Consider the following 50,601-nt stretch of genomic DNA (forward strand, 5'->3'; position numbering starts at 1 on the left):
CTACTCTTTCACCAACAAACAGCGGAATTAATCATAACATTATAACGCCTCCACGGCTGAAAGGGCAAGCATGTTTAGAGGGGCAGGGATTCGAACCAGAGACCCTAAGATTGCTATTCGAGCTCCCTAACCACCTGGCTTCGTTGTTTGTCAAAGCTGCTAAATGGACTACCTGAGCTCTGATCACTACGCATATCGAAACACATTTTCTAGTGTTGTCCGCTTATACATATATTCTTGTAACAGTGGCAGGGGGAGGCTATATAAAAAAGTAGTTCGGCACATAATGAAAATTCTATCGCTATGGCGACACATGTCATTCGATATTTATGGTTATATTTAGAAAACCTTCTCGAAAGTAAAAAAAGGAAATAATATACGATAACATTTATATTACAAAGAGCCATTTCTGTTTATCAAAGCAAACAGAAGATACTATTTGATAGATGTAGATCGCTAGGGAAATTATTTTGAGAAATATTATTTTTCTTCAATTACATATTGGCGTGATATGACATTTTGATGGACTACCAGAGACCCGCAAAATGTTTGTTGTCAAATTTGTTTCTTTGTTCCAACACTATTTCTTTAAATACAAACGAAGTGTAATCGTAAACACTAAAATGATTAAGTCAAATTGTAGTTACGTCGTACTATGTAAAAACCTTAATTAATGATAGGCCTAAATTCGATAAAGACGTAAATTAATACTTGTAATTAATTTGTTTGTTTGTTTTGAATTTCGCACAAAGCTACTCGAGGGCTATCTGCGCTAGCCGTCCCTAATTTAGCAGTGTAAGACTAGAGAGAAGGCAGCTAGTCATCGTCACCCACCGCCAACTCTTGGGCTACTCTTTTTACCAACGAATAGTGGGATTGAACGTAACATTATAACGCCCCCACGGCTGAAATGGCGAGCATATTTGGCGCGACGGGTGTACCATTTAAACTTTTTACGTAACTTAGTCAGGACTAAACTATACTGTATTAATACTAACCACAAATATACTACCAGCGTTCTGCTCACTACGGGTATCGAAACCTAGTTTCTAGCACTGTAAGTGAGCAGACTTACCGCTATGCTACTGGGTGGGGGGTTCTATAAATAAATAAACTTATAATGTTATTCCATGATCTAACGTCATATCTTTTTGGAAAGTTTAATATTTTAATTTTATGAGAGTAAATGGTTAATAAAGAATATTTATTCCATCATTTTTAGTTATTCATTCATTCACGGAGCACTTATAGTAATTTGTTTTTTGAATAAAATTCTTACAACGTATGCTTATAAGGCCCCAGACGGCAGAATTATAGTATGACAAAATATCGTTGTCTGTGAATAGAACTTTTTAGTACTGTTCTTGAAATCCTGTAATGTTGCAATAAAAATACTAATTTGAGCATAAATGTCTTGCAGGCTTTGTCTATTATAATGACACTCGGTTTCTGTCTTTCACGATAATAAGTGAGTTAACCCTACTTTTTTAAATACGCATGCGCGAGCAAGTCACTTCGTAAGAGACGTACGAACAAGCGTAGTATTATTTTTTGATAATTTTAATTGAACAATAATATATAAATGTAAAGCACTAGTATTTTCAAGGAAAATCCACATAAGGTTATTCATTATTAGGCTAGTATTATTGTGTTGGATTATCACTGAAGATCTGTAAGCATCTGCGTTTCTTTATTTTTTTTCTTTTTTGGCACTGAGCATGCGTAGTCTATAATATTGATTACGTCATTACATCCAACTCTGCAATTTCCACTTTATCAAGTATAAAGGAAGGAGAAGTCTAGGTTGGAGTACACACACACCTTCACGAGCGTTCCACCGATCTTCAACTTAAGTGGTCCTCAAATTCATAAACTTTCTTTATTAGCTTATTGATATAAACGTATATTGAAGCTTGGCTCGACATGGACAGGTGGTTAAGACGCTCGACTTGTAATCCGAGGGACCTGGGTTCGAATTCCCGTCACACCAAACATCCTCGCCCTTTCAGCCGTGGAGGCATTATAAATTGACGATCGTTAGCGGTGGGTGGTAGTGACTAGCTGTCTTCCCTCTAGTCTTACTAAATTAGTAACGGTTAGCGCAGATAGCCTTCGTGTAGCTTTGCGCGAATTTTAAAACAAACCAATATTGAAGCTGAATCCGAGAACACGACGTAGATAATGTGGAACGAAACTGTAGTAATTCCATTTTCATCTGCCACGTTTCTCTTAAAGACGGTTCCTGATTATGAGGTGCGTCTGGAAGCTTATAACCTTGACTTTGTGGCTTTCAATCTTTGTTAACTATTCTATTAATAATATCAAGAAGTAATCCTCGTTTCGTCAAAACGGCTTTTGAGTAGGCCTGTTGTTTTCCCTAACCCTACACTTCATTTTTCGGAACCCTTTACGATTATAAAGATTCTATTGTAAAAATGTTTTCGTTTAAAAGAAAGCTATTGGTTGTTCGTCTTCTTCGATGCATTATGTTCTTTGACTATACAACGTTTAATACTCTCAGTGTATGAATATCTTTGACTGAAAATATTGTAACGCATATACTTGTCAAGCAATAAGTCTATCCTTGGCAGCATCGCAATATCAAAGTTTCGAATATCCACGTGGTGTTGAACATGTTGCACGTGTTGTCACAACCCACATCTTTGAATATTCTGTTATTTTTATGTACATCTGAATGATAAACTGCAAATACCTCAACTGAATAATTTGTATTTATTGTACTTTATTAATTGCGTAGAAAAGGTTCTCAGTTTTTATGAAGAAGAGTAAGATAGTAAGATATTAAACATTTGGTTACAACTGTTGGTTATCAAGCAGTAATCATATCTTAGTTTAATGCGAATATTTTGCATATTGCCTTAATGGCAATACGATGGTGGACACAGCCGAGGTGGCCCATTGTGTTGCTTTGCGCTTAACAACAGCCGAATCAAACCGAATTCCTCATATCGTGAAGGATGTTTTACATTAGTTGCGTTTATTTGTTTCTTTTTTAATTTCGCACAAAGCTTCGCCAGGACTATCTGCGCTAACCATCTTTAATATAGCAGTGTAAGACTAGACGAAAGGAAGTTAGTCATCATCACCTACCGCCAGCTCTTAGGGGTGCTCTGCTACCAATGAATAGTGACATTGAACGTCACATTTAAGCGCCCCCCCCCCCAAGGCTGAGAGGGAGAGCGTGTTTTGTGACGAGGATTCGAATCCACGACTCTCAGATTACGAGTCAAGCGCCTTAACCACCTAGCCATGATAGTTCTTATTAGTTACGTTGTGATTGGAATCAGATCACTCGTTGAGTTAACTCAGTGTTTCGTAAGTTGGTATCAAATCACTCACCGGTTGAAATAAAAAAATAAAAAAATCTGAGTTAATATATGAAAAAAAAAAAACAATTCGTTATAAACACATATATTTATCTGTGAATAGTCCTAGTAGCAGAAATAGACATGTGTGTCCAGACGCACATGAAAACACATGATTGTATTTACTCAATATAAACACATTTTATTATCAACAAATGAGGACCATATTATGTAAGTCTCGTACCAGTAACATCCTGACACTGATAAATGTTTACAAAACCAACATTTCCAAATTTTGTGTTAAAAGCGAACTTATGTTAATAAAAGCGAAATGTGTAACGAAATCAAGCGATAAAATAAACAACTGCGCGTTTATCTCACGTTATCAGTTTCGTTTTTTTTTGTATATTTTTTTACGAAAACAATAATATCGAATGCTGTAATACCTGAATATGGCTGCAGTGTAGTAATCAACATGTTATTAATAAGAAGAAAAATATTAACATGTAGAAAGTTTGTATTATTTATTTTGCTACTGTCCTAATAAACTTAAACACGACTGTTTTACATAACTTGTATATTATGACAACAGAATTAATGGGTTGTTTTTCTGAAATGAACAATATATCTTAGAAATATAACTCATTTCACTCAAATTTATCTTTCTCTCTTTTTCTGTGGACCAAATTTGTATTAAAAAATAACATTTATTTATTCTCATGTATGAAAACTACTGAATTTATCATAAAACAACTGACGTTAACTATGGACTACTATGTTTTTTTCTTAATTAAAAATGTATATATTTCACACAGTGTGAACTAAACACCCTAGTTTTTCATACAACCTTATCCTTTGTTTTTATGTGTAGAGATGCTTTCGGGTTTTTGACATCAACGCTCAGATAGCAAAACAAATTTTTTACAACTTAAAAAGAGAATAATATACCTAAGTAAGTACGTTTTATAAATATAAAATAACCTTTAACATTTCAAAATTTATTCATAAACTAAATAGTTCGATACGTTTATGCTGAATAAATTTACTTTAAAGCTTATGCATGTATTTTAAAAAATGTATTAATTTTCTAAGCCATCAGATTAAAACCTCGTTAATATTCATATTGGATATTAAATGTACACACCGTAACTTCAAGATCAAAATCATACTATAGAATAATTAATTCCCCTCAGAGTTCAACACACCTGTTACAGAATAAGTTCTTCAAATTCATCGTTTCTGATTCCAGTAACGATGAACATTTATAATTAATTATGTACCTAGATAATCAAGAAAAACAAAGTGATAAATATTTGAGGTAAAATAAATTATCTCTAGTGAATTCAATAATGTCAGTCAACTTACCTTGTAAACGTCGAAGTTTTCAATTATGGAGTCAAAACAAGTATAGAGGTCGTTTAATAAGTCTATCACCTGGAATGGAAAAACAAGTTTTGAAGCTTCTTGATTCTATTTAGAGTAGAAATCTCCTAAAAAATTATAAGATTCGCATTTACAGTTTTCCTGGAAAACTTAGAAAGAGGTCAAACACTTAGTTTTTTTCCTCACATTTGTCATTATAATGATAAATAGTGTATGAAAAATAAAATAAAATGCATGTACCACGGAAAATTTATTCCCATTCAAGTTTGAAAATTAACAGAACCAGAGTGCAATCACGCGCTCATGATTCACGCTGCGATTGATTGTCATCCAGCCAATCAGAAAGTGCCACGCCAGTAAAAAAGCTTTTAAAAGTACATAATTCATACTGTTCTCAGCAATAGAAGTGTTTCTAAACATGGTTCACAGAACTGAATAATTAACGTACAACAGGTGAGTAAAAATCTAAGTTTTGACTCTACTGCACGTTTCAGTTCGAGTTGTTTGTATGACGTTTAAAAGGGTACACAATACTACGACTGCTAATGACGGAAATCATCACGATACAAACTCAGAATTGATTTGTATATAACGGGGTGTATTCTTCAGACCTTGGCAACGGTCATGAGCATTTGCAGATGGGTGGGGGACAAGAGGTCACTCCACCCTTGGAATCTTTGCTGCGGACTCCCGTGAAGACAATTTAATAACTATCATGTTATTTTCATTTCTGGAAGTGAGGGTGCTAATGCTACTTTATAAGCAATAAGAGACTAAGAGACATTTAAACACAAAGAGTAGCTATTCGACTCTGAAACTGCTAATGAAAAGAGTTAACCAAACCACAAACAGCAGAAGGAGGCAAACTGGAAAAGCGCCCAATCTATAAGTGAATTTGGCTTAAAAGTATGTGGCAGCAATCAACAAACGTTTATACGATATGGACAGGGAAAGTATCGCAATCAAGGAACATCATCTAGAGACATGTAAAGTGTTAGATAGGGGATTTCATGACCGAACTTGGTGGTTTACACAAAACTGATGGCACCTTGACTGCTGGCATTTACGTGCATTCAACATCCAATTTCCTAAAAAAAATACGATACATCTGGTGAGTATTCATCTTCAGGGAATACAACGACCTCAGTCATCCAGCAGATGTGGCGAAATGATATATTTTGGTAAGAACTCTTATACAGCACTCACAACTATAGATTGGTATTCTTATGTAACACTCGCAACCACAGACTGGTTCTCTTGCGTAACACTCGCAACCACAGACTAGCACACTCACGTAACACTCGCAACCACAGAGTGGCACACTCATGTATACGTAACACTCACTGGTCTCTACAAAATCTTGATATGAACATTTTCAACGCTACAGGGCTTATTAAAAATATGAAGAGGTTAAAAGACAAGCATAACAGGATATATAGATATCAGTTTACAACGTACTCTTATGTAATACTGGGCAGCATGAAAACAACTGTAATGATCTGTGTAAAGCAAAGAACTAGTAACTTGTATAACTTGTTGTTTGTCTTGTATGTGGTAATGTTGTGTAAAGCAAAGAACTAGTAACTTGTATAACTTGTTGTTTGTCTTGTATGTGGTAATGTTGTGTAAAGCAAAGAACTAGTAACTTGTATAACTTGTTGTTTGTCTTGTATGTGGTAATGTTGTGTAAAGCAAAGAACTAGTAACTTGTATAACTTGTTGTTTGTCTTGTATGTGGTAATGTTGTGTAAAGCAAAGAACTAGTAACTTGTATAACTTGTTGTTTGTCTTGTATGTGGTAATGTTGTGTAAAGCAAAGAACTAGTAACTTGTAGAACTTGTTGTTTGTCTTGTATGTAGTAATGTTGTGTAAAGCAAAGAACTAGTATCTTGTATAACTTGTTGTTTGTCTTGTATGTGGTAATGTTGTGTAAAGCAAAGAACTAGTAACTTGTAGAACTTGTTGTTTGTCTTGTATGTGGTAATGTTGTAAAAGCAAAGAACTAGTATCTTGTATAACTTGTTGTTTGTCTTGTATGTGTTAATGTTGTGTAAAGCAAAGAACTAGTAACTTGTAGAACTTGTTGTTTGTCTTGTATGTGGTAATGTTGTGTAAAGCAAAGAACTAGTATCTTGTATAACTTGTTGTTTGTCTTGTATGTGTTAATGTTGTGTAAAGCAAAGAACTAGTAACTTGTATAACTTGTTGTTTGTCTTGTATGTGGTAATGTTGTGTAAAGCAAAGAACTAGTATCTTGTATAACTTGTTGTTTGTCTTGTGTATGGTAATGTTGTGTATCACCAATAAAATCACCATCCAGTTGTCATTATTCATTGTTTATGTGACTTCTGCAAGTGTGTCGCTAGTGTGTTTCTATAGTTATTTCTTTTATTACAGAATAAAACAGCAAGTCAATACCAGAGGTTAAAAGTATGTGCGCGTGTTTTACTTTTAGTAAAGCCACATCGGGCTATCTGCTTTGTATACCGAGGGGAATCGAACCCCTGATTTTTAACATCGTAAATCCGTAGACTTACCGCTGTTCTTTTAAAATATAATGCTGTGAATGAGGGCATGAGCCGCCCCTACCACTATTTTGAGTCGTAGAACCTGAGCCGTTCGACATATGGAGACGTACTGACTGGTACCTTCAATATTTCCCATTTATCGTTGACTTTGGATAATTTTGTGCAGGTCTTATCCTACAACTGAACTGCAGCGTAATTAAATTGTCTACCAATCTGGAATTGTTCATCCAACTAATTCTTTCATGTAAAGTCAGCCTGGCATGGCCAGGGGGGTTAAAACTTTCGACTCGTAATTTGAGGATCGCGGGTTCGAATCTCCATCGCACCAAACACGCTCTTCCGTTCACCGGTGGGGGCGTTATAATGTCCGGTCAATCCCACTATTCGTTGGTAAAAGAGTAGCCCAAGAGTTGGCGGTGGGTGGTGATGACTAGTTGCCTTTCCTCTAGTCTTACACTGCTAAATTACGGACGGCTAGCGCAGATAGCCCTCGTGTAGCTTTGCGCAAAATTAAAAAGAAAAAACAACTCCTCCATGTTTTTTGTCAAAATAACCTATCAGAAAATTAAAAGTCACTTTTATGGTAAAACCTTGATACATTTCTTTGTGCAATATAGAATAAAACACAGAGCATTAAAACTATAAACATACAACATCATTCTAAGCAACAGGTCCAATACAGAAAATTTTCCATAGGGTATAATGGGGAAAAAGAAAGCCACTGACCTCCATGGGGGGTGCTCTGTGCAGACAGAGAGGTGAAACCCACGATGTCACTGAAGTAGATGGAAACGCTATCATAACTTTCAGCGGTCACTGCTTCTCCTCGGATCAACTGTCTTGCAACTGACCTTGAGCAGAAGGTTTAAATAACATTACATTAAATAACAGTTAACAGGTGTTGATTGTGGTTTAGACTTATACCTTCTATTCGTATATTTGTCAAGTACGGTGTAAAACCTTAAAGTTGAATACCAGGCTCATTTTTCTTAGAATATTTTCTTAAGTTTCTCACTTGCCTAAAATTCCAAAGATGTAAAATGTGACCAAGTTTCGAACTACAGGAAGATGAACAACCATTTTAGATATATCAACATAAGTTTTCATCGTGTAATGGTGATATTCTGTATATCGTTTTTATTATTTAAAAACAACCGTGATTAATTTTCGTAAATTAAGGCACCCAGTAGGTTAGGACATTCCACTTGTAATCTGAGGATCTCGGGTTCAAATCCCCCTCACGCCAGACATGCTCGCCCTCTCATCCGTGGGGGCTTTGTAATGTTACGGTCGATTCCATTATTCGCTGTTAAAAGAGAAGCCTAAGAGTTGATGGGGGGTAGTGATGGCTAGCTGCCTTTCCACTAGTCTCACGCTACTAAAATAGAGATGGTTAGCGCAGGTAGCCATCGTGTAGCTTTGAGCGAAATTCAAATACTACTCCATAGCTCGGTAGTAAAGTTATAACTCTGAAATTAGGGGTTCTATCTCTATGGTAAACAGAGAACGGACAGTCCACTTCTTCGCTATTTATACTATTCGAAATAATTATTTGTTTTTATAGCAAATATTCTTTAAGATAACTGCTGTGTCCACCTCGAGGAATCTAACCCCAGAATTTCGCATTGTAAGCCCGTCCCACAAGAGTGCACGAAATAATTAGCACATCGCTTTCATATCGGTAGCTTGGTTTTGTTTTGAATTTCGCGCAGAGCTACACCAAAGTTATCTGCGCTAGCCGCCCCTAATTAGGCAATGTAGGACTGGCAGAAGGACAGCTAGTTATTATCACCCACCGTCAACTCTTGGGCTACTTTTTTACCAACAAATAATGGGATTGACCGTCACATTATAACACCTTGAAAGGATAAGCATGTTTGGTGCGACGGGGAGCTCGAACCCGCGACCCTCAGATTATGAGTCGAGTACCTTAGCCACTTGACCATGTCAGGCCTTATATCGGTAACTCTGTTTAAGAATTGTACGTATATCTCAGGGTTTGTTTTTTTTTCTTAACTTGACAAAGTATTGATTCGTTTGTGAACTGGAAACATTGAACGAAAATTAACTCTACACCAGCTGTCGGGAAGCGGTGGACGCGTTGGAAAACTAGTTTCCAAATTAAGATAAAAGAATCGTTCGCAGCATTGAAGCTTGTTTATAATACCTCTTTGTTTACGTACGTTGCACACTTAAAAAAAAAAAAATTATTTAAATCTATTCAGGTAGAACTCAATATCCCTTCGTCACGAAGAGTCACAAAGAACGAGAACGAAGTTGGTTTGAACCTTACAGAAAATCCGTAAGGAAACCTCTAAAACAGTTGAGACATAAAAGCGAAAATGCGATAGCGAGCAGTAAGTGTATCTGTGGAATTTAGATTAGTTCTCAAGAGATTACAACAATACACATTTCACGCGCTGCACGGGAGACATTCTTCCGCTCAAAATGAGAATACTTTCATTGTTTAAGGAATGTTCCTGAAGCCACGTGCATGGACTGCAAAGGTGACTTTTTCCAATTAATTTGTGACGGTTTTATCTATTTCCTTCCGTGTTTTTTATCTCTAATCAACTTTATTCAAAACGTGTCTCCTCCAGTCAGTTCTAACAATGTTCTGGTACTAGCGACGCAAACTTAGTCATTGTTTTTTGTAATTCCGAACAGACATAACAACGTAAGTAGTGACACTAACTTTCGTAGCTAAAACGCTCGCGGCCTTTGGAAAGTTCTCGTCACAATGCCATAAAGCAGTATGGCATTGTAAAGCTAGTTTGAACACGATTTCGGTACATCAGGGAGGGCCCGGCATGGCCAAGCGTGTTAAGGTGTGCGACTCGTAATCTGAGGGTCGCGGGTTCGCATCCCGGTCGCGCCAAACATGCTCGCCCTTTCAGCCGTGGGGGCGTTATAATGTGACGGTCAATCCCACTATTCGTTGGTAAAAAGAGTAGCCCAAGAGTTGGCGGTGGGTGGTGATGACTAGCTGCCTTCCCTCTAGTCTTACACTGCTAAATTAGGGACGGCTAGCATCCCGGTCGAGCCAAACATGTTCGCCCTTTCAGCCGTGGGGGCGTTATAATGTTACGGTCAATCCCACTATTCGTTGGTAAAAAGAGTAGCCCAAGAGTTGGCGGTGGGTGGTGATGACTAGCTGCCTTCCCTTTAGTCTTACACTGCTAAATTAGGGACGGCTAGCACAGATAGCCCTCGAGTAGCTTTGTGCGAAATTCAAAAACAAACAAACAAACAAACATCAGGGAAACATGTATAGACACTGTTACTGTGGGCGATATGACAGAAAAAAAGGTGTCGAAAACGTATATAAATTTATTTTTAACCAGTTACAACTTTCTCTAATTAATTAGTATGTGCTATTTCGTAATTGCTTATGTTGTAAAAGTACAGAAAATGGCCATTATTCCCTTCAAAATTTGCTTTTGTGACCTGGATAATGAAATTCAGAAATTAACCTATTTTCTGTGTAAAAATGGGCAAATTTGCACATTTTCATTTACATAAGGTCTGAATAAAACAACATATGAGTCAAGATTTACATGTATTTATACAAAAATGTTTAGAAGTGAGTAGTTTTTCGAGATTTGCGACTGTAATGTAAATCACTTTCACGTATTAGCTCCCAAATATAGTCTCCCATCATGTTTTTGTTATACGTTCCCAGGTCACAAAAGCAAAGTTTGAAGAGAAAAATAGGTCTTTTCCATTTACTTTAGGCATAAGAAATTGGGAAATAACCCTTTCTGCCCAGGAACAAGAAATAGTAAAAATTTTGTTACATAATGTAATCTAAGAATGAGATTATGAAAAGCGTACGTTCCTTTATCCATAAACATCAGTTATGGAACTGGAAATTAAAAACTACTACGTTTTGAAAACTTGAAATGTACAAAAACGATAAACAGGTTTAGCCTTAACTTAATAAACCAGGAGGAGACGAGCTTCATACCGCTATACCATCAACTGCTGTAATACAGTTATTAATTCTGCATGGGGCAATACCATCAACTGCTGTAATACAGTTATTAATTCTGCATAGGGCTATACCATCAACTGCTGTAATACAGTTATTAATTCTGCATAGGGCTATACCATCAACTGCTGTAATACAATTATTAATTCTGCATAGGGCTATACCATCAACTGCTGTAATACAATTATTAATTCTGCATAGGGCAAAACCATCAACTGCTGTAATACAGTTATTAATTCTGCATAGGGCTATACCATCAACTGCTGTAATACAATTATTAATTCTTCATAGGGCTATACCATCAACTGCTGTAATACAATTATTAATTCTGCATAGGGCTATACCATCAACTGCTGTAATACAATTATTAATTCGTGTACACACAGATTATCTAGCATTCCGGTTTGGTATGGTTTTGAATTTTGTGCAAATCAACACGAGGAATAAGGGTAATCAAACCACTGGTTAGGTTAACTCAATGTCTAAGTTAATAAATAAATGAATCATGTGGCACAGAGGTATGTCTGCACATTTATACTGCTAGAAACCGAGTTTCAATAGCCGTGATAGACGGAGCATGTATAGCACATTGTGTAGCTTAATGTTTAATAACAAACAACAAGAAATCAAAAATGAATAAATAAATGTATCTATAGATAATTCGAGCAACAGATAGGTTAATAAAAACAGTATACTTGACCTGGTCAGTTAGCACTTTTAACACTCATTTGACTTTCAGTCTTCAGTGGCACAGCGGAATGTCTGGGGACATACACTGTGTTTAATACCAAGACAACAATACCATTTGACATTTTCTCACTATTGCAATGTCTCTCAGATAACGATGATCTTTCTTTATGTGACAAACTCCCCCCCCCCCCGTATAAATAATTAAAATAATCGAGGTGATTGACCAAACGCTCCATCATGTCAGTCCTAGTAACTTAATAGTCGACTACTCTGTCGATTATTAAACCAAAACTATAAGCTTAGGGATTACTGGGTGAAGTAATGAACATTTGTATAATATAAGCATAACACAGTTTATTTCAGGTCACCAATGTTTCAAAAAACAAATACGAAATAATCTTTCAACCATCTATGGTTTACTTTCCAACTAATTAATATGTTAATTTAATCCAACTAAGACAGATATTATTTATTACTATGATTGCTTATATATTAAGTAATCTTTCGGGTTTTCTAGTTTTCATGAAACTATATTTAAACAAACAGAATTGTGAAACAATTTGTTGACGTTTAATATTCGAGAAATATTTATTTTTATCATATCGATATTATATTATGATCAAGTGTGTGTGTTTTTCGTATAGCAAAGTTACATCGGGCTATCTGCTGAGCCTACCGAGAAGAATCGAACCCCTGCTTTCAGCGTTGTAAATCCGGAGACTTACCGCACGTACTAGAGGGGGGCGTGATCAAGTATATAACTTAAAACAACATGTTACAATTATACGTAAAACAAAATCATTAAAACAATTATGATGCAAGACTGACGTCAGATCCGATGTTTTTTGATGATAGGGGGTTAGATCCTTTACTCCCAAGTTAATACCTCCATTAAACTAATTTTAGAATTGGCCTCATTATGTGACTCAATGCATCTCCACCCAATTAAGGAAAGCTGGAACCATAACAGATCAACGTTAAGTGTATTAATAACTGCGTGTGTGCGTGTTTTCTTGTAGTAAAGCCACATCGGACTATCTGCTGAGTCCACGGAGGGGAATCGAACCCCTGATTTTAGCATCGTAGGTTCGTAGACTTACTTAAATTTACTTTTTCACTTTTAATTATTTAAAAAAAAAATAAATTCAAGGACGGCCGATATTCCAAAATAAAAACAATAATTATTTAGCTTTTATTGTGCAAAACCTGTAGGCCTAAGAGCCACTGTAGTGTAAGTGTAGTGCTCAAACTACCATTTTGGACTTTTCCAGTTTATTGATCACTACCGCTATAATGAAAGTTTAATTTCTATAAACCAACTACGAACGGTAATTACTAGGCCTACTTATTTAAAGCCTTTAATGTAAATCAATGCCAAATTTGACGTCTTCTTTTAGGGAAATCCTCGTAAAAGTATTTTTCCGAAACAGCCGAGCTCCTAAATTGATCGAATGAAAAGTTTTGCCACATGATGTTCTGATGTGAACACCAACCCCCTCTTTTAACAACCCTTGGAGGGTGTACTAGAGGGCGCTTGCCGTGCTGAGTTGATGTCAGTTAAAAAAGTGTAGAAGACATTTCTGTTTTTCGCATAGAAATTTGATGAAGGCTGTTTCCAAATTTTTCTATTAGAATGAGTGTGATTTTGTTTTCTTCAGATGATTATAACTCTCTTCTTCTGAATTATATTTATTTCATAATTTGAATTATTTCATTTCAAAATTCAAGTGTCCATTCAGTAGCATTCTTTAAGGAAAAAATGATTCGTTTATTACAATTATTTACATATCATTCCTTATTTCTGCCTTTGAATTAAGTTGAAATATGAAAAACACTCAGCCCGGCATGGCCAGGTGGATTAAGGCGTTCGACTCCCCATCGCACCAAACATGCTCGCACTTTCAGTCATGGAGGCATTATAATGTAACGGTCAATCCCACTATTCGTTGGTAAAAGAGTAGCCCAAGAGTTGGCGGTGGGTGGTGATGACTAGCTGCCTTCTCTCTAGCCTTACACTACTAAATTAAGGAGGGCTAGCACAAATAGCCCTCTTGTAGCTTTGCGCGAAAATTCAAAACAAACCAAATATTTCTAGGGTAAAAAAATTATATATATATATTACTCTCATTGTAGTTATAAGAGTATATTTTAAACTTCAAATAGAACTTGAAACGTACGTACTAACAGTAACTTTTTTTTTTCAAGTTGGCAAATTATTCAGAACTATTTTATGGTGCGTAAACATGAAATGTCTTCAAGCTAAAAAGAGACAAAAATAAATATTTGTTTCTTTTTCAGATTTATCGTCAAATTTTCGTAAGTTTAAGATTAATGGTCACTTTTTTCCTGTATCGATTAAGTTGTTTATATTCTAACTGAACCAGTTTAGTAACATGTAATATTTCACCGGTTTTCTTCTTAAATGCTCTTTTTGTTTGGAGTGAGCTGACTTATAACCATAGTTACCATAATTGTACTATATCCGAACGTAGTTTAATATTTTTCTGTTTATTTGTTGCTGAGCTCAAAGCTACACAATGGACAATCGATTCGCTACCTTCAGTATTATAAGCCCTCAGACTTGCTACTAAGCCACCAGGTGGCCTTAATTTATGAAAAACAAACACAGTTCTTGAATGTTAAAACTATTAATTATTTTCTTCTTATTTAATTTATTTTTAAGCCTATTTTTTTAATGATTTAACTGACTTTTCAATCTCTCTGAGGCCTCTATGATTAAACGTTCGGTTTGTTTTGAATTTCGCGCAAACCTACACGAAGGCTAACTGCGCTAGCCGTTCCTAAGTTATCAGTGTAAGACTAGAGGGAAGGCAGCTAGTCATCACTACCCACCGCTAACTCTTGGGCTACTCTTTTACCAACGAATAGTGGGATTGGCCGTCACATTGTAACGCCCCCACGGCTGAAAGGACGAGTATGATTCGTGTGACGGGGGTTCGAGCCCGCGTCCCTTGGATTACGCGTCGAGTGCCCTAACACCTGACTATGTCGGGCCGATTAAACCGATTAAACGTTCAAACAAAAACGAATATAGTGCACAGTTAATTGAGCAACTCTGTAGTAAACTAAAAACAAATAAAAAACTGACCTTCATATTAAGTTCTTGTTAGCAATAGTGGGTGCATTACTGTTGGACTTCCATGTACTTAAGCAGTAGTGGACAATCTACTACTGGACCACCATGCACTTAAACAATAGTAAGTATTTTATTACTGGTCTATCATGTACTTAAACAATAGTAAGTATTTTATTACTGGTCTATCATGTACTTAAACAATAGTATGTGTTTTATTACCGGACTACCATGTACTTAAACAATGGTAAGTGTTTTATTACTGGTCTATCATGTACTTAAACAATAGTAAGTGTTTTATTACCGGACTACCATGTACTTAAACAATGGTAAGTATTTTATTACTGGTCTATCATGTACTTAAACAATAGTAAGTGTTTTATTACCGGACTACAATGTACTTAAACAATAGTAAGTGTTTTATTATTGGACTACCATGTACTTAAACAATGGTAAGTGTTTTATTATTGGTCTACCCTGTTCAGTTACTTGTACTCGATACAAAACAAATAGTTTATGGAGTAGTTTTACAGATAGAAAGTAACAGTTATAGATATAATAAGTGAGACACTAGTGTTAACGTAAGATATAACAAGATGAAACATTGAAGCGACCCAGTTTACAGGTAGCCCATTATGCAGCTGAACATTTAGAAAATAATCACAATTTCAGCTCTTAGATAATGGAGGAGGGGGCCTATCAAAACTATTAAAATTTAAAGTAAAGTAGCACCCTATTGGTACATCGGTATGTTTGCGGACTTACAACGCTAGAATCTGGGTTTCGATATCTGTGGTGAACAGAGCACAGATAGCCCATTCTGTTGCTTTGTGCTTAACTTCAAAACAAACAAAGTATAGTTAAGTTGAAACATTTGTTTTTCAAAGTATTGCTCATACAATGTTAATTATAACTATACTGAACTGAGGGAGAGGCGCTTACTTTGTTTTCAAAACCAAACACAGACACAAGCGCTTTGTCACATTACTTCAATGCATGTTCGTCAAATAGTAGAACATTCATTCTACAGGGTGTTCTGAAAGTCACTGTGCAGTTTTGTAATTATATAAACATATAAATATATAAGTCCGGATTTACAACGCTAAAATCAGGGGTTCGATTCCCCTCGGTGGGCTGAGCAGATAGCCTTTGTGGCTTTGCTAAAAGAAAAACACACACACAAATATATAAGTTCACAGTGACTTTTCGAACACCCTGTATGTCTTACTATGCCAGATAAGTATTCCAAATTAAAAGAATTGAGGCTGTCAAATTATTCTAATAATTTTTGACTGAAAACAACACCACTAAAAAGATAATTAATATTTTGAATTTTCTTCCAAAGACACATGTCATGCAAGCCCACTGGTAAATTTCTTGCCATTTGACTTCACGGTTCGAGCTACTTCAACGTTCCGAGCAATGAGCTAAAATTAATCGCTCTACATAGCCTTCTCTTCATTTCTGTCGATTACATTAATATGCCTCAAACAGAGTGTCTCTCAAAGTGGTTAGCAAATACAGAACGTACTTTGGTAAAAGTTGGTAGAGCAGGTCTTCCGCTTTTCGTTTCTCTTCCAGATAATTAGCTGTGCGTTCTTCCACGAGAGACTCCAGATTGTTGGCGTATTGCTCCATCCGGGAGAGAAGGTTATCCAGAATGTTAGAACTTGCGTTTTCCCTGGAAAATTAGTAAACAAAAAAGGTTTAAAGATTATTTCCACTTTATAAATGTTAAGTAACAAACATGTTTGTGATAAATGAAACAATGAAAATTGCAATGTACTGAAAATACCTGATATTTTGCAAATTCATTTATTATACCTTAAAATCAAGTTAAATATACATATATGAACACAAAATCTATATATCAAATTAATAGGATCAGTCTATATAACACATGGCCTGTACATCAAACTTATGGTATCAATCACAATTCCATATAAACATGAACACATGGCCACCAACATATCAAACTAATAGCGTCAGTCAAACTTCCATATATACATATGTACACATGACCTGTACTTCAAATCAGCAACATCATTTACAACTTCATATATACACCTATGTATGTACACATGACCTATATATATCACGTGTCATTAGTCTCAAGTCAGTCTAATGTCCGCTCATGACATGCTCAGAAAACAACGAACTTTTTTATTCACTAAAGCACGCAACATGAGGTTATATTCAGAGTTTAGGTGTGGACAGACAACATGGACATCCAATACGGACCCGATGAGTGCAGTGTTCCAAAGTATCATCACTCCAGTTCAATAAGTTATACACTAGTTGTTTCTAACCAAATTACAACTGCTTTAATAACTTCAGTCTTCTTCTGAAATCGTTTTCTGTGGAGACTTCAAGTCACAGGGCACTAGGTTAGGGCTGTATGCAGGCTGAATAAAGGCTAACCCTTCAAACCTCCGCTATACACTTATCATACTGCGAGTAATACGGGGCTTGGCATTATCACACAGCAAAAGGATATCGACCAATTAACGCGATCCTTCATCAGCCATTTATTTGTTTGTTACCAATCGTCACGGACGAATTAATTTTGGTCCCACCTTCGGAATTTTTGAAAGTTTGTTTTGTTTTTGAATTTCGCGCAAAGCCACACGAGGGCTATCTGCACTAGCCGTCCCTAATTTAGCAGTGTAAGACTAGAGGGAAGGCAGCTAGTCATCACCACCCACCGCCAATTCTTGGTCTACTCTTTAACCAACGAATAGTGGGATTGAACGTCACATTATAACGCTCTCACGGCTGAAAGGGCGAGCATGTTTGGTGAAAGAAATGTCATCATCACCCTGTATTCCCAGGTGGTCACCCTCCCAAGTACGAATTTTGAAATGGTTAAGAACAGACCTATCAGTATAACAGTCCACGCTTATGTGAGAGCAGCAGTGATAAGCCGTTATTATATTGTTTATAAAAAACGAGTGGCTGGTGATTTGTTTGTTTGTTGGATTTCGTGCAAAATTTTACAAGGGTTATGTGCGCTAGCTGTTCCCTAATTGTTTTCAATATGACAGACTAGATGGAAGGCAGCCAGTCAACACCATCCACAGTTAACCCTTGAACTTCTCGTGTTAAATCATATAGTGGGATTTGACCGTCACTTTTATAACGCACAAATGGCACCAAAGCGTTGAGTGCGATTTTTATTTTGACGAAAACGGGACGCGAGTCATGAATTTTCAACTGAACCGTCCAGCATATGCCCAGTTTACCTGACTGCACATTGCGCACTTTAAGTGAGTTACTTCTCTAGCGTCACCCTTAAAATGTATGTACCATTCAAGGGGTAATGACATAAAAGTTATGTTCTAATTCCAGGTGCGAAAGTGTTATTTTCACTTGTTATACAATAACTAAGTGGTTATCGTACACAAGTCAAAATATGTTATTTTCAGACTATCCAACTTAAAAACGTTTCTTTTCTATTAATGAATGTTTCCAATGGCTATGGATTAACCCTGGTAGCTTATAAATCAGAGTTTCATCTTTACGGTGACAACAGAGAACAATGATTACTGTGCATCTTTGTGCTTATAAATTAACACTCTAATCATTCCATGTTGCGATTTTTATTTAAAATCTTAGGACTAGGTGTGAAAGTAACGTTCAGATTTTCAATATAACACTAACTCCAGTCATGAAGAACACTAACTCCAGTCATGAAAAACACTAACTCCAGTCATGAAAAACACTAACTCCAGTCATGAAGAACACTAACTCCAGTCATGAAAAACACTAACTCCAGTCATGAAGAACACTAACTCCAGTCATGAAGAACACTAACTCCAGTCATGAAAAACACTAACTCCAGTCATGAAAAACACTAACTCCAGTCATGAAGAACACTAACTCCAGTCATGAAAAACACTAACTCCAGTCATGAAGAACACTAACTCCAGTCATGAAAAACACTAACTCCAGTCATGAAAAACACTAACTCCAGTCATGAAAAACACTAACTCCAGTCATGAAGAACCTAAGTTAAACTATTGAAAGTAGATATACTTATTACGAAATATGGATCGAAAGGATTGACGTTTCTTCTCGTGACGCGGATGAACAGGTTTTGTGCTTTAAGATTAACAAAGCAAACTTTATTTGTTTCTTTTTAACGTTTTCCTCATGTCATTTATTTGTAAACATTATTTCACTGTTTTTCCTTCTCATTGATTTAAAAAATTTCGAAATACCTGGAGAGCCTCATCACATTTTCCCATTTATTTTACATGTAATAACTTTAACATTTTACCAGACATTCTAATAATGTATTCTACGTTTTCCTTTTGCCATTCGTTACATCAGTTGGCCTTGATCACTACGATACAATGTAAAAATAAATTAGAACAGAAAACAAAGAAGGAAAACGCCTAAGGTTATGATTTACCGACTAATTTTTTTCTAAATATCTGTTTACATTTAAAACTTACAAAATTAATCTCTTTGTAACAGAACGTTAGTAGATGGTTGTTTGTACTTATGCACAGAACCACACAGTGGGCTATCTCTACTCTGCCCACCACGGGTATACAAATCCCGGTTTCAATGGTTGTAATTACTTAAATATATTACGATGTCCTTGTGGAGGAAACCGTCTGTAACAAAAATAGCAGATTATTAACCAAGATAGATCGATGTCATAATGTGATTATAATCCATTGCTTCTCGCCTTGTTGTTAAAATTTGAACCAGTAATCAGTAGGTGTTAAAATACATTTAACTCCACAAGAATGGACCAAATTTAAATATTTTTACCCATCCTGTTCAGTCTAACATTCGTTTAACAAGAACGTGTAGGTGTTGTTGTTTGGTGTTGAGTACCAAAGCTACACAAAAGCCTACCTGTGCTCTGCCCATCACGGGTATCGAAACCCGGTTTCTAGCGGTATAAGTCTGCAAATATACCGCTGTGCCACTTGGGAGGAACAAAACACGTACAAACGTACAAACTTATTTCCATATAAATTTAGTGTGTTTCCTTCTGGCACAGCGGTAAGTCTACGGATTTACAACGATAAATCGGAGGTTCGATTCCCCTCGATGAAAACAGCAGATAGCCCGATGTGACTTTGCTAAAAAAAACATCATATAAGAGAACACACATAAGTTTAGTGTTGTTCCGTTACAGGGTACTATTTAGGTTTAGGTGACTTTACATGGAACTGTATACCTTTCTACTGTCACTGGAAGTACTTAACAGTAGTCTCTAATAACGTACAAGAAGCGCTCACTTGCTCAGTCGCCGAACTATGGATTTGAGATGATCAAAATTTGGTCTTTCCATGGGATCTTCTGCCCAACATCTCCTGATCATTTGAATTACTTCTTCATCATAAAGGTTTTCATCAAGAAACGGGCGAAACGGCGGTTTCCTCTTTTCCTTCACTCGTTCGATAATCTCTGAGAATAAAAACACTTTTCACTCATTAATGTAATTAACTGAATAGTTAATGAACTCCTTTGAGAAAAAAAAATTCACGTGCTGCATAAGATTAGAATAAAGTATCTGATAAAGAATGGAGTTTTCTTCTCTCGTGTATAAACAAAAAAATATGTAAAACAACGCGCCAAAAAACACGGAAGTTGACTTAAAGAAAGACAATTAATCGTTTAAAAAACGTATTTTCGTTTTCTGATTCGGCCTACCAAATATATTGTTAATAAGTGAACTTCATGCGTTTATATCTGAATACGCCTTCCAAATTGTATAAATCACCTCAATAATTTTCGAAAATTCGGAGTAAATTTTCTAATAAAACTTAAATTCAAAAATAGACCATTCCAAAAAAACAACATCTTGTGCCAACTTAAAGTGAACTAACGTCCATCCATTATTTTAATTAATTAAATTTGTTTGTTTTAATTAGTTTGATAGAATTTTCATATTTATTTTATTTCTGTCTCTGAATACATTTCTAACACTAATGTATCTTTAGCTTTAGACAGTTTTCTCTGAATACAGACATAATAAATACACTTTGACGTTTCAACTTATGTTTTAAAAATACGGAGAGTGAAGAAAAAACAATTTATGTTTCTGTTCATTAAAAATTCCATTTAATAGTAACAAGATTGGAGCTGCCATCTATTGAGAAAGGTTAGAATTATCTTAAGTAGAAAATTCGCCATTATGGGGAAAAAAGCTAGAGTTAACATGTTATAAGCATTTGCTACTTCTGCTGCCAATAATAATCCATGACATATCATTAAAATGAAAATCTATACGAGGAGTAAAACCAAGAAACTGACTGTCACTATTATGACATACCTTCACGTAAATTGCGGGGAATATTTTGTGGTATCGAACGGCTTTGAACTTGTCTACCAGCTCCAAAATCTAAAGCTCTACCACAACGGTAAGTCTGAGGGTTTTAAAACTAAAACTCTGGTTTTGATACTCGCGATATATATATCAGCAGAAATAGTCCATTTTGTAGCATTGTTTTTAATAACAAACAAACAATTTACCACAGGGTTTTCATATAATGTGTTGTGTTTCTGTCTTCCAGCTATCTTTTTATTATGTTTGGAATCATTTGATGTCTTTCTATCTACTAGCTATCTTTTTATTGCGTGGTGAATCTAAATTTCTATTTCGATAAATGGTAGCCTTGACCTCTTAACCCCAGATTAATTTTAAGCCCTATAGGATGTTGCCTGTGAATATTTATTAAGATTTGTTGTTCATAAACACCTTAGTTATTGTGAGGAACAACGTCACCGCTGTATCCTCCACCAGGTAATTGTTGCCTACAGGCGGACAGACAACGTCACCGCTGAACCCTCCCCCCCACGGTAGCTGTTTGGTTTGTTTTGATTTCGTCACTAGTCGTCACCACTCACCGCCAACTCTTAGGTACTCTTTACCAACAAATAGTAGGATTGATCGTCATATTATAACGCCCTCACGGCTAAAAGGGCGAACATGTTTGGTGTGACAGGAATTCGAACCCACGACCGCCGGATAACGAGTCGAGTGCCTTAACCACCTAGTCATGCCGGGCCCGGTAACTGTTGCCTATTGATGGGCGGACAACGCTGTATCCCCTTCCCTAAACCTTTCTGTCCAATATTTGTTTTTGTTCAGAAAAGGCTACACAATGAGCTATCTGTGCTTTGCCACTATAGGTATCGAGCCCCAGTTTTTATCAAAGTAAGCCTGTTGACTTACCGCTGACCCACTGGGAGTGAGAGATAAAAAACGATATCCCAACATATAATTAATTCTGAATGTTTGAACACATCTTCCACTATTCAAATTAACTGTATTTAACCCCGTATTATACTTGCGTTTATTGTGCACTCATAATAAATGCACTTTAATTATCGATTTTAGCTTGCAAAATATGGAACTAAACGCAGAATATTACAATTGTTCATAAAAACCAAAGTAAATAGAGTCAGGAATCTCTTCTTTGTCAAAGGACAGTAACTTTATCGCCCAGTGGCACAGCAGTATGTCTGCGGACTTATAATAATGAAAATCGAGTTTCAATACCCCTGGTGAGCAGAACACAGATAACTCATTGGGTAGCTTTATACTCAAATAAACCATAATGAAGGGCGTTACTTAGTACGTTTACATATAGTAAAAAGTTTTCTATTTCTGAACTACAAATGAACCATAATGAAGGGCGTTACTTAATACGTTTACATAGTTCTGTAAAAAGGTTTCTATTTCTCAACTACAAAAGATCATAATGAAGGGCGTTACTTAGTACGTTTACATAACTCTGTAAAAAGGTTTCTATTTCTCAACTACAAAAGATCATAATGAAGGGCGTTACTTGATACGTTTACATGGTTTTGTAAAAAAATTATATTTTTGTAACTGATTTATTTTTTGTTAACAATATTTGTTTTATGAGATATTGTTCTCGAGTTAACTTTATGATTTTAAATGTTTGCAAACATTTATTTAGTTTCTTGATTTGTACACGAAAAGAGTTCAAACTCCGCACGTGGTGTATGCAATCCAGTCTAACTGGTCTCACTATTATGACATTTTACGTCACAAAATACTTTTATTTGTGTTTCGATAAATGGAAGGAAAATTCATTATAGGTAAAAACTAACTGAAAATTATCTTTAAAAATAATACAATTAGCAGTATTATATGATATATTGATGTTAAGTACACTTCAGAATACTAGAAATCTAAGGTAGTTCAGTGCAAAATATTTTTCGAATCGTATATAAACATAAATTCATTGCGATTGATAGCATATCAAATACACTCCCACAATATGAAGCCAAGGATTGTTTTCCTTTCGATAACTGTAAGGTATATGTAAGTAACAAGCTGTGAATGAAAAGATAGCATGGATATCATATTTATTGTTAGCTTTATGTGATTTTTAAATAACTCTAAAGTTAAGTAAGCGTACATATAAGGTCACACAACTATATGCATTGATCAGTGACTCTGTGTCATAACGTATAAAATGACGTCAGTTTTTTTTTAAACTTGCCTTTCTTTGTTTCATTTTCAACCGAACAATACATATAAATAATAATTAATTAATTCTCCATACTAATAGAAAATATTGTTTTCACCGTAACCAATAAGTTGAGAAAACATCCTATTAAACATTTGCAATAAACTGACGTCTTTAACGTTGTTTTCACATATGAACATTTTGCTCTTTGTTTGAGCACAATCATACATACATATACATATAAAATCACTTATTTCGGTCTTCTTCGACCTTAAATATTTACACGTCCGTTATCTAAAGTCAGTGGTTTGTGAAAAAAAAAACACCATTAACCTTTTGGACTGAGGTCAACCTCCTTCAGATAGAAAGGACCTTGTCTCACAACTACCTCACTTGCGATTATAGCAAATGAATAAACATCTCCTTTCTGTGTGCCCTCTGGTGTTGGATTAGGCATTCTCAATAACTCTGGTGCTGTCCATAGCTTCTCTAAATATTTAAAGATAAATAAGTGAGTGTTATGAAAAACCTTATTTTCAAATGTTTCCAATCATAGTCTTATCGATACACTAAAAATAATATCGAATAGCAGAGGAACATACGTTTCATTATTATATTTAGGTTTTCGTGAAACTTTAGAATATGATGCTTGTAATGGAAACTTATACGTGGAAGTTTAGTTACATAAAGAATCATGTAGTGACCTTCACATTTTAGAAAGACGATAATAAACATAGCAAATGAATATATTATATTGAAAATTAGTTTAAAAATAAAACAAGAAACACAGTGTTTGTGTGTTTTGAATTTCGCGCAAAGCTACTGAGGGCTATCTGCGCTAGCCGTCCCTAATTTAGCAGTGTAAGACTAGAGGGAAGGCAGCTAGTCATCACCACCCACCGCCAACTCTTGGGCTACTCTTTTACCAGCGAATAGTAGGATTGACCGTCACATTGTAACGCCCCCACGCCTGAAAGGGCGAGCATGTTTGGTGCGGCCGGGATTCGAACCCGCGACACTCGCATTAGGAGTCGAATGCCTTAACACGCTTGGCCATGCCGAGCCGGAACACAGTGAGAAAAGTTGTAAACACCACAGTAATAAACACAAAACTACATTAGCTTTAGTGAAATACACTCTTCCAAACATAAAAATAAAATTTACAGATAAGGAACCACATTTCTAATTTTGTTTTGATACAGCATGAGAGCGTATAGTGTAAATGCATAACTCATTTGTCGTCTCAGACGCACAGCGTTACGTCTGCGGACTCACACACACCCCTGGTAAACGGGTTTCGATACCCGTGATGAACAAAGTACACACAGCTCATTGTGTAGCTTAGTAACAAACATAAATACTTTTTTATTATTCCCCACCCTATACCCTCAACAAAAAAAACTTAAACTGTTTTTCTCAACGTTTCACGTGTTATAAAACAAAATATTCAAATTAAATTGTTCTGTCAATTTTTTCTTTTGACTAAAAAAACCCATAGAAATAAAAAACAGAGCAAATAATCTTCAAATTTAAAATATTTATCTCTGTTGAAGTACGAAACTAAATCATTATGAAGTACGAAACTAAATCATTATAAACTGAATGATAAAGAAAATAGTTTACGAAATTGAAAGGGAAACAACAATAAATTTGCACGAACAAAATATTTTTCTAATTTGCTTGTTTTGAATTTCGCGCAAAGCTACATGAAGGCTATCTGCGTTAGCCGTCCCTAATGTAACAGCGTAAGACTAGAGGGAAGACAGCTAATCATCACCACCCACCGCTAACTCTTGCGCTACTCTTTACCAACGAATAGTGGGACAGACGGATACATTATAACGCCCGTGGGACCCTCGGATTACGAGTCGAACACCTTAACCCACTTGGCCATGCCGGGCCACTAATTTGCTTTCAAAACTATTCGACGGAGCGAAATGTGAACTGAATTTAATAATATGAGTTTTAAAACTTTTTTTCAGCGCATTCTGTCTAGAAAATTAAACTTAAATAACAAACTCGTCTTACTTCTCCAGTAGGCGTATGACACTTTGTTTTCATTTTCCTCTGATGTTCTAAGAGCGTGAAGGCCAATATCTGTGATCTTTAAGACAAATCTACTGTCTACCACGCAATTGGACGACTTCAGGTTGCCATGGGAACGAACATCACTGTTGTGAAGATATGCCATTCCCTGTACAGGTCAAGACTGTTGTTACGTGGTTACATTCTTATGCCTTATTACTTCGGTATCTATAAGTAAGCCTAACATAAATGTCCTACGTCAAATCTTAAGCAATAAAATAAACGTGTTATTATAAAGAATTATTTTCGAATGTAATTCGTACATGAACAAAGTATGTGAATGTTATATCAACTTCAAACTAATTCATCTTCATATCGTTTGAAATGTTTTAAAATTTTAAAATAATCTTCTGTTAAAAACAGAAATGAAGAGGCTTCACTGGTTCCCGGTCTAATTTTTATTATGTTAGAAAACAATTTATAAAACCAGGTGTTTGAGTAGCTATTAACTTCTTGTCTATTATCGGCAAACAAACGTTTTTTTTTTTTATAAAAATGCATTACAATTAAACTTAACTACAGATCAAAACAAGCTGTCTTCTCACATTAAAACTAAAAATCAACGCGATAACTGATTTGTTATTACATTCTGACTTACAAATATTGTAATCCATTGTTTCATCACTGGGCTATCACTCTCGTTGCTAACGATATTTTCGGCCATAAACCTAATAATAACTCATAATATGCGGCCATATTAGGATAATTAAACCATTCGTAAATCCATATATTTATATACTAAAAACAACAATGCAAAAGAATCTCTATCGTAAAGGTATTAGAATAAAATATAAAAAACTAATAAATTGAATTTTTTGAATATTCTAACCAAAACTCCTAATAAAAGTAACAGTTAAAAAATACGATAGAGTATATTTCATATACGTCACTTACGGAAAATACAAACGCCAAGGAATAATAAAGTTTTCAAAACTTGAGTTTTGAAACTTATTTATTAAACCATTGGTACGATATCTCTCACGTATGCGTTATGGTAGATAGACACAGAGGACAAACTGGAATAAAGTGAAAGCAAAAGATTGAAACGCCGCTGAATAGTCTGTTTTGTTTTCGAAGTAAATCGATCATATCTTCTCAAGCACAACTCGTTTATGCACTGTTCAACATCTGTTAAGCCAGTACAATTCACTAAAACAGCCTAAACTTAAGTGAATAAAATCAGTTCTTTAAAGGTAAAACAAGTGTTTACTCAGGCGAGAAATGTAGAGACTTTCTGTTCTATTCTTTATGAAAGTATATATATATACTAGTTGAAACACATTTTCAACGCGTGGGAGATATGTGCCCCAGAGAGAGATATAAGAGGTCAAACTCGAAAGAAGACCCATTATATCAATCCCATGGGAATCCTTTTATGATACATGTTAGGTTTACTGACAATAGTTTCACCTGTTCGCTAGCCATAAGCGGACACATACACGCACAGAAACACAAAAACTGTCATTATATTATGACCTAGATATATGTACAGTAAGCCTAGTTCGGTTACGTACTTATCTTACAATGTTTATAAGTATAAATATATATATATAGAGAGAGAGAATAAGAAATAAAATATTATGAAGACAAAACAATTACTTGCTAGACAAACGTATTTCAATACACAAACATCCTTTTCATAATCTGCTATCCAGTCAGAACATTATTTAAAGTTGGTGCAGGAACTGTGTTTTGTGTTTATTTGATAAGAAATGCAACGTATAATTGAACACGTTTTTTGTAGAAAATGATGCTTAATACATAACTACTCTTCTAGCGTTCCATATTTCAAACACAGTAGTAACTGTACGTCACAACTACGATTATGTATACGAAATAAATTATTTTGAAACATCCTGAAGTTAACCACAAAAATATTAGGTTGTCCAGAAATAAATGTCGTTTTTTGAACTGCGAAATTTGGAAGAGTATAAACCAGTGTTGTGAAACGTGCTAAAATCAAAGTAAGTACTATTTGCTTCAACACACTTTTTCCAACGTGTAACGATGCTGTTTATGTCCCTACTGTAGAAATCAGAGTTTCTACGGTCAATGAACTCCCTGAAAGCTTCTTCTGCAGCTGCCTGGTTTTGAAAGCGTTTATTGTTCAAAAAGTTGTCAAAGTGCTTGAAAAAATGAAAATATGTAGGAGAAAAGTCTGAAGAATAAAGTGAATAGGGCAGAATTCAATTCGTTCAATTTTTGGAGCGTCACTCTTGACAGGTCTCATGACGGCCGATTTTGTTGATCTTCAGTCAACTCATGCGGAACCCACTTATCCAACTTTATTGTCTTTCCAATCGCAATCAGGTGATTGGCAATGTTTGATTTGCTTGTACCTAGCATTTCTGGAAGCTCACGTCCTGTTGTGTGAGGATCTGTCTCAACTGCTTCCTTTAATGTCTTTTTTATCTAAGGATGGCTTCCTTCCATGAAAGTCTTCAAGACTTTCAGCTTCGTGTCGAAACCTTTGGAACCAACACCGAACTATATGTTCAGTGGCAGAACCATGGCCGAATGCCTGGTTGATGTTCCGTGGCTTTTCGTCCAAGTTTTAAGTCGTAGATGAAAATAAGACGGAATGCCTTCTTATCCATGCTGCTTTGGGGGTTGCGAAACTTACTCTCAGTAGAGTTAAAAGAGCAGACAATTAAGACACCTTGTAAGCGACAAACATTGGATTAAACCAAACAACAATAAGTTACACAATATTCTAAATGTCATCGTGAGGATTCCGACACTTATTTCTGAACAACCTAATAGCTCACTCTCGTGTTATTTTTATCACGGGGTTTTGTTCAGTTTATAATAACGTTTGACAATTTGGAAATAAGTAACACAATAACACGAAACTACGTTATTTTATTCAGTAGGACATGCAACGTTTCACTTTATAGTTTCTTTTATTAGTGTTCCACTAGAACACAAGAATCGAATGCTTTGTACTGTCGGTTACTGGATAGTTATAAAACGAAACATTTAGTGTCTTCTTAAATAAATAAATAAATGATTTTGATGTTTTTTATGCTACAATATGAGTTGCAAAATTAAATGATTATTTTGAAGTCAGTGAATATTGCATAAGAATACTTGTCAAAATATTTTAAAATATTTAAAAGAAGCTGAAACCAAGTACAGCCAACTAGCACAGAAGGAATCTTTTGGTATTTTAAGTATTCACTAGTTGGTAAGCCTACTTTTACAGTGTCTTGAAGTATTCTCGTATTTCGAGTATTCACTAGTTGGTAAGCCTACCTTTACAGTATCTTGAAGTATTCTGGTGTTTGGAGTATTCACCAGTTGTTAAGCCTACCTTTACAGTATCTTGAAGTATTCAGGTGTTTGAGTATTCACCAGTTGGTAAGCCTACCTTTACAGTGTCTTGAAGTATTCTGGTGTTTGGAGTATTCACCAGTTGGTAATCCTACTTATTCAGTGTCTTGAAGTATTCTGATGTTTGGAGTATTCATTAGTTGGTAAGCCTACCTTTACAGTGTCTTGAAGTAAGGAACAGCGGAACATCCAGTCAAGCTTTATCTCTTCATTTTCTAAAATGTCCTATGAATACCAGTCCTTATATAGACACAAGTAATAGTGAACAAATGGTAGTCAAAAGAACAACTAATGAAAGAGAGAAATCTGTTAACTTTTTTTCACACGACTAATGAGAGAGAGAAACCTGTTAACTTTGTTTCACACAACTAATGAGAGAGAGAAATCTGTTAATGAATTGCTCTGAACATATTATTTGGTTGAGTTCTTTCAGAACAAACTACGTAAACATATTTTCAACTTGTACTTAAACACAGGTTCGTAAAATAACCCGAATCATGAATAGGCTTAACTGCATAGTGTTAAGTCTGTATAACCAGCTCTTGTTAACTTCTCCTAAACCCTAAACATAAATTGCATCCAGCCCTAACTCAAAATTCAAATTTGGCAAAACCAATAATAAACATAGCAATTAAGATGGAATTCTTACTTAACACATGTGTCAAATCACAAATAAACACAGTTTAAAAACGTTGTTGTTTAACCTTATATATTATGACACTTAAGAAATTCGCCATTGCTAAATATGTAAATAAAAAAACCTGTTATGCCATAAAGTCAATTATATCATTTTTGCAGTATAAAATGAAAGTAATCTAAATCAGTTTTAGTACAGTAGTACAATTATTAAGATTCTTGTGTAAGAGATATCGTGAAAAATATATCATAACCTAAAATCCACATACTGATTTCAGTCATAACACATTGTTCACGGCATAATTACAATTACTGACATAAAACATATTTTACGTTTTTACTTAAACCTTCATATTTGCTGCTTACACCTTTAAATCGGTGAAACCAACATTTTGAAGCCTCGTTCAGTTTTCGTAGCGCCATTACAAAAAAAAAATAGTCAAAATGTGTCAAACTTTACTGCATGTTTTATTAACAATTTAGAAACGTATGGTTTAAATTACTCATCGGTACTGAACTGAACATTACAACTGTATAGGGCTGGTATGTGAATATTATATATCGAGATGGTGACGTAAGATCAGTATTTAAGATAACACTAACCTGTAGACTTCCTTTGGGGCAATATTCGGTGACAAGACAGCAATATGGAGGCTCTACGCATGCTCCGATGAATCGAACAATGTGATCGTTTTGTAAATCTTTCATCTGTGTAAGTATTAGGAATTGTTTGATGAGATAGTTTAAAGTACACATTTACTTATAAATTTTAAAGTTTGTTACCTTATTGCTAAGACAAATAACTACGCTTGTTACACCACTGAATATACATAAGCCCTCTACGGGTGAGATATGGAAATATATTAAATATTGAGAAAAGTTCGTTTCATTATATCAGTTATTTGGTAAGTATGAAGAAAATAAAATTTAAATTCTAAGTTACTTTTGTGACGGCTTCACTATTATATATTCATTTTAATATTGAGGTTTGTTTTAGTTAAACATATATCTAAAAATGCATATAGCTGTTTTACTTTTAAATATATATTTCGAATTTCCCGCCAATTAACTAAAGTTGTAGAAGTTTCTCGAGTCTAAGAATCAACAAAGAACTACGTGTGTATATAAATACTACTGATTGCCAGTATTGTTGTGCAATCATATAATTTCTAGAGCATCGCCTCACGCTTATAGAAGATAACTAACGTAACGCGCCAAGAAACAGTATGTGCACTGATTGGCCAAAATCTTAAGACCAATGAACATAAAGAAAAAAAATATGCATTTTGCGTTGCTAGACTCAACCACTGATTTGATTAAAGCTTCGAAAGATGAAAATAAGAAAAGAGAAAATAAAAATAAAAAACATTTTTAGCATTTAATAGGGAAAATGTGAACACTATGAAATTAGCCTAAATGCCAGCTGGTCAAAAGTTTGAGACCATATTGAAACAAAGAGTTAATCGGTAAACACGAAACGAAATTTACTCATTTGTGTGAAAGCATTAGCGTTGTCAACATCTCCTACTGACATCTACTGTGTTATGTTGGGTAAAACATGGCAAAACTAAAAAGTTGCAGAGTTTGAACGTGGCAGAACTGTTGAGCTGCAAAAGCAAGGTCTCTCTCAACGTGTCATTGCTGGTGAGATTGGGCGTAGTAAAACTGCTGTTGCAAATTTCTTAAAAAACTCTGATGGATACGGAACAAAAATTTCAAGTGATTGGCCCAAGAAAATTTCGCCGGCGTTGAGCAGGAGGATTCGACGGGTTGTCCGGCAAGACACCAGCCGATCGTCGAATCAGATTAAGGCCATTACAGACGCAGAATGCAGCTTAAGAACAATAAGACAGCATCTACGAGAGAAAGGCTTTAAAAACCGTAAACGTCTTCAAAGGCCACGCATCCTTCCACATCACGAAACAGCTAGATTAAAAGTTTCTGAAAAGCACCAAACATGGGACAAAGAAAAGTGAGAGAAGGTTTTCTCTCTGATGAGAATAGAATTAACCTGGATGGTCCAGATGGCTTCCAACGTTATTGGCAGGATAAGGATATCCCACCGGAGACATTTTCTACACGACACAGTGGAGGAGGTTCCATTATGATCTGGGATGCTTTCTCCTTCCATGGAACAATGGAGCTTCAGGTTATACAGGGGCATCTAACAGCAGCTGTCTACATTGGCATGTTGGAAAAAGCATCCTTTTCAAGTGAAGGCTCTCGCTTGTGTGGAAATGACTGGATCTTTCAGCAGGACAACGCTGCAATCTACAATGCCCGCAGGAGAAAGGACTTTTTCATGGCGAATAACCTGGACTATCCAGCGTGTTCGCCCGGACTGAACCTCATTGAAAATGTTTGGGGTGGATGGCAAGGGAAGTCTATAGAAATGGACGTCAATTCCAAACACTGCATGATCTTCGTGCAGTCATCTTCACCACTTGAATAACATTTCAGCCAGCCTTCTGCAAACACTTATATTGACCATGCCAAAGCAAATGTTTGAATGACGGCCGTGCAACTCACTACTGAGACCTCTTGTTGGGCATTTTCTACCCTGTTTAGGACTTCTTTTTTGTATGGTCTTGAACTTTCGACAAGTTAGTATTTAGGTTAATTTCATAGTGTTCACATTTTTGCTAGTAAATGCTAAAAATGGTTTGTTTTTTTTTACTTTCCCTTATTCTTATTTTCATCTTTCGAAGCTCCACTCAAATAAGTCGTTAAGTCTAACAACGCAAAATGCATATTTTTTCTTTATGTTCATTGGCCTTAAGATTTTGGCCAGTAGTGTATTGTTGGTTTGCTACAGTTTGTATACTATAGACCTCGGAAGCTATAACTGTAATTTACTACACTACAAATCGTTTAACTTCAGTGGATTAACTTCGGACGTTAATATTATTACGAAGACATTATACAACTTCTACGTGTAAACGGCGAAGAAAGAATAATACAGTTATTATTCACTGTTAAATGAATTGTATCTGCGTTAACTCCAGATTAATTCGCTCGACAAGATATCAAGCAAGTTTCGAGACCGGAAAGAAAATTTAATATTGTTTATATATTTGTAAAAAAAATTATATGTAAATCATTATTGGTAATAGATATTTGTAATAACAATTATAATAAATTGTATCATTATTTGCATGTTAAAATATATTTGTATTAGTAAAGAAAATTGTGTATATTAATCTGTCAAATATCATAAATTAGAAACGTATCGACGTTTATTTAACTTTTGAATTCAAATCACAATTTAACTCACTTTCAGGACATTTCAAATTGTAATACGCAACACTTAAAGTTTCAAAAAACGTATACCACACAATACACAACTTAGGGACAAATTCCAATTAACAAAACCTGCAGTAAATATTCTCAGATACGATGATCGGAAACTGTTTATTTGTTTGTTCACTTTAACGATACTTTATGCACTGAGCTTGGTGGTTAGGACGCTTGACGCGCAACCTGGGGTCGCGAAATTGAAACCCCATCTCACCAAACATGGGAGCGTTATAATGTGAAGGTCAATCTCGCTATTCGTTGGTAAAAGAATAGCCTAATAGTTGATAGTGAGTTGCGATGACTAGTTGCAGTCCCTCTAGTCTTATGCTAAATTCAGGACGGCAAATAGCTCATGTAGGTTTGAACGAAATTCAAAACAAACCAATCTTATACACAGAAAGAGCTAAACAGTGTCAGAATAAATGATTTGTTTGTTAGTTTTTTGAATTTCGCGCAAAGCTACACGAGGGCTATCTGCGTTAGCCGTCCCTAATTTAGTAGTGTAAGACAAGAGGGAAGGCAGCTAGTCATCACCACCCACCGCCAACTCTTGGACTACTCTTTTACTAACGAATATTGGGATTGACAGTAACATTATAACGCCCCCACGGCTGAATGGGCGAGCATGTTTGGTGGGATGGAGATTCGAACCTGCGACCCTCAGATGACGAGTCGAACGCCTTAACCCACCTGGCCATGCCGGGGCCTCAGAGTCAATAAAGTACAAGTGAAAACTCAAATTTTCTGATATTTAGTTCAGCGATGTGTGAATCAGCACAACTTCATTAGTTCATTAGCACTTGGAATACAATAAACCTGTATTTCGAGGTGGACCTTATAATATAAATTCAAACCGCTTCAAGTGAAGAAAGTTAGCATAAAATTCATTGCTCATGAAAGGTATTATCTTGTAAGTAATTATCAACAGTGTTTGTTACCATATAGAACACTAAGCCTAATGTTATAAGTAATTATCAACAGAGTTTGTTACAATGTAGAACACTTAGCCTAATCTTATAAGTAATTATCAACAGAGTTTGTTACAATGTAGAACACTAAGCCTAGTCTTATAAGTAATTATCAACAGAGTTTGTTACCATGTAGAACACTAAGCCTATGATCACAAGTCATTCTTAGCTGTAGCCACACACGTTTTCTAACTTTAGATTTATTGTGCAATAAAACTATCATATTTTTTTATATTTCATATATATTTACCTATGTACAAATGCCAACTTTGTCTGCATAGTAAGAAAACAATGATTGGTAATATCAGTTTCGTTTTACATATTACAGAAACTCTATCACCCCAACAAAATGCCTCATTTTACACAGAATCAGGTCACGTAACCTGCCTGAGACAAGTAAGTTACAACTATACTGTCAGATTGGTAGTGAGCCACTGGAAACCAACACTGTTAAACATAAATGTAAAAAGATCATTTTCCACAAGCTGAACTTTTTGAGAAATAATGAAACTTGACAAACAACACATAATTACTTAATAAGTTGTTTTATAAAACCGCTTGCTAGTTTCTGTGAGAATTTCAATAGTGATAATGATTGAAAGGTGTCTTTAATATGTGTGAACTGAAGATAAGTACCATAATAGTAAAAACACGTGTGAAATCATTACAGTTCAATAGTTTGTTTGATTGTGTAAAATAAAAAAATACATTTATAAATCATTATATCTAGGATTGTACGATATTTCTTTTGCATTCTTGACCGTGAACTGAAAATAAGTTGTTCTATACTTAAGGCGTTTCCGCCCATTTCAAATCCACGTGCAAAACTTATCACATGACTACCATAACTGTAGGGATCGCAAAGTTTTTATTCAGTAACTGAATTCAATATTGAGAAAATAACTTTTTAAAAATTCATTTAATAAATAAACTATCCAATAGGTGGCGTAATTTCAACCTATAAATAAATCTTCAATGTCTTGGCTTTTCCAAGCAGTTGTTATTTTTAGATGATGTTATTTACCAAACTCGAAAAACACACAAGGGACATCCTTTAAATACCTGCATAAGGGTAAAGATAAACCTAAAGCTAGTTTCTGAATAGTGTGTAGTTAAATGGTTTGTTCGTTTATTTGGTGTTAACGTATTTAAGCTTATGAGCTACACGTTGTAGAAACAAATATGGAAATTATTTCATTTGTTTCAAGTATGGCATATTTTGTTCCTGATCCCCAAACACAAAAAATAATTAATGTAAATACTGAAAAATACGGTTTTTGTGCGTACATAAATCAGTTTCATAAGTGGTTCAGTAAAGATAAATACATACGAGATATTAGGCTAACGTTTTCCATTTATTGAGGAACCTTATAAAAACTGACAGATAGATCATATGACGTGACGCTGTTTTTCAACAAATAAACTCACTAAATCATCTTGTGTAACTTAAAATGCCAAATTGTTAAAATAAATATAATATTTTTATTACCTTACCCGTTTTAACTCCAACAATAGTGGTCTATTAATTTCGATCCGTGTCTTTACAATAGGTTTTATGGCGACAATGACTCCCTAAAAAACAAACAAAATGATAATATAAAAACAGTTTCTCACTGAGTAACAATAGAAGGCGTTTAGTTAATTTCTGTAGTGCACATTGGTGTATGAAAGTTATACTAACACTAGAAATAAACCATTTTAGAACATCAAAAATCTTACATTTATTTAATTAGACACTCAATGTTTCGCTATACATCTTCAGGAGAGGTTTATGCTTTAGTGAATGCTCCTGAAGAAAACACGAAGCGAAACGTCGAATGTTTAATTAAATAAGTGCAAAATGTTGATGTTCTGAGGACGTTTGTTTCTGGCATTAATAGAAATGTATTGATTTTTATTTGAATTTTCACAAAGAGTTAGATAGTAACAAAAACATAAAAACTATTTCTTAACATAAAAAAAAAATTCCGGTTGTACACATGCGTTGAAGATTTCCTTTTTCACCAAACGTGGAACTAAAAGGAAAATCTGTGACGTAGAGGCCTAATTCATTCTTTTGTTCGGTCTTATCCTCTGCTCTGGTCTGCCCCCCCCCCACGCCAGTGATACAGCAGTATGTTTGCGTATTTATACTGCTAAAAACAAGGTTTCGAAACCCGTGGTGGGCAGAGCAAAGACAGCCCTTTGTGTAGCTTTGTGCTCAATTACAAACAAAAAACAAAACTCTGGACTGTTCACGGCTTAATAACACGGTTTGCATCAGCCAACCAAAACCAATACCATCTGACCTCTTATTATGAATGATTATTCACATGCCTAAATTAATTTAGACTACTATATGGTGGAGTTAAACGGAGTTAAAACTCCATAGTTAAAACATTAACCAAAACCAATACCATCTGACCTCTTATTATGAATGATTATTCACATGCCTAAATTAATTTAGACTACCATATGGTGAAGTTAAACGGAGTTAAAACTCCATAGTTAAAACATTAAGGAGCAAAAGTGTTTGATGGCTACAATGATTACATAACAAAAGAAACATGATTTCCTGAAATAAAACATTTTTAAGAAGCAACAATAGAAATGTACTGATTTCAGTTCGAGTTTTCACAGAACTAACTTCAAAAGGTATTTCCTGAAATAAAACATATTTTTTCATTTACCCAAAAATATTTGAATGATAAGGGATGGTTATGAGGTGTTTTTTCAGGGTTTAGTTTATTGTAGTGGATATGACAACCAGGATGGACCTTTAATGTTAAGTTTAAAAACATTAGTAAAGACGCTAACAAATAGCCCGGCGTGGTCAGGTGGTTAAGACACTCGACTCCTAGTACGAGGGTCGGGGGTTCAAATCCCGGTCGCACCAACCATGCTCGCTCTTTTAGGCGTGGGAGTATTATAATGTGACGATCAATCCCATTATTCGTTGGTAAAAAAGAGTAGTCCAAGAGTTGGCGGTGAATGGTGATGACTAGAGAAGCTGCCTTCCCTCTAGTCTTACACTGTAAAATTAGGAACGGCCAGCGCTGATAGCCCTCGTGTAGCCTTGCGCGCAATTAAAAAACACAAACAAACACTGACAAAAGTAATTTCTCAATAGATCACATACATATAAACACACATAATCAGCTTAATATTGAGTACTATTCCAAAAACATCTTTCTTCATGCATGCTCGCCCTTTCATCCCTGGGGGTGTTATAATGTTTAGATCTATTCCACTTTTAGTTGGTAAAAGAGTAGCCAAAAAGTTGGCGGTTTTGTGGTGATGATTAGCTGCCTTCCCTCTAGTCTTACACTGCTAAATTAGAGACGGCTAACCAAATTACACTCGTGTAGATTTGCGCGAAATTCAAAAATAAATAAATAAATTCGACCTTACCTTGTAATAACCTGTTTTTGTAAACACCTGTTTCCCTTTCATTCCAGAAGCAAAAGTCTCTTCGGAACAAGAACTCTGAAATATTGGTTAATATGAGCAGAGTAGGGCTACGAGAAGTTAACTCACATAAATCTTTTATTTTAATTTATTATTTAATTAGTTTATAAGACGTTTCATCTGATATTTTCATTCGTGTAAAAATAACATACGACTTTTGCCGTTCTCGAAAACAGATCATTGTTGTGTCGGAATAAGACCACGTCATTAGGCTTATAAATCGCTGTCTGTCAGTTTACTGCTATACTAGCACAAATGTGCTTCCGTACACGAGTGTAGCCTCACTATGATTGAGTTTTATCTTCACATTATCTTCAACAAATGCACGAAGTTATCTCATCCCTTGCACATCAGTGTTGTGGAAGTCAAAAGATAAGTGGTATTGGTAAGTAGAGTCAGCATAAATTAAACTTATTGAAAAAACTTCAGATAAAAAATCAACTGTACAAACATTTTAGAAACATTTAATGTCACAATTTAAGACATTATAAAACTACAGAAAGTTTAGAATCTTTAGTATAGTATATGTAGTGTTAAAAATATATTCCATTTCAAATTAAAGTTTAGCATAAGGAAATTATCTCTGATTGTTGAAATATTTTAAATTGTATTATTCAAAACTTTATCATAAATTTGTGATTAGAGAAATTGTTAGATACTATTTTGAAACGGAAAATATTTCGTTTCTGACTTGAGCAGTATATTACAGAAGTAAAACTGTTATTGATGTCTACAACCTGTAATATTTTAAACGAATTAAAATTACTGCCAAACGTTCATATATATATATATTCAGTCGTAGTTTCGCAGTTTACTAGTAAGAAACGTTATATAAACTCAGAAAATCTTTACGATAAATATACGAACACTGACGATCAATTGTCTAAGTTAGAATAAACGTTCATTGTACTGAAAATAAAATTGTTTGAGCATTAGTCCTTCATATGACTAAAGTAGTTCCTCATACGACTAAAGTAGTCCTTCATACGACTAAAGTAGTCCTTCATACGACTAAAGTAGTCCTTCATACGACTAAAGTAGTTCCTCATCCGACTAAAGTAGTTCCTCATACGACTAAAGTAGTCCTTCATACGACTAAAGTAGTCCTTCATACGACTAAAGTAGTTCCTCATACGACTAAAGTAGTTCCTCATACGACTAAAGTAGTTCCTCATACGACTAAAGTAGTCCTTCATACGACTAAAGTAGTTCCTCATACGACTAAAGTAGTTCCTCATCCGACTAAAGGAGCGAAAACATACTTTATTTGATCACTTAATTACACGAACAGTTTGGAACACCGTTTGGTAAAATGATTTAACTTTTAGATGAAAACACAGCTGTAGCATTGATAGTTTAACTCTTTTCTAACATAAAATATGTTTAATAAACATATAAAAACAACGTGAAACATTTAAGAACTGGTGATTTTCTCTTACCAAAGATGTGTTTGGTGATGGGGTATATATATATATACGTATTTTAAATAACTACATAGTTACAGTGGAAATTGTAATTATTATGTGTTTCTATGTGTTAAGTTTCATTAATTAAAAATGATTGGTAAACCTAAAGAAAAATTGCAATACCCAGTTAGATAATGTATGTAAAATTATTATGTGTTTCTATGTGTTAAGTTTCATTAATTAAAAAGTGATTGGTAAACCTAAAGAAAAAATTACAATACCCAGTTAGATAATGTATGTAAAATTATTATGTGTTTCTATGTGTTAAGTTTCATTAATTAAAAAGGATTGGTAAACCTAAAGAAAAATTACAATACCCAGTTAGATATTGTATGTAAAGTTATAATGTGTTTCTATGTGTTAAGTTTCATTAATTAAAAAGTGATTGGTAAACCTAAAGAAAAATTACAATACCCAGTTAGATATTGTATGTAAAATTATTATGTGTTTCTATGTGTTAAGTTTCATTAATTAAAAAGAGATTGGTAAACCTAAAGAAAAATTACAATACCCAGTTAGATATTGTATGTAAAATTATAATGTGTTTCTATGTGTTAAGTTTCATTAATTAAAAAGTGATTGGTAAACCTAAAAAAAAATTACAATACCCAGTTAGATAATGTATGTAAAATTATTATGTGTTTCTATGTGTTAAGTTTCATTAATTAAAAAGTGATTGGTAAACCTAAAGAAAAATTACAATACCCAGTTAGATATTGTATGTAAAATTATAATGTGTTTCTATGTGTTAAGTTTCATTAATTAAAAAGTGATTGGTAAACCTAAAGAAAAATTACAATACCCAGTTAGATATTGTATGTAAAATTATTATGTGTTTCTATGTGTCAAGTTTCATTAATTAAAAATGATTGGTAAACCTAAAGAAAAATTACAATACCCAGTTAGATATTGTATGTAAAATTATTATGTGTTTCTATGTGTTAAGTTTCATTAATTAAAAAGTGATTGGTAAACCTAAAGAAAAATTACAATACCCAGTTAGATATTGTATGTAAAATTATAATGTGTTTCTATGTGTTAAGTTTCATTAATTAAAAAGTGATTGGTAAACCTAAAGAAAAATTACAATACCCAGTTAGATAATGTATGTAAAAAATGATACATTGCAGAGCAATGTGGTATGTCGTAAACAAAAGTAAAATGTAAAAGATATACAAATAGTTTAGTAAAAATCGCCGTAAAAAATGTTATGTTTCTTTATTGTTAAGTACAAAACTACACAATTATCTATCTACACTCTAAACCAGGGGTGTGCAACATTTTTCGTCGGTGGGCCATATAACCAACTTCATCAATCAAGCGGGGCCACTTAAAAAACAAGCTTATTCGTGTACATGCACAATAAATTTAAAAAAATTCTCAAAATGCAAGCAATAATATTTTATATTTTTGCATGAGTGATCATTTTAGTGCGACACTTGAAATTTAGAGTCCTTGCAGAGCTTGTCAATATCAGCTTTGACAGAAGTGGTTGCCACTCTTAACTGACTGGTCAAATGTTCATCAGTCAGCTGACTTCTACATTTGGTTTTGATGAGCTTCATTTTGGAGAAAAATTGCTCACAGCAGTAGGTGCTACCAAAAAGGGAGGCAATTCTTTGTGCATGACGGGACAAATTGGGAAACTTTTCACGTACACAGAGTTTGTAAAAGTCTAGCAAACTGTTTTCAGAGAATTTCCTTTTAGTGTCCATGTCAGCCTGCAGTTCAATGAGTTCCATTTGGCAATCATCAGGACTGTCTTCCACTGGCAAATCAAAAGGTTGAGCGAACAATTTCAATCTAATTTCAGTTTGTCTGAAATCTGGAAATCTGTTTGCAAACTCATCACGCAGCTTTTGTACACTGGTTCCATATTTGTTGCAATCCAGATTAGGAAATTCCAGTTTCCTGGTTGCAAGACATGTAAAATGGGTCAATATGGCTCTTCTCAACTGAACCTGGAAAAGTTCCGATTTTTTCTCAAAAGCACAAATATGCTCAAACAACTTATTCACAAGTTGACTTTTCCCTTGTAGTTTTAAGTTTAAATCAGACAGACGCTGTGTAATGTTTGTGAGGAATGCTAAGTCATTCAGCCAGTTCTCATTGCTCAAGAAGTCCACATTCTGACGTTTGCTCTCCATGAAGAACTTAATCTCCTCTCGCAGATTCCAGAATCTCTTCAAAGTAGCAGCTCTACTAAGCCAACGTACAGCAGAGAAGTACAAAACATCTGAATACTCACTGTCCAGCTCATCTAAAAAAGTTTTAAATTGTCGATGATTTAATCCTCGTGTTCGAATATAATTTACGCATTGGACGACATTTTTCATGACTTCTGCAAAATCCAGAACTTTGGTGCACAAGCTCTCTTGGTGAATAATGCAATGGCTTACAACTACGTCTTGTGCTCCAATTGCAGTTAGAAATTTCTTGGTGAATCCATTTGTCCTACCTGTCATGGAAGGAGCACCATCTGTTGTAACACCACATAATTTATAAGGATTCAGTTCAAACTTTTCTACAGCCTTAAGCACTTGTTCACAAATATCCTGTCCTGTGGTTGTGGAGGAAAGGCTTGCCATATCTAAAACTCTTCGAAAACATCAAAGCCTGCAGTAACAGCTCTGATGAAAATGACAAGTTGGGATGTGTCATTGATATCAGTGCTTTCATCCAAAGCCAGACTGAAAGCTTCAGACGAATTCAATCTCTCTTTCAAAGTTTCTTTGATGTCCTCTGAAAGATCTTTTGTCCTGCTTGAGACAGTAAAGGGAAAGGCTAGTTTGCTCCACCAAATATTTTTCTCTGGACATGCATATTCTGTGAATATTGTTAAACAATTTTAATAAATTCTCCATCACTGAAAGGCTTTCCTTTTCTGCCATACATTCACAAAGCTTAAAACTCAGTTTTGTCACCAGTTCTGAATTTTTCTTGAAAGTGGTAAAACACCTTGTTGCTTTTCAATGGATGTTTTAAATGTTCAATTTTGTCCTTTCGTGCCTGACCAACAATTTCATCAAACTGGGAGGAATGCTTAGTTGCGTAATGTCGCTTAATATTGTACTCTTTCATGACTGCAATTGTAGTTTGACAGACGAGGCAGACAACACCTTGATTATGTGGGACAACAAGATATTTTGTGCACCATTCACTGTTGAATAACCTTCCTCATCATCAATTTTTCGTTTCTTAACTGCTGACATTTTACTAGCCCTGAAATCAAAACAAAAATTATTCTCACGAAAATAGCAAAGTAGAAAAAACATAGAATTTATTTACACATGGAACCTCTTATGGACAGAAACACATGTTTCTAAATTGGCATCCCGATCATAGCCTTCCGGTACTTAAATTAATTGAGAATAGCAAAATACAGTGTGACCTCGCCTATTCGCGGTTCGCCATTCGCGGCCCCGCATATTCGCGGGTTATGCGCGAACTGCGTTTTGTAGGTCACAGAGACTGAAAGGGCTTTTCGAGGAGATTTCTGTTGTATTTACTCAATCAAGCCGTTTTATCAATTGTCGTCTTCACCAAACAAGATTGACTGCTATTGGCTGACTGCCTCAGCTTCCCCAACAACGCAAACGGCAAAGCACAGCCCGGTAACGCACGGTACAATTTAGTGAAATACATAACAGTATGCAATATTGCTACATTATTACTGCATCAATGAGTATAAGTATCATTAGTGTTTGGGAAGCATTTCATATAGTATATAATCGCATACATATACGTTTTAAAACTGCATCCAATATTCGCGGTTTTCGCTATTCGCGGAGGGTAAAGAACGTAACCCCGCGAATAACGAGGTCACACTGTACATAGAATCAGATGCATCTGAAAGCAAAATTTTAATAAATTCAGTAAAGTCACAACAATATGCTAAATAATAATCAATTTACCTTCAATCTCTTGTAGTAACTGTAAAAGGTAATAAAATTTTCACCAATAATGAATGACGGACAGCAGAGGTTAGGAAAATTGTCGCCAGCGGGCGAAGGCGAGGTTCAGGACATGACGTTGAGTCGTAGACAATAGTGCTAGTGCACGTCACCTATTCATGCCCTAAGGAGGCCGACCAATCGAATTCGGCCTGCTCCTCTCTAGTAAAGATAATTTTAGAAGTTTGTCGAGTCGAAGCCTGGGAATCCCGTAGGATCGATGCTTTAAAAATATTCCATTTGCGTTGGATTACAGATCAGGCCACATGGTTAGATTACAACAACTAGGGCCACACTAAATGGCTTATGGGTTGCCTGTTGCACACCCCTGCTCTAAACCCTCAGACTTGCCGCTGATTTACTAGGGGTTGCAAAAAATGTACAAACCGTACGTTTCTGAAAAAAACAAGTTAAATATTTATTTGTTACAGCTAGTTGGTTTGTTCAATTCAGATAAAAAATAAAACGATTTTTTCTTCTTGTTTTTTAAAGTTTAATCGCCCGAATAGTTTGTCTACTTTATTTATTTAATATTTTATTTTTTATATACGTGAACAAAGTTTTATATCATAAAGAATTATTATATTTATCTACTTAGCTTTTGTTTATATTCCTGTTTGTGATAACCGCTTGCAGTGTATTCCAAACAATTAGATTTCTCTGTCTTTGTTTATATTTCCGTTTGTGATAACTGCTCACAGTGTTTTATATTCCAAACAGTTAGACTTCTCTATGTCTTTTGTTTATATTCCCGTTTGTTATAACCGCTCACAGTGTTTTATATTCCAAACAGTTAGACTCTCTATGTCTTTTGTTCATATTCCCGTTTGTGATAACCGCTTGCAGTGTATTCCAAACAATTAGATTTCTCTGTCTTTTGTTTATATTCCCGTTTGTTATAACCGCTCACAGTGTTTTATATTCCAAACAATTAGATTTCTCTGTCTTTTGTTTATATTTTCGTTTGTGATAACCGCTCACAGTGTTTTATATTCCAAACAGTTAGACTTCTCTATGTCTTTTGTTTATATTCCTGTTTGTGATAACCGTTCACTGCTTTATATTCCAAGCGATTATGTTTCACAAAAAATGAAAAAAAATACTGTGAGCGCTTATCTAGATGAACCAAAAGTGAAAAGTTTTTCTTTAATTTTCTTCCATCGTTTCGTTGTCGTTTCTATTCGACGTTATATCAGATAAGTCAAGAGTTCCACATCAAGTCTACAAAACCATTCAGAAAGTTTTTTTTAATTTTTTTCATTATTGTTCGCTGTAGATGCGTTAAAAACGTCTTCTTTTTCTTTGGTATTCCAAACACGATAACCATATCAATTTTAGTGGAATTACGTGTAAAATACGAAGATAAGAAAATAAAATAGTTTAACCTATCAATAATTTATTTGAGGATTGGCTATGAGAAAATTCTAATCTGAATGGCAGAGAGATAAAAAAACACTTATTCTTTGATATATTAATATTTTCTTATTATTATAAATCTCCCAGTAGAGGTCTCTTAACATCGTTGGCATGTTCCTGTGAAACCATAAATAATTGAGCTGTAGAAACATATATTTATAAACCTCGTGATCTGAAACAACGAGACGGTCGATACGCATCTTAATCTAGTACCGAACTTCTAAATTAATTCAAGTGCTAAAGATTTAGCTCAGAAAGTACTCTAAGAGAATCGCCATCAGAGGTTTCCTGTGACCGTTGTCACACTATTAAAGACTGCAAGTGGTATTGAATAATATTGTAATAAGCAATGTTTAAGTCGTGCTCCACGCCGTCCGTCCTCTGATGGTTCAGCGTTGAATCTCCTTGCTTACAAAGTTAAAATTCGAGTTTCATTACCCGCGAAGGGAAAAGCACAAATAGCCCATTGTGTACTATGAGCTTAATAGCAAGCAAATAATCTAGCCCTCGGAGCTACAGAAACTACTCATATAAATGTATACGAATCAGTAGCGCATAGAAAGGAGGATGTGGTCCCCTAGGGCCCCCCAATTTTTCTATCTAGTCCAGTAAAAAAAAAATCCATTAAAGAGGAAAATCTACCCCTGTAAAAACCCACGAAATAGGTTTACTTGTTTGTTTGGAACTAAGCACAAAGCTACACAATGGCTATCTGTGCTCTGCTCACAACGGGTATCGAAACCCGATTTCTGGCAGTATGAGTTCGCGGATTATATCACTGTGCCACTGGTGGAGGGGCACATGAAATACGAAAATTTACCTCGGTAAAAATATGTGAAAATAAGAAAATTACTTTCAAGAAAACAGGAAGTGTATAAAACACAGACCTGGACCCTACAGTAATGGTGCATCTGTTGCGCATGCTCCTCGCTTTAGTCGCTCAAGTAAAACTTTGCACCATGACTATCCCCACACACATACACACTTCCCACTCCCTTGGGAATGAAAGAAATAATTATTAAAATAATATGTATTAAAAGCGTTTCCTCAGCCTCTGATAGCAGGTTAAGTTAATATGTAGCCATATTAAATTTAATTTTTTCACTATGACACAAGATCCGAGTCATTATATTTTTGGGGAAAAAACTATTTTTTTTATAATGACATTAATTATATTACAAAAATTAAATTTGTTAATGTGTCACAGATAATAACTAGCTAGCATCATGGCCCGGCATGGCCAAGCGTGTTAAGGCGTGCGACTCGTAATCTGAGGGTCGCGCCAAACATTCACATCCCGGTCGCGCCAAACATGCTCTCGCCCTCCCAGCCGTGGGGGCGTTATAATGTGACGATCAATTCCACTATTCGTTGGTAAAGAGTAGCCCACGAGTTGGCGGTGGGTGGTGATGACTAGCTGCCTTCCCTCTACTCTTACATTGCTAAATTAGGGACGGCTAGCACAGATAGCCCTCGAGTAGCTTTGTGCGAAATTCAAAAACAAACAAAAAACAAGCTAGCATCATATTCCTTCTTCAGGAGCCACATCAGCGAAGATAGCCATGTTAAAATACATCTTAAAACAAGACTAACTGAATGGAAAGGGATTGTAAAAGCAGCTATTTCAGCTCTGACAGGGTCAGGTGGTTAAAGCGATCGACTTGCAATATGAGGGTCGCATGTTCGATTCCCAGTCACATGCTTACCCTTTTACCCGTGGGGACGTTGTAACATGACGGTTAATCACACTAATTGTTGTGATGACTAGCTGCCTTTTCTAGTCTTACACTGCTCATTAGGGACGGCTAGCGCCGATAGTCCTGGTGCAGCATTGCGCGAACTTCAAAAGAACTATTTTAGTTTCAGGCTTTGTGTGGCAACAACAGCATATTAGAGTATTAAGTCGCCTATTTTAACATTAAGAGATAAATTCACAATCTGGTTTACGTCTGTGGCCCGTTGATAAAATGGTACTCTTTTAACGGAAAATTATATAATTATTATTATCCAGAAGCTTGAGAAGGGTTGAGCCAAATACAATATTAGAAACTGTATAACTCAGAGTAATGGTCATTTAATAAATGTGTACTTAATGTTCAAACAATAAATTGTTCATAAAATTCAAATCCCATTAATTTAAGCGTACCTTAACATATTGTTCGTGGTACACTAAACCATTTAACACTTATTAACTTTTCGTCCGTGGTATGCTAAACCATTTAACACTTATTAACTTTTGTTCGTGGTATGCTAAACCATTTAACACTTATTAACTTTTTGTTCGTGGTATGCTAAACCATTTAACACTTATTAACGTTTTGTTCGTGATATGCTAAACCATTTAAAACTTATTAACTTCTTGTTCGTGGTACACTAAACCATTTAACATTTATTAACATCTTTTTCGTGGTATACTAAACCATTTAACACTTATTAACTTGTTCGTGGTATGCTAAACCATTTAACACTTATTAACTTTTTGTTCGTGGTATGCTAAACCATTTAACACTTATTAACTTTTGTTCGTGGTATACTAAACCATTTAACACTTATTAACTTTTTCTTCGTGGTATACTAAACCATTTAACACTTATTAACTTTTTCTTCGTGGTATACTAAACCATTTAACACTTATTAACTTTTTCTTCGTGGTATACTAAACCATTTAACACTTATTAACTTTTGTTCGTGGTATACTAAACCATTTAACACTTATTAACTTTTTGTTCGTGGTATGCTAAACCATTTAACACTTATTAACGTTTTGTTCGTGGTATGCTAAACCATTTAACACTTATTAACTTTTTGTTCGTGGTATGCTAAACCATTTAACACTTATTAACTTTTTGTTCGTGGTATACTAAACCATTTAACACTTATTAACTTTTTGTTCGTGGTATACTAAACCATTTAACACTTATTAACTTTTTGTTCGTGGTATACTAAACCATTTAACACTTATTAACTTTTTGTTCGTGGTATGCTAAACCATTTAACACTTATTAACTTTTTGTTCGTGGTATGCTAAACCATTTAACACTTATTAACTTTTGTTCGTGGTATACTAAACCATTTAACACTTATTAACTTTTTCTTCGTGGTATGCTAAACCATTTAACACTTATTAACTTTTTGTTCGTGGTATACTAAACCATTTAACACTTATTAACTTTTTGTTCGTGGTATACTAAACCATTTAACACTTATTAACTTTTTGTTCGTGGTATACTAAACCATTTAACACTTATTAACTTTTTGTTCGTGGTATGCTAAACCATTTAACACTTATTAACTTTTTGTTCGTGGTATACTAAACCATTTAACACTTATTAACTTTTTGTTCGTGGTATGCTAAACCATTTAACACTTATTAACTTTTTGTTCGTGGTATACTAAACCATTTAACACTTATTAACTTTTTGTTCGTGGTATGCTAAACCATTTAACACTTATTAACATCGTGCCCAACTAATCGTTGTTAATATCTTATTTGCATTATGATGAACGAGTTAACACTTATTATAACTGAAATATCCAATAATAAAAACATATACGAGAAGACGACATAGATTTAGTGCAGTCCATCAAGACGTGATGTACAAGTTTTTCTCTGGTACTACTCAGACCATATCGCAAGTGGCCAAGACTTCTTCTGTTGTAACGTCTCTCGTCATAACAATTAAATCTCATTTTATACAAGTTTCGTTCGTCAGTCTATTTGTGTTTTAGCAACACAATAGATTATGTAAATATCGTATAAAATTTACTTTGTGTGACCACAACTCAGAGCCAGAAGAGTCCTTGTTTAGTTTAATGTTAATATTATTCGACACTTACCTATCTTTGTTACATACACATGTGGATAAATTTTACAATAGGGACAAACAGGCATTCATAACGTAATAATATTCTACCGCGGTAACTATACAGATTCACAATCTGTAAAATCTAGAGTCTGAGTCCCTGCTGTGCTCTGGAACGCAGATAGGCAATTGTGTAGTTTTGAATTAAAGAGCAAATTAATATTAACATCGTACTTCCAATACGGTTTACACGATAGAAAATGCGGAAATATTAGACACTAAGATAAAATATATATTTATTTCTTACATAAACACTGTTTCTTCCGAAACTTGTCCTGGAACCTAGTTGTCCATTCATAGAAGAAGACGTGGTTATTTCTTCCCACTTTATTTTCCACGTCATCGAAACCAGCTCCGCTTCCTGTTTGAAACGTCTTGAAATAAACAAAGCCTTTTAAATGCACAAAATACATTAGAAATCTAAATTTGTAAATTAATTTTATAGCACAACGAAGTATGGAATCTCGGCCCAGTGGGTAGAGTTCTGAAGTGTAAACTTATCATTATAACTTTATTTGTTTGATTGCTTTTCGAATTTCGCGCAAAGCTACACGAGTGCTATCTGCGCTAATCGCCCCTAATTTAGCAGCGTAAGACTAGAGTGAAGGCAAATAGTCATCGCCACTCACCCTCAACTCTTGGGCTACTCTTTACCTACGAATAGTAGAGATTGACCTTACCTATAACGCCCCCACGGCTGAAAAGGCGAGCATATTTGGCGGGACTGGGATTCGAACCCGCGACCCCAAAGTAATGAGTCGAACGCCTTAACGCCTTGGCCACACCGGGCCCAAATCCCGCGTATCTCAGTTAAAAGTTAAATGTGAAACATTAAAATTAAAATGTTGGCAGTTGCTCAGTTAATGATTCTGAGAATGTGGCTTTACTGATATATGTACTGAATTTACTACCAACAGGTATACCTTAGTACTAGCTAGTATGGAGACTTGAGGATGGTGTATTTCACTTTAAAAAATATCAGTTAACAAAGGAAAACTTGTCTCAAAAAGATGCGTCCAAAACCAAACCTCTTTGAGAGTTACTGGGTTGAACTTACTTTTAATATTCATCTTGGTTTTGAGGTGTGTGGCCGTTAATAGCTTGCTGAAAATATCCCTGAAACCCTCTTACATACCTGTAAATAGAGAAGGAAGTGACGCAGAGAGCGATGAGAAATCCTGACAGCAGGCCACTGATTATAGCATATTTAGGGATTTTTTCTGAAAAGAATTTGGAAATTATACACAGAAGCAACTCATTCTGACAAAACACTTAGAAAAACTCACGTAAAAATGAAAACTAACCTACGCGTTCTCAGATCTGTACGATGTGTTTTAGTTACAGAATGGTTTCATCTGGTTTTGCAAACTAAGATGTAATTGTGAGCTCGCAGGCGATGGTTTCTTTATTATCAGTTGTCTATCTTTAATTAACTGAATGAATAAATATTACTTAAAGGAGAATCTCCAAGACAACTGGGTACATTGTGCTGTTTTGTTGGACAAAGTACAGAAAGATCTAAAATTAAAGTAAATGAATCTACAATGTTTTTCACCCCTTTTATTTGCTATATATTTCTGCGCCAGTAATAATACCAAGCACATACCAACCTATTCAGTCTCATCACGTATCAAGACTTTACCATTCTACACTAAAACTGAAATTTTGTAGGTAAGATTAGAGTAAATTACTCCCTGAGACCTTGACCTTGGTCAAATACATCAATCAAAAGGGTTTGACCTCCTGAGTACAAAACTGTAATTAGATCTCAAATCGGTCAAGAGATGACGGAGCTATGAGCTAAAAGTATGTACCTGGAAAAATTACAAAGATACTACTCTATGAGACAATGTGCCGCGGCGAAAAATTTATCCATTCAGCACATTCGAAAATCATTGTCTTTCCTATATTTCCTTTCAGTTTTGCAATTGAGAACCGTTAGGTTCTTCATACAATAATTAATATTCCTTAAAATATCCAAGAGAATTGAGAAAATACCCAATGTTTGTTTCTAAGAAACAAATTATCTTTCGTATTCCAATTGACTCAGAGATTCGTTATTAAAAACACAGAAAATAAATTATTCTGTATTTTGTCCGCAATAATCTGAAACAATTTTTTTTTCATATAGTCATTTAAAAACATATTTAAATAAATACTTAACTGGTTCAAGCGTGAAACTATACGATTATCTGTCTTGTTTATTTGTGTGTGTGTGTGTTTTTCGTATAGCAAAGCCGCAAAGGGCTATCTGCTCAGCCTACCGAGAGGAATCGAACCCCTGATTTTAGCGTTGTAAATCCGGAGGCATTGTTTATTTGTTTTTTGAATGTTGCGCAAAGCTACACGAGGGGCTATGTGCGCTAGCCATCCATAATTTATCCGTGTAAGACGAGAGGGAAGGCAATTAGTCATCACCATCCACCGCCAACTCTTGGGCTACTCTTTTACTAACGAATAGTGAGATTGAACGTCACTTTATAACGCTCCCACGGCAGAAAGGGTGAGCGTGTTTGGTGTGACGGGATTCGAACTCGCAACCCTCAGATTACGAGTCGAACGCCTTAACTCACCTGGCCATGCCCAGAGTTTTATCTTGCCACTGAACCATGGTGGTTTAAATTAGACATAAACTTTTATCACTACAATAAAAACAAAT

General features: G+C 35.0%; 1 protein-coding gene across 1 annotated transcript; it reads right to left on the reverse strand.

The window, feature by feature from the left end:
• Positions 1–7,893: 7,893 nt before the first annotated feature.
• LOC143227319 (atrial natriuretic peptide receptor 2-like) lies at positions 7,894–49,155 on the reverse strand. Its single transcript, XM_076458775.1, has 11 exons — positions 49,078–49,155; positions 48,190–48,316; positions 37,188–37,262; positions 35,292–35,369; positions 30,136–30,240; positions 29,050–29,121; positions 25,507–25,672; positions 23,812–23,967; positions 20,272–20,440; positions 16,545–16,694; positions 7,894–8,089 (listed from the first exon to the last, which is right to left on the reverse strand). The coding sequence occupies exons 2-11, from the start codon at positions 48,283–48,285 to the stop codon at positions 7,894–7,896; spliced, it is 1,263 nt and encodes a 420-aa protein (XP_076314890.1). The 5' UTR covers positions 48,286–48,316; positions 49,078–49,155.
• Between the last annotated feature and the right edge of the window lie 1,446 nt (positions 49,156–50,601).

This window comes from Tachypleus tridentatus, chromosome 9, assembly GCF_004210375.1.
Source record: "Tachypleus tridentatus isolate NWPU-2018 chromosome 9, ASM421037v1, whole genome shotgun sequence".
Classification (NCBI taxonomy): domain Eukaryota; kingdom Metazoa; phylum Arthropoda; class Merostomata; order Xiphosura; family Limulidae; genus Tachypleus; species Tachypleus tridentatus.

Coding starts and splice junctions, on each gene's coding strand:
- LOC143227319 (XM_076458775.1), bottom strand. CDS start 48,285: ATGACGTGGAAAATAAAGTGGGAAGAAATAACCACGTCTTCTTCTATG. Junction 37,263..48,189: donor TCGGAAGAAACAGTGTTTAT/GTAAGAAATAAA, acceptor CCAATATTTCAG/AGTTCTTGTTCCGAAGAGAC. Junction 20,441..23,811: donor GGTTGACCTCAGTCCAAAAG/GTTAATGGTGTT, acceptor TTTTATTCTCAG/AGATTATCGAACGAGTGAAG.